Source organism: Mustela nigripes, chromosome 6, assembly GCF_022355385.1.
Source record: "Mustela nigripes isolate SB6536 chromosome 6, MUSNIG.SB6536, whole genome shotgun sequence".
NCBI lineage: Eukaryota > Metazoa > Chordata > Mammalia > Carnivora > Mustelidae > Mustela > Mustela nigripes.
This window is the reverse complement of record NC_081562.1, coordinates 34,525,136-34,597,224: the sequence shown is the minus strand read 5'-3', so window position 1 is coordinate 34,597,224 and position 72,089 is coordinate 34,525,136.

Sequence of the window (72,089 nt, the reverse complement as noted above, 5' to 3'; positions counted from 1 at the left end):
TTATACCAGAATATCCTTTACATCCAGTTCCCTGAACTTAATTTTAGTGTATATTTAGGCGCATGTTCTTTTCACAAATATATTTCATTTTTTTTCATACTATAGATTTTCATTTTTAGATATACATACAATTTGGTGGTAAAATTTGTAGTGAAAAGCTCTAAAATTGAATATACAATATATGTAATACATCTGTGTTCAAATAATTCATTAAATATAATGTTTAATAGTTCTTCCATAATCATATTTATGTAAAATACTAATCAAGATTTATTTCTTGTGTTTAACATATAAACAGACCATCTTTTGACTTAAGTTAAAATGTTGAATAAGGAAACAGATTTCATATCTCTGTATATTTTCCTTAGTAATTATTTGAGACAGTGGCTAATTATATTAGAGAAGAATTCAATACTGACTGATAACTTTCAGGTGTGTGTGCAAATGTGCATGCATGAGTGTGTGTTTGTATAATTATATTTGTATAAATATGTGAGAAAATCCTGATACTTTGATATCACTAAAACTCTGGGGCACACGCTGAAAATTACTTTTCTAAATATCAATTTCTACAAATTTTTCAGATTGTTTTTAAAGCCGTTGACCAGCAAATAACACATGAAAGCTTTTTTCTTTTTTTCAGAAAAGATTTAGAACATCTTTACATCTAGCCTCTCATACATAATCATCTAAATGCTCTTAACCAATGTAAATAAAATGCACATTGAAGTCCAAAGGGAGGATAAATTCTCCCTGGTTTTCTGAGTTTCCTAGGCTTATATGTGACTATAGCATTTCATTTTCCCAGGAAGCTGTCAAATTCTACATACTTTGTACCACACTGATACTTGTATGCCTTGCCTAAAGGAGGTAGAGAATTTGATCAGTGATCTCAATTTTGTCAGTATACAGTCACCATGAAACAGATGCAATGCTAGAGGCAATGATGATATATGGGAAAGGACTCAGCATATTTTCTCCTTTTGTTCTTCCTCTAAGCATGAGGGGGGTTGGACTCATGCAAAAGATAAATGTAGTTTCTTTTTACATTAAGTCATATATAGAGATATGACTTTTAGCTCTTCACAAAAATCCATGGTTGTAATTCTGAAGAGATGAGATTTGGGCTCTCAAAAGGGCTCTTAACTAGGGATCATGACATATAAATTATAAAAAGCTTTGTCACTTTTCAACTTCAAGATCGGACATTCACTGCAGTGTCTCTGTGTCCCAGCCTTACTGTCAGTGTTTACACTAATAAAAAGGCTTCATTTTATATAACCCATTATGCTATTGTAAGGATTAAGTTAAGTGATATAGTGTATATTTAAACTGCCTTGTAAAGTATAATGTATTACAAAATCATTGAGAAAAGATTTGATGATTTATTCAAATTAGCAAATATTAATGAGAGGATTAGAGATTTAAATGCCATTAAAAATCTTAAACTCCTAACTGTTTCTGGTTTGATTAAAAAAAAAAACCATAAATGGATGGTGAGAATTATCAAATATGTGTTTTTTTCACCGATCAACACTATCATATAGTTTCCCTGTTAATATGCTGAATTTCATTAATTACCTTTACAATTAAATCAACATTTTATTCCTAGACTCTCCAAGATAAAATTTAAAAGGCCATGATGGGTTGCCTTATTTAATACTTTTCTGGATTTAATTTGTTAATGTTTTATTTAGGATTTTGACATGTATAGTAACAAATATGATTAGATTGAAGTTTATTTTTCTTGCATTATTACTACCAGCTTTTAGTAATAGTGATCCTAGTCTCACAAATTAGTTGGGAAATGAACCTTATTTTTCTGGTCTTTGAAAGTGTTTATGCTTGATTCTAATTTTCTGTTCCTTAATGCCTGGAGACACAACTTTTGTGGAGGGTGTGTGTATGTGTGTGTATATGTGTGTGTGTGTGTGTGTGTGTGTGTGTGTGTGTATTTCTCTGTATCCATTTGTTTGTCTTTCTAATTTTGGGGACATTTTTATTTGCTACCTTTGTATTGTTTTTTGGTGAGATGGCTGTGAAGGTCCCTTGTTCTTTTTCAGTTGATTTGGTTATTTTCTTATTGTTGAGTTTTAAGAGATCTTCGTATTGAATACAGTACATATTGTATATAAAGGATAGTACTTCTTTATCAGATAGGTGTTTTACAATAATTTCTCCCAGCCTGGGGGTTGTCTTCTCATTCTCATGACTGTGTATTTCCTAGAGAATTTTTTTTCTTTTTTCTTTTAGTAAAAGTCAGATTATCAATTATTTCTTTCATATATCATGTGTTTAGTGTTGTATCTGAAAAGTTATCACCAGACCTAATGCCATCTAGATTTTCTCCTATTATTTTCCCAGAGTTTTTGGTTTTTCATTTTACATTTAAGTCTCTGACTCATTTTGAGTTAATTTTTGTGAAGGATGTAAGGTCTCTGTCATTTTTTTACATGTGGTTGTTCAGTTATTCCAGCACCATTTGTAGAAAATATTATTGTTTTCAACTCTATGGTATTTGCTCCTTTCTCAAAGATCAGTTGAATACATTCATGTAAATCAGTTTTGGGACTATTTCTCTGTTCCATCGAGCAGGTTGTCTATTCTTTTGTCTATTCCACATTTCCTTGATTACTGTATATTTTTGGTACATCTTTAAGTAAGCTACTGTTGGTCTTCTGATTTTATACTTCTTCAATATTGTGTTGGCAATTCGGGGGGAGTGTTTCTCTATATAAAACTGTAGAATTGTTTTCTGATATCCTCACAAAATCATTTGCTTATTTTACTGGAAATACGTAGAAGCTACAGATCAAGTTGGGAAGGATTGACATATTAACAATACTGAGTCTTTCTACCCGTGATCATGGATTATCTGTCCATTCATTTAGTTTTACATTCAATATTACATTCTTCAAAGTTTTGTAGTTTTCCACATATGGACCTTGTGTATGTTTTGTTAGATTTATACCTAAGTATTTCTTTTGAGGGAATGCTAAGTGGTAGTGTGTTTTTCTCTTAAGTCCTTTCGTTCATTGTTCATACATAAGAAAGTGGCTTTTGTATGTTAAGCTGGTATTCTGCAAATGTACTTACTATAATTACTTATTCGTTCCAGGAGATTTTTTTTGTCAATCCTATGTAGATTTCTACATAGGTTTTGGATTTTCTATATAGACAATTATGTCATCTGTAAATAAAGACAGTTTACTTCTTCCATCAGTCTGTATACTTTTTTTTCTTGTGTTATTACATAAGGACTTATTGTGAAGGATTGCTAGTATGATGTTGCAAAGAAGTGGGGATCTCAATTGGGAAGCTTCTAGTTTCTCACCATTAAGTATGATATTGGCTGTAGGTTTTTTGTAAATGTTCTTTGTCAAGTTGACAAAGCTCCCTTCTACTCATAGTTTTCTAGGAGCTTCTTTATTTTTACTATTATTTTTTAATCATAAATATGTGTTGGATTTTGTCAAAAACGTTTTATCTGCATCTATTGATATAATCATTGATTTTTCTTTTTTAACTTATTGATGTAATGAATGGCATTAATTGGTTTTTGAGTATTGAACCAGCCTTGCATATTTGGGAATCCTACTTGATTAAGATGTATAATTTTTTTGTGCATTACTATATTCAATTTGCTAATAATTTGTTGAGGACTTTTCCATTGATATTTATGAGAGATTTTGGTTAATAGTTTTTCTTTCCTTATAATGTCTTTATATCTGGTTTTGTTATTAAGGTGATTTTGGTCTCATAGAATGAGTTTAGGAGTATCACCAAAACCTCTGTCTTCTAGAAGACATTACAGACACTTGGTAGAGTTTCTCCCTTAAATATTTGATGCAGTTCACCAGGGAAGCATTGTAGGCCAGCTGCTTTCTTATAGAAAGTTTAAATTGCTGATTCACTATCTTTAATAGATATAGGTTTATTCAGACTGTTTCTTCTTGGGTGAGATTTAGTAGATTATGTCTTTCAAGGAATTGGTCCATTTCATCTTCTTTATCAAATTTGTGAACATAGAGAATATCCATCTCCCTACTTATATTACCCATCTGTTCTTGCATGTTGTCTACCTTTTCCTTAATGGTCCTTAGCATATTAATTACAGGGTTTTTTTTAAGATTTTATTTATTTATTTGACAGAGAGATCACAAGTAGGCAGAGAGGCAGGCAAAGAGAGAGGGGGAAGCAGGCTCCCTGCTGAGCAAAGAACCGGATGCAGGGCTCGATCCCATGACTCTGAGATCATGACCTGAGCTGAAGGCAGAGGCTTAACCCACTAAGCCACCCAGGTGCCTTTTAATTACAGTTTTAAATTCACAGTCTGATCATTTCTACATTTATGCCATATCTTTGGTTCTGATGCTTTCCCCGTGTTTTGTCAGTGTTTATTTTTCTTTTTCTTTTAGTATGCCTTATAAATTTTTTTTTGTTGAAAGTCAGTTGCAATATACTGAGTAAAAGGAACTCTGGTAAAAAGACCTTTAGTGATGTGGCATTAAGGTGTTGGTAAAGTGTGTATTCTATAATGCTATGACAGGATCTCAGTCTTTTAGTGAGCTTATGCCTGGGGCTGTGAATTTCACAACTACTTATTTTCTCCCTCACCTAGTAGGGACATGATGACTAGAGGGACTGGAATGGGGAATTTCCTTTCCCAAAGCTGAGTTAAGCTCTGATATAATCGTAATAGATTGTGTTCTGGTAAAAATAGTTTTTCTTAAGGGCAGGTCTTGTTAAGAAAAATACTATGTTCTGACTATTCTAAAATCATTTTTCTCTCCCTCTGCCCAAAGCCTGAGGGGATTTTTCTCTGAATTTTACTGTGAGAACCCAGTAAAGGTAAAACTTACAAAAGTGTGGGGACCTCCTCACCTTTTAACTCTAAGACTTATCTACACTGAGCCTTCAGCAATTCATGAATTATAGTTAGGGTTTTCCTATGAATAGTACTAGTTCCCAGGGAGGTTTCTGCTTAGGATTTCTGATCCAGTGAATTGTAATTCTCTGTATTCATCTGTCTGTCTTTCTAATTTTGGGGGCAGTGGTTTGCCCTGTGGCCTCACTTCTCTAATGGATCTAGGAAAAATTACTAATTTTCTGGTTTATTCAGCTTGTTATTTGCTGTTAGAATAGATTAGCTCCTTATACAGCAGATTGCACACAAGAAGTCTTAAGTCAGTTTTGATATGTTGAATTTTAGAAGAGATTTAGCCACATCCTCTCAGTTTTCAATTAACTTTCATAAAATTGACAATGTACTTTTTAAAATCCCAATATTTTTATATTCTAATATGAATGCCTTTTTTCCTGGTTTGTTTGTTTCTGGCAAGTGTTACCAAAGATTTGTCCATTTTATTAGAACAAATATATAATATTAGGAAACAGGACAGAGAGATAATATATGTGTGTGTGAAGGAGGGAAAATTGAAGCATTTTCAGACCATTTTAGCAACTTTGGCTTTTACTTTGACTGAAACAAGGAGACAATGGAGGCTTCAGAAGGAGGCAATGGAGGCTTATCAAACTGCCCTCTTATAGACTGGGGAGGTGGCAATGGTGAATACAGGAATATTGATAGGAGGATAGAGTCGCAACATTATGACAGATACTGGGTGCTGGTACCATATTGGTAGCAATGAAAGTGATAAGTTACGGTTGGATTCTAAATATAATTTGAAAACAGAATTAAGCATTGCAGACAGATTTAAGGATTACCATAAAGTTTTTGGCCCAAGAAATAGAATGTGAGTTAGCTGAGATAGGGTCACTACTAGTTGCTGGGAGAGGGTTTGGTGATCATGATGGCAGTTAAATTAGAAATTTAGTTGCGTTAGTAACACACACACATGCACACACACGTTTCAATCCTCATGAAGACATTCTGCAAAAATGCATTTTTTGGTGTGGGAGAGAATGATTTTTTCCCTTTGTCCACTTGATAATTTAGTATTTTTCTTGGACATGAGTGTTTCATGATCTTCAAATTGTTTTAGCACTTTATGTTTTGATCCTGTGTTACTTTTGCCCTTTTAGTATATTTTATCCAGAGGGGTAACGTTCACATTTGGTCGAAGTTGCAATAGATTTCACTTCATCTTTGAGAAACACATATGCATGACATTTCTTATTTTATATTATTCCTCCCCCTCCTTTCTTTCCTCCCCTTCCTCCTCCTCCTTCTTCTTTAATCTATCAGCCATCCATACATCCTAATATTTTCTTTTAGATTCCCATGTTCCACTCAGATATAGGAGAATTATATTAAACCGGCAGTAAGTTGATTAATTTTACTGTGGAAAGGCAATTGCTTTAAACATAAGATTAACTCCAGCCTCAAACTCCTTTCCTTACTCAATAAATGCAGATTTCTTGATCATATGAGACATGAAAAATTTAGGTAGCATTTATAACTTACATAGTTTGGCATCACTAAGTAAAACATTTTCATGTATACCCTGTGGCATTTCTAAAACCACTTCCACAATTCACTAGCTGATTTCAATTCAACTCTTTTCACTTTAACTTCTTGCGAGCAAACATAGCTGGCACTTGATTTGGCTCTCTCAGTGTGCCTTCCCTCATGTCTATTTCCACCTCCTTCACAGATACAGAAATGCAATTACAAGGCATGGAAGTACTATTCTGCAGCCTCCATTATTTCTCAAAAGGTTATATTTTATAACACATATTCCCAGTTTTCTCTCCAATTCACCTCTAGTGTTTCTTTCCAAAATTCTCTTCTCTAATTTTCTAATTATTTTGAACAAACTACACATTCATTCTCCGGACTGTGGGTGTATTACACAAATAATCTCTCTACAGAAATCCTAAACCAAAATTCAATCCTATTGGGGTTGGGGAATTACTTCAGTTGGATATCAGAATAAAATTACTCCTCAGGTGATTCAGAAGTTTAATCTTATGGTTTCAAGCAGACATAGTCTGAATGTCTGACAGTTTTAAGTAGAAATGGGAATAAAACTATTTTCCTGGATCAGATCAGCCTCCAGTTAACCATGCCAACTTTCATTAATAAATGTTCTCAGAGTTTTGCTCTCCAAGCTATTTTCATTGTTTTTATTTCCTTTTTCAGACAATATACATTAAACAGGTGGGATTTTGAAATATAAAGCCTAGGACAATTTAAAGGTGTCCCAGGTGAATAAGACTACAACATTGTAAGAATGTCCCCAAACTAGGTCCTCAGTATTATATACATACTTAAACAACTTTATAGATTTTCAATAAAACTTTTGATGAATACTAATTTTAATAAAAGTCTTATATTATTAATATCAAAAATAAAAGTATAAAGCCTAAAAGATTATTTAAAATAAATTATGAACAGGTGTTTTATTACACAATTTTATTAAGTGTTTAATCAATGAATTATTAAAACAGTACAGCTTGTAATGCCACCTAGTGGATTTCTAACTGAAAAATGTCCCCTGAGTATAACGGATATATAATATGAAACATATGCAAAAAAAAAAAAAATGCTAATCCAGTCTTCCTGTATGTTAACACTATTCTTTCTCTGTGTCTGTAATATAGTATATATAGTATTTTACTTGAAAAATAAAGGATTAAAATTTTAAAAACATTAAATTAGAATAGAAAGGAAGAAAATGTATGTTTGAGAAGTTTATTTTTAAGTTTTCTATAGGTAGATAATGTTTAAATAGAATCTGAGAGACAATAGATAAATTCTTGGCACAATATGTTATAAATAACAGCCTATAAAGATGACTAAAATAAGTAAATAGCAAAGTGTATGTGTGTGTGTGTATAAAATTTATGGTAATATATATTACATATACACATCAATGCATAAATTAAATTATTATTGGTTAATATCAGTTAAGTCTTTGATTTTTAATCCCATGTAATATGTTTGGATAAATACAAAGCTTTGGTTTGTAAATATGTCAGTGTACCAAAAATCTTCTGATCAAAATTCTTTAAGGAGGAAGCCCAAGAATGTCTGCTTCTGCAACCTCCCCAAGTTAATATGATACACAATAAAAGCTGATAATTGCTACTATAAATCATTATCTAGACTCAGTGACTAGTGTCCAGATTGCCTAAAACTAAAAAAATGAAACCTTATACAAAATATTGTCTTAGAATGGTTTTTATGTTTGGATATAAAAGTAGCATGACAATATTCACTAGTTCCAATTATCTATTGATTGATTTAAATACTGGCCTAGCCTATGATTCTTTGTTCCATCCTCTTTCCTCTCTTAACAATTACCCTGGCTCATATGCTTCATTTCCATGGTTTCAATACCACTTATATGCTGATATCTTCAAAATATATGTAATAAACTCATGTCTGTATCTTGACTCCAAAATCTATATGCAAATTCCTCCTAAAATAGCTCCATAGAGTTGCACAAATTTCACAGCATCCAGAGTTAAAGTCATTTATTCTATCTCTAAACCCCAAAGAAATTCATCAGATTTTAACTTCCCTATTTTAGTAATATAATCATCATCACAAAGAGAAGCAAAACACAAACATTTAAGTCTGATTCTTCCATTTACCAGAGTCTCATAATTTAGTCCTTAGAGCACATACTTTATACTTCATAGTCTTAAATCTACTTAATTCTTTCTCTCCACACTGGGATTACCTTAGCTAAACCTTCCTAATTTCTTTCTTTGATATTAAACTCAGTTCTGTTTCCCTCTAATCCACCTCTCCCCTTCACCCTATAGAGTGATACCAAAGTGATCATTCTAAAATATAATACTTTAAACTGTTCCTAATATTCTTAAGTTCCTTTAAATGGCTTTTGAAATAAAATTTCTAAATTTTAACAGAAGTATCCCTGAGAGGCTCTTCCATAATCCAGTTGAACTAGAATCACCAAATGGTGTGCTTGTAGAAATGTGGATTCTAGGGTTTAATACTAAACCATGGGGTGTGGGAAATAGTTTAAGGGACCATCCACTACAGAACAATTAGATGCTAAAAGGCACATTTTTTGAGGCTTTGCTTGCATTACAAGAATTAGGGAAATTTTTAAAGAATACCTTTTAAAACAAAAAGAAGTTGGTGCGAGATCTAGAAATACAATCACAAATTGCCTACAGTGTTACAAAGTAGTGCAATTGCTTGATTGTAGGGTAGTCCTATTTTTAAAGTTTTGAGGAAGCTCCATATTGTTTTTCACAGTGTCTGTACCAGTTTGTATCCTAACCAACAGTGCAAGAGTGTTCATTTTTCTACATATCCTCATCAACACTTGTTTCTTGTGTTTTTTATTTTAGCCATTCTGGGTTGTGAGGTGATATCTCATTGTAGTTTTGATTTGCCTTTCCTTGATGAGGAGCGATACTGAGCATCTTTTCATGCCCTGTTGGCTATTTGAATGTCTTCTTTGGAGAAAATTCTGTTCATGTCTTCAGCCCATTTTTAAATTGGATTATTTCTCTTTTGGGTATTGAGTTATATTAGTTCTTCGTATAGTATGGATACTAACCCTTTGTCAGATATGTTATTTGCAAATACCTTCTCCCATTCAGTAGGTTGCCTTTTAGTTTTGTTGATCGTTTCCTTTGCTGTGCAGAAACTTCTTATTTTGATGTAGTCCCAAGAGTTTATTTTTGCTTTTGTTTTTCCCTCCCTTGAAGGGACATAGCTAGAAAAATTTTACTACAGACAATGTTAGAGGGATTATTTCCTGTGTTATCTTCAAAGATTTTTATGGTTTCAGGTTTCACATGTGGGTCTTTAATCGATTTTCCAGTATATCTTGAAGTCTGGAATTGTGATGCCTCCAGCTTTGCTTTTCTTTTTCAAGGTTGCATTGGCTATTTGGGGTTATTTGTGGTTCCATTCAAATTTTAGGATTGTTTGTTCTAGTTCTGTGAAAAATGCTGTCAGCATTTTGAAAGGGATTGCATTAAATATGTAGATTGCACTGAGTAGTATAAGCGTTTTAGCAATGTTTTTCTTCCAATCCATAAGCTTGGATTTTTGTGTGTGTGTGTTATTGGTTTCTTTCATTGGTGTTCATAGGTTTCATAGTACAGTTTTTTGCCTCTTTGGTTAAGTTTATTTCTAAGTATCTTATTGTTTTGGATGCAGTCATAAACGGGATCTGTGATCTGTCTCGTGTCTACTATCCATAGTATATTAATATGCCTATGGAAAAGAGAAATTTGAAGCTGTTTAATTATAATTAAATTAAAAATCAAATTTTCAAAAAACTAGGACTTACCTATTCATTCTCTCTCTTTATCTCTCCCTCACTTTTCTTTCTGTCACTTCTATGTTTGTTTTAGTACTTTAAAAATTGATTTACCAGTCTCTCTTTCTGGAACTGGAAATCAAGTCCCTCTTAGAATACAAGAGTAGAAGACAACACTTACATAAATACCACCCACTTGCTGTGTCCCTAGATGGATGAAGCTTATTTATCACTTAGAGCAGAATAAAACAAAACTATATTATCGGTATTAAATAAATCGCCAAGGGAGAGAATGGGTTATAGAGCAGACCTTGAATAGAGCTAAGGAAATTAGAAAAGGGAATTTAGATCCATAAGTTATACCAGAACAAGACAATCCTTAAAATGTTGAGAGCAATTTTGAATCCATCCCAATATAAATACAGCTTCAGGGGAATTGTCTGAAGAGGATGAGAATGATGTGTTCCTGTTTCCTTATCCTCCTCAAGGCAGAAATGCACAGCCAGAAAAAATATTGTCAATCCAAGCTTTAAAAGTCACTGCTAAATATAGCACGGACTCATCTAAAATGCAAAAAATAGAAACAATTGTCGTGTTTTTTGCACAGTGAGCTTAACTTTATCCTACTGACCTGTATTGTCCCTAATTTATAACTTCCTGCATGCGTTTAATCAGTGTCTATCCTTATTTTCTTTTTTTAAAGCATGTATTAGCAATAAATTTTCAATGCAGTATACTTATCTGGGGAAAACAGTTTGGATTTAACTAATTTTGACTTATTTTGAGCAATATCTTATTGTTAACTAATATATCCTCTCCAGGAAATAATTTAACCAGGAAAGAAGGTGGCAAATTGATCATTGAAATTTTTTGAACTTATGTAAAGCTATTAGGTTTACTTGATTCCTAATATAGATAAGTTTATTTTATGCAATGATACATATGCATATTCATTTAAGTGCACCCTTCAATTCATTAAAGGATGAAGAATAATTCAATACTCTTTTTGTATTTGTCATTGAAAAATTATAAGCATAAATTAATAGTTATACCTAACTGAAGATAACAGGAGACATAATAATTTTCAAATTATCAAATCTCAAAATAAGAAGTTGACACAACTAATCCAAATTTGAAATTCCTGAGGGGAGGGGAAAACATTTACCTTTTCCTTTCCCCATTGAATGTAAAATAATAGTAGTTTCACCTGATGTAGAATATGTTCTGGGATTAAAAGCTATTGAGAGTTACCTGCCTTTAGATTATTTTTAGGCATCAGGGAATTTATGACTATTAATATTGTCTGCTTCTTATTCTTGAAGTCATGTAAATGTTTTTGGAATGAATGAGTTATTATACAAAGAGAATGAATAAATGTCCCTGACATTGAGAATTGCTGTTGTTTATTTGTCAAGACACACTTAAGTCAAAATAAATTTTTTTTTTTACATATATATTTTTAATTTGTCAGAGAGAGAGAGAGAGAGCGAGCACAGGCAGACAGAGTGGTAGGCAGAGTCAGAGGGAGAAACGGAGCAAGGAGCCCGATGTGGGACTAGATCCCAGGACGCTGGGATCATGACCTGAGCCGAAGGCAGCTGCCCAACCAACTGAGCCACCCAGGCGTCCCCAAAATAAATTTTATATAGCTTCTGAGAATAAAGGTGAGAGCTATTGGAGAAAGAATGTCTGCATTGTGTGAATGGTGTTCTGGGTCCTTGGATTCCCCAGGAGAAGGTTTAAGTGGGGATCTGCACTCAGAATAAAGACAGCCATAAACAAAGCAGTTTATTAAAGCAAAAGGACACACTCCAGGTGGGAGAGCTAGTAGGGTCCCAGAGGTGGAACCAGTGTCTCCTTGTTTTGGAACTGGATATTATTGGATCTCTCTGAGCTGGGAGGAGATGTGATGCCAGTGAGGTGATCTCTAATGGAGGAGGCTACAAACCATTTGGGAAATTCTTCCCATAGTTTGGGAGGGAGAGTTTTCGACCCTATAAAGTTTACACGGGAACCACAATGGCAGCCTTTGCCAGTGAGGGAGGGGGCTGTTCCCGCAATGCAAATACATTATCGTGAGTCAAGGGGTTACCCTGGGACAGAGGTGGAAGATGAGAGTGCTTGTTCTGAACCTGTGGCTCTTGATCTGTCAGGCACAAGGTCTTGGAAGCTACAGGTCAGGATGTTGAGCTCCCAGGCTTATAATGTGTAGTTATTTGTTGTTGTTGTTGTTTTATCACCTTCCTCGCACCCAGCTTCTGTCTCTATCATTTCCCCTTCAAGGACTTGGGACTCTGTCTTGAGCCATGCCTTCCACTGCTCTTGTCCAGCTTCTACCTAATGGAAAGATACTGGAATATTTTTTGAAAGTTTATGAGAAACAAGAATGTTCTGAAGCATTCCCATGGATCACCCTTCCATCTCCTGCTTTTCATTTTTTGCCTATGAACTCCCAATTTCTCCACTCTTCTTCACAAGAAATATGGTCAAGGATAGCTTCCAAAACTTACATATGAAGACTACGACCAGGGAAGGACTCTCCTGCTCCTTGTCATAGGTTGGAAAATCTACTACAGATTTCTAATTGACTTAATTTGATTCAGGCACACAGCTCAGACTCACACAAGTGTAGTCAGGATTGACATGACTGGCTCAACTGGGTCAGGTTATGCTGCAGGTGAAGGAGATAGGGTAATGTTAGATCAGAAAAAGCCAGTTGAAGCCCAGTAGCATGTATCAGGCCTAGTCTTAGAAAGGAAGCAACTCCTTTGAACTAGGAACTATTTCAAGTTTTTTATCCTTTTGGTTGGCAATTTCACATTTTCTCTATTTCCAAACATTTCTTGATGTTAGGAATAAAAAATAATGTACTAGCTATTGTTCTGAAGAAAGCAAACATATTTCTCTGCAACACATAAGAAAATATAATTTAAAAATAATATATGTATGAATTAACCTTATTGTGAGAATCACTTCACCATATATTCGTATATTAAATCATCACTTTGTACACCTTAAGCTTACATAATGCTGAATGTCAAATATAGCTCAATAAAACTGGGAGAAAAAAGAACACTTATAATTCAATAGTAAGACACACAACATAATATAAAACTCTGGAAAGGATTTTTCCAGAACTTTTCGAACATAAACTTCACCAAAGGATACATATGAATGGCCAATAAACACATAAAAGATGCTCAGTAACATTATCATAAGAGAACTGCAAATTAAAACTACAAGAACACATCCACACATATACATAAATTAAACAGACAATGCCAAGTTTGGGGTAAGGTGAGGAACAATTGGACTCTTACATTGCCAGTGGAAGTGGAAAGATTACAACCACTTTGGAAAAGAGTATGGCACTTTTAAATAAAGATAAATATACAATCACCATATGACCCACAATTTCCAGTTGTAGGTAGTTACCTAAAGAAAATAATATACCATATATTCACAAAAATATTTGTATACAAATGTTCTTAGCAACTAATTACTGATACATACAATAACATGGATAGAGCTCACAAGCTTTATGCTGAGCAGAAAAAGGCAGAAGGGTACATAAACTGTATTTGTTTATTGTACTCTTTTCTATTTATATGAAGTTGTGAAATTGCTAAAACTATAAAAAACAGCAAAAAATAAGCTATAATATTTTATAAATCTGACGTAGATGAGTTAATAAAATCACAAGAAGATCTTCTACTAAGGGTTTCATTCATAGTTTATATTCAAACAATACATTTAAGTTACAGTAAAATGTCACTTTCTATACACCACAAAGTACTATCAAAGGGAGCCAAGAGAAAAATGTTTTCTTACTTTTTTCAGGTTTTTTTTTGCTAACATTCTAAATCAAAAGACATTCAGATAACAAATGAAATATATGAGGGGAAAAAATAGCTCAGAAAAAGTAAGAGAATAATTGTGAGGTTTTCTTCTTTTTTAACAATTTATAATTAGGAGGAAGAACATGGAATCCTGCCAAAAAAACAAAGTCCTGATTTTTTTTTTTACCACTTACTTGATACTTATCATAAAATCCTTAGTGAATAATGCATACAGAAGGTCTAAATGTTTCAACTGTGTAAAATTAAATGTGAAGAAATGAATGTGTAAGAATTTCCTATTTGAATGTATTCCTTATACTCCAGCTAAAGAATCTGCTTTTGTTTGTAGTGATTATCAGATATTATGAGACATGAAGCTTGCCATTTAAGAAAAAAGTATTCTTTTAATAGATATATAACATAAGGTCTGCAAATAATTATTGTAAAAAATATGTCTGCTGGTGATAGATTTGTTGCACAATATCATTCATTTTTTTCCATGGGTATACTCAACGTTACACAATTAGTTGTTTCTAAAGATAGAAATAAAGAGATGTTTTCCCAGATTTTCCTCTAAACAGTTCTAATTTTGATAGAAAATGCCAACCTATTACCTAGGAACACAAATGTCCATGACACCAACCCAACATCTAAGTATTGTGAATGATTAGTTACCAGTTATCTGAATAGTTATCTTGGTGCTTCAGAGAGGTAGGGTTGGCAGATATAAACTGATTTTTTTCCCCCAAAATACTGGCTCAGCCTTTGTCACTAATGTAAGTACAGATATAAAATTATCTACTGATATAAAGTATGGAATGTAAAATTAGACCTTTTTATTTCCTTTTGAAATTTTTTTTTAAAGATTTTATTTATTTATTTGACAGAGAGAGATCACAAGTAGGCAGAGAGGCAGGCAGAGAGAGAGAGAGGAGGAAGCAGGCTCCCTGCTGAGCAGAGAGCCTGATGCGGGACTCGATCCTGGGACGAGAGATCATGACCTGAGCCAAAGGCAGCAGCTTAACCCACTGAGCCACCCAGGTGCCCCCTTTTTGAAATTTTTTAAAAGATTTTATTTATTTATGTGACAGACAGAGATTACAAGTAGGCAGAGAGGCAGGCAGAGAGAGAGGAAGGGAAGCAGGCTCCCCGCTGAGCAGAGAGCCTGATGCAGGACTCGATCCCAGGACCCTGAGATCATGACCTGAGCCAAAAGCAGAGGCTTTAACCCACTGAGTCACCTAGGCGCCCCTCCTTTTGAAATTTTCATAGTAATTTGGAATTTTTAGCACAGTATTTTTTAACCTTATTTTAGCTCATGCTCTGAGAGCTGAGCTAACTTTTATTTCTAGAATTGATGTTACAAAGATATATTTCTTAATTTCTTAAATATGAATTCATTTTATAATATTTGGTGTGATGTGTCACAGCCCAATGACTTACCTGCCATCTCCAGAAAGTTTTTATGTGTTCACTTTAAAGAGCAATCTTTCCGGGTCATGACTCATAGGAAAAAGAACTTTGGAGTCTCAGTAAGTTAGAGTCTACCCTCAGCCATAAGGTCTACCAGTATAATGGTAGTTCTCTGCCCTAACCCTGATAACTTTTTTCCTGTTAAACGAGAATAGTATTTATCCTTCAGATTTTCTGTGAGAATCAACTGAGTACTGACCTGAAAATACATAGGACAATAACAGGCATATAAGTGGCTCAACAACCGCTCAGTATTTCTGAATTGTTGAAATGACATCCTAGGGCCATTCAGTTAATACTCTATATGCATGTCAACATTTATTTTGACAAGCAAAAATACAAATAGTAAAATTAAATTATTTTAAATTAAATAGTTTCTTTTTCGGACACCCATTATACTTGTATGAACTATTATGGTAAATATTGTACTTTCAACACTGGATCTGTTGACATGCAGTAGAAACCATCCAGAAATTCATCCAGATGAAACATGCAGAAAAGAGTAAAAAAAATAAGTAAGAGCAGGGCACCAGGAAGTGATGAAACAATCTCACATGACCTAAAATAGATGTAATATGTATAACATATGTCACTATAGTTTGTGAAGTAAAGGATGACATAACAAATATTTGATGAAATACTAGTCAAAATTTCCAAAAATACAATGAAAATATTAATCGGTAGATTCAAAAATCTCAGTGAACCCCTGACTTAATAACACAGTCACAAGCCAGAAGGAAGAGTAACTGCAAGACAATTTGCTTGTTTTGATTGTTTAATGAAGTTTATTTGAGGCAGTTTCTCAGGTTGGGTTAACAATGGTCAGCATGTCAAAAATACTGTAAATAATCAGGTTTCTATTTTTTAACTTTGAAGAAAGTGCAGATAAACAATATTGACCAATTATTTACTTTTGAGCTGTGTAAGCTTTAGCACATAATACATACTAACAAGTTAAAATTTCTGTAATATTTTATTTGCCATTGTGTTTTTAGGAGGTTAAAAATAAGTTTTGTCTCTCCAGAAATCAATACTTAGAAAGCAACAAAGGATCTTCATCCTAATTTAAATGCTCCAGGTAATTTTTTCCAAGGCAGAAAATAGAGGTTTTTGTCACTCTACTGAAGGAGAGATGCTATGATAGAAATGGGGGTAACCAGCAAGACCATGTCTATCATTCTTCTCAAACAAGAAAACTTATACTTAGCTAGAGAAAATTACCCCTTTCTAGTTGTGGGGCTGAAAAGGGGCCAGAGTACAACTTCTCTGAGCTTTCACCAAAGAAGACCATTATGACTATAAAATCTAAGAAATAATAAACAAAGTTTGATTTAAGTGCACTCTAAAACTAGAAGAGAGGATATCATGGCATTAGCTAAATTAAGGGAAGAAAGGATTGATTTTCCATTTGTTTATTATTTTAAAATAACAGTTATAACTATCTCAACCAAAATTCTCTAAAGTTGCATTTCTAAAAAGGAAAAAAGGAAAGACAGAGAGAATACTTATTAGGCTAAATAAGCTTTTATAAGCCTAAAGATGATATCATTAACTGACTTGTTTAAATATATAGTTAAATCACTTTCTTCAGGAGTGTGAGTGAATTAAAACATTCCCTTCATAAAGCAAACTGTATGTGAAGAATTATTTTCCAGTTCAGAGCTTTCATTCTTAAGTTCAAGTTACATAGCAAATTCTCAATTATTATGACTTAAACTCTGTTGTGGCCAATAATATTTTTAATAGGTGCCAAAAATCCTAGAATATTGCACATTATGAGGATTATATATACTATTTCATTCCATGCTGTATTGGGAGTGATCTGGGGAGGCTGAAGTATCAGGATCCAAGCTTCCCAAGATTTTTGCTTTATTCTTACAGTGGGGAGTTTGTGAAAATGGGATGGGGGCAAGTAGGGCTCAAGTGTCCCCTGAAAGAGTGCCTTAGAGTCACTCAATTCTTAGTCAAGCTCCTTGGTAAACTGTTTATGTCACAGCTCTTCACCTTTCCATGTGGAGATCTTCACTAGAAAAACACTTCAAGCTCTTTACCCACCAGCTGTCCATTTCTTTCTGTGGAAGAAGTGAGTTGGAGATTAGAGATTTAAGAAAAAGGAGCCTGGACAAGCTCAGCTTAGTTCTTTCCTCTTTTAGAGTCAGGGGTCTCTTCATGCCATAAATTTTATAAGGGTAAGTTCAATATAGGAAGTTTGTGGTTTTCCAGCTATGTCTGTACCTGGGTGAGTAAGTGTAATTCTTCGATGCACTGTTAGCAAGCCATGTCTTCCAACCTAGCTTTTGTCGTAAATAAAGATGATAGATTAATCTCCATCTGTCTGACTCCTTCATCTAAGCCACACTTTCTCCTGTTGCACTCTTTGTATATATTTATGAAGGCTCCTGTTTCATTCTATTGCATTTTAAATTTATTCATCTCTTTCACGGGGCTGTCATGCCCATTTAGGCAGAGCATGTCGGTTTCATTGCCCTATTTTAACTGCTTAAAAGGTTTAAATATAGGAAATAGGCAATGAATGTTTGTGGAGTAGATGGATCAAAAGTGTAGCAAGAATCCTATATGATAAAGTTTATCTTGGATATGTTTTACATAACAAATCCTAAAATAAATGTTCAGTAATCTCGTTCAGCAGGCTTGGTGCTGTTTACTGGAGTACGAAACATAAAGGGGATAGATTAGTTCTAACAGGAGCTGCAAAAGGGAGCCAACCTCCATCCTTAACCTGCTGAATGAACTTTGTAGAATCAGAGGACTTTTCCAAGTAATTAAACAACCTCCAAAACACATAACAGTTTTCCGTTTCCTCTGTTTGATAGTTCATCCTTAACCTGTGGTTCTTTGTGTGATTCTTTCCACATAGATCAAGTGAAAGAAATAGAAGTTTTATAGAGGGTAAAAGAGAACACACTGGCACAATTACAGGAGAAAGCCTTTGAAACTACAGGTATTTCTCATTCTTTTAGCAGAACAGACTTTGTTTCAAACCAGCCGTTTGATTCTCTAGGGTCATATTTCTTAGACTATCCCAACATTATAAACATTGTGGCATGAATTAAAAAAAAATATATATATATAATGTATATATGTATATGTATATATACATATGTGTATGTATATATACATATACATATATATGCATGTATATATTCTAATATTATATATATTCTAATACTAATTTAGAACCATAAGATTCAAATAAAATGGTCCATGTATGAATTTAGGATTATCAATATAGTCAAAGAAAAATATATTACTGGAAGTAGGGAATGTTAAAACACTTACTAATATTTATTTACTGAAATATTGGCTTATGAAATAAAAAATAGCCAGGACTTTGTAAGTATTAAATAAAATGTAAATGCTTCCAGGTCATGTTATATGCCTCAAAAATCGGGCAAGAATTTTTCCATTTCCTTTCTTTTCCAAGAGGAAAATAATAGTAATAACTGTGATATTGAACCTCCTCTGGGATTTGGTAAAACATTATAAAAACTCCAACCTGTGCATTTTTGGTTTTCAGGACCTGAACTGAACATGACCTTATCCCATATTTCCAACTTCCTTTCCAAAATTGAGAAATTAGTGATTTATAACGTCATGTCATTTTTGGCTGAAGTAACATATCATAAATGATGTTGCACGTTGCTACAACATGCAGAGTGTTGAACAAATATTTCTCTTCTCTTTCCCTTTTCTGTGTTGTTTATTCACTTGTATTCCTAGAAGATGCCAACTCAACACAAAACTATCTGGCAAGAAATCTTTAAATGAGTGGAAAGTCCCAACTATATTTTTTGGTTTGGGAATTGTACTAGCTATAGAATCCCTCAAGCCTACAGGAAGAAGCTATTAAAATGGATTCCCTGCATGTTCATTTTAAATGGGTCAGAAGGTTACATAACAACATAAAATAGCACACTAGAGTTTTAAAAATGATTTATACTTTGTTACATTTATTAATACTAATAACTCTGAACATTTTATATAGAAAAAAAAGCACTTTGCTCTTGAAAAATATCATGTCCATCTGTGGACATATGGTGTTTGTAAAGTGTCTTTATTCACAGCTTTATATCCTTATTTCCAGATTTCCTATGAAGTGTGGTTTTTGTCTCAAATTTAGGCTTTTCTTCCATCTTCTGGAGAAAAGTGGCTCTTGATATTAGTAAAGAAAAAAGGTATATTCTGTATGAAGTCATGATATGTTATCAAGAAAATATATGCAATTAGCTTGAAGAAATGATTTTATAAAGAATAGGCATGTTTTATAATTTCTAGTAATTTCTATAAAGGCCTTTACTCATTTAATTTAGTTAAGAAAATTTTCATACCATTTAATTCATGCCTAGCATTACTATGAATACTTTTCATTACTATGCACTTCTTTCAACAAACTTAGTTACTCCCCTATCATACACTATGAGGTAGCATCTGTTACCATCCCTGTTTTATGGGTAAGAAAATTAAACCACACTGTTTTTAAGGAATGGCTGAAGTGACTTAGCTAGTGTGATGAAACTGGCTCTAGAGACTGAGCTACAGAGCCTGTGATCTTGCTCCTAATGCAGTTACTGAAACCCTAGAAAATCAAGGAGAAAAGCAAGCACTTCAAAATACTACATAATATTCTTATCTACTCTTCTCTATAATCCTATGCCAAGGGAGTGAATTTATGCTTGCATATATCTCAACAGTTATGCCCACATTAGCTACACAAAATTGTATCTCACTTAACCTACAATTTTATCATAAATTTAAGTCTGCTTTTATATAGTGAATTTGACTATCAATTTGGAAGATGAATAAAATATTACTCTATGTTTGTATACTTATCCTTTACGGAGGTTGAGATTGAATACCATTTTCTCTACAGATAATAATTGTGATTAATATTTGGAGAATGGGGCGTAACTTTTTCATAATATAAACAGCATCATGTAGGTGTAATTATTCCTATTTTAATGAGGAGGGAACCAAACACAGGATGATCAGATAGGTAATTGGATGTCACACAACTTATGGACTAATACAGGATATGGATAGGCTGTTTGACTAGAATCTCTGGTCTTGTATATATTATATTCTTTCCCATTGAGTAAACCATCGTGCCTTGGGAGTTGTCCAGGGTCAAAGGCTAAGTGAATTGCCAAGACCGTAGATGCGTTTAGACAATTTGACATTGGAAAGGCTTGTATCATTTACTTACTCAGCTAGACTGGAGTAAGTAAACTTTCTCTTCCTCTGGATCCATCTATCTTTTTATCTCTACACATATGTAGAAATATATAGAAATGTATTTGCTTAAATTATTTTAAAATAAAAAATAACAATTTAAATATACCTATACTTTAATAGTCATTTGCATTTAAATGTTATACATATGTTTGACTTATTTCATTCATCATAAGCTCTTCCAGTCCCATCCATGTTGATACAAAAGTTGGGCATTCAATAAGTCAAGCAGAGAGAGTCAATTATCATATGGTTTCACTTATTTGTGGAACATAACAAATTACGGAAGACATGGGGAGAAGGGAGTTGAGGGAAATTGGAGGGGGAGATGAACCATGAGAAACTATGGACTCATCTAAGGGTTTTGAAGGGACGGGGAGGTGGGAGGTTGGGGGAGCCTGGTGGTGGGTATTATGGAGGGCACTTATTGCATGGAGCATTGGATGTAGTGCATATACAATGAATTCTGTTACACTGAAAAGAAATTAAAAAGTAAAATAAAATAAATATTAAAATGAAGTTATACATATGTATATATACATGTATATAGTTTTATTTTCCTTTTTTGTATATTTTTAAATAATTTTGGCATTTTTAGTTACTTTGTAATGCCTAGGATGTATTAATATAATAAAACATCATTTCTCTACCTCATTTATTTGTTTTGCCATTTTTGAAGAAGTCCTTTAGCTGTGTTGACACAGTAGCTGAATAATTTTTGTGTCCTATCTTCCTAATACTAATCCAGCAAAAGAGAAATGATACCCATTAGTTTCAACCAAGTGCCAAAATAGAGACTGAAAACTGACCGGCCCAACTTCAGGCAGGATCCAGCTCTAGAAATAGTCCCTGTAGCAGGTTAATGAGATGTGTGCCAGTTCTACCTCACACACTCCACCCTTGAGTCCGGAATTGGAGCTGTACATGAGAAAAGGATGGATTGAGAATTGGTAAGATATGGCTCCCCAAATGAATATGAAGAGGAATTAATATAAACACGGAGAATGCTGACTGACCTAAATCAATAACTATAGCCAAGTTAAGTGAATAAAGCAGATAATTACTGATCTCTTGAAGTTTATATTCTTGTATATGAAGACAGGTTATAAATATATATATAAAGCAAAGAGTTGATATAAATGAATTTATAATGTTATACTCATAATATCTGGTAGCGTTGATATCAGATAGTGCTTACTTTTATAAATTTTCTAACTTTTCTGTGAGCTAGAACATTTCTTTTAGTCATTTAAATATACTGATTTACTAATTACTCATACTGATCTTTAGGACATTTAGAGTCTGATAGGAGAGATGAGATATGTAAATACATTTCTTTTTAAATTTTTTTTGCTTATACTTTTTAAAGTTGGAATAATAAATTAAAATTATAATTAAGGCATAAAATTTTTAGGGCCCCAGGAGTTCAAGCAGATTTTCTATGAGATAAGATATACTAATGGTATAGATTTTATTAACAATATGATACACCTACCTAGCATAGACTAAACAACCCAAGTGAAGAATTTTGGTCAATATGGCATAAACATAACAGAATGATGACAACTTAATCCTGTGCTTATATAAGCAATGTGTATCTGGAGAAGGTGTTTGACAATGTGCAGTGAAATAGTTATAACATTTCAATAATTGTTCATGTATATCTTATTTTAAACAATCTTGATAGTAATTTCCTAATCTTTTGAGTTTGTATTTATATTTGAGCAAAAATTATTGCCTTTAATATAGTTGTTTCTTTGTAGTGTGTCTTCATTTATTTTAACATATACAAAACACAACTGTGTAGAAATGATGAGTAGTTTTTACTATAGTACTTTATGATGAAACTCTTTATATAATAAAAGTAAAACAATTATGATTTCAGAGGTTACAAATAATGGCGCATTTTAAAAAGAAAATTACTTTTATTGGTTATAAAAATTCCTCCTTGATATAAATGACCCCCAAATTTTCTCACTTGAGTGAGATATTTTGGTTACCTTTTTATTGATCTAAGAAATTATGGCCATATTGCAGAATTTTCCTTATTCTTAAACTTTTGGACTTTTGTATCTTTCTCCTTTCAGAGCCTTACATTTTCTTTTATGCACTTAAAAGCTCAAAGATCATTGTTTGTAATATTAGCAGAAAAGCAGAGAGTACCTGGACTTACTTTTCCATTAATAAGCCAAGACAGATGCTTGGAAAAAACTTGTGATACAGAACAGCTATAAATAACTGGAAAATGTAGAAAATATTCGTTGATGCAACACTATGCTTAGAGGAGAATTATAAAAGTCCCCAGAGCTCAAAAAATAAAAATTTAAAAAAATGAATAAATCTGAACCAAAAGTTGCAAGCTAACTTTCAAGCTATAGTCACAGTAGGGGCATTTACTAGCTATCTTTAAGAATACTGGTGTTTAATGCTGGACCCTAGAATGTATAGCACCTCAATGAAAATGTTGACAAAAAAATCCCCTAGACTAACAAAGGTAGCTGAAAAGGAAAATTGTTTATTTTGCATTTATAACATGCAAAGAAGTTCATACAGAGAAAATATTAAATAGTTCTCAGTTTGGTAGCAGCCAGGGACAACTAACAAAAAGTAATTGCAGGGGTGTCTGGGTTGCTCAGTGGGTTAAGCCTCTGCCTTCGGCTCAGATCATAGTCTCAGGGTCCTGGGATCAAGCCCTACATCTGACTCTCTGCTCAGTGGGGAGCCTGCTTCCCTCTCTTTCTCTGCCTGCCTTTCTGCTTCCTTGTGATCTCTCTCTGTGTGTCAAATAAATAAATAATATCTATTTTAAAAAAAGTAAATGCAAAGTACTCCCATAGATAAAGTTAAAGAAGGTCTCACTAGACTACAAACCCTACTAAAAATGACTAAAAATCCAAAATTAAAAAATAACCAAAGAAACAGAAAATCATGAGTGATATTCCCCAGAACTGAACATCATGGAACTTCACATGATGCAAATGTTGAGTGATACAGTCTAGCTGAATAAGAAAATAATACAAGACTTTCACATATGAAATGGACAAAATATACCTACAACTTTGAAAATTCTCTTACCCTGTGACTCGGGACTCTCTATCCAGTGTTTTATTCAGTGGGAGGGAATGCAATGTCATATAAGAGCAGAGATTCAGGTCACACTGCTGATTCACATTTTACATTTGTCCATGTGGCATCCAACTATCAACCTGATCTTCCACTGCCTAGTTTTATCCTCATTAAAATAGGAATAATTATACCTGCTCATAAAGCTACTATGAATCTGTTAGGGATTAAATTGAATCTGTAGATCACTTTGGTATATTAGCAATTGACATTTAATATTTAAACAATCCATGAATATGAACATCAGATGTGTTCCCATTTATTTATATCTTCTTTAATTTATTTTATTATTTATTTTATTTCATTTTATTTCATTTTTTTCAGTGCTCCAAGATTCATTGTTTATGCACCACACCCAGTGCTCCATGCAATATGTGCCCTCCTTAATACCCACCACCATGATCACCCACCCTGCCAATCCCCCAAAAACCCTTAGTTTGTTTCTCAGAGTCCATTGTTTCTCATGGTTCATCTCCTCCTCTGATTTTACCCCCTTCACTTTTCCCTTCTTTCTCCTAATGTCCTCCATGTTATTCCTGATGTTCCACAAGCAAGTGAAACTATAAGATAATTTGCTTTTTCTGCTTGACTTATTTCAATCAACATAATCTCCTCCAGTCCCATGTTTGTTGATGCAAAACAGGTATTCATCCTTTCTGATGGCTGACTAATATTCCATCATGTGTATGGACCACATCGTCTTTATCCATTTCTCTGTTGAAGGGTATCTCAGCTCTTTCCACAGTTTGGCTATTGTGGACATTTCTGCTATGTACATTGGACTACATATGGCCTTTTTTTTCACTGCATCTGTATCTTCGAGGCAAATACCCATTATTGCAATTGCCGGGTCATAGGGTAGATCTATTTTTAATTTCTTAAGAAATCTCCAGTTTTCCAAAGTGGCTACACCAACTTGCATCCCCACCAACAATGTACGAGGGCTCCCCTTTCCCCATATCCTCTCTAACATTTGTTGTTTACTGCCTTGTTAATTTTGGCCATTCTAACTGGTGTAAGTAACTGGTGGTATCTCAATGTGGTTTTGATTTGAATCTCCCTGATGGTTAAGGATGATGAACATTGTTTCATGTGTTTGCTAGCCATTTGTTTATCTTCATTGGAGAAGTGTCTGTTCATGTCTTCTGCTCATTTTTTGACTTAATTATCTGTTTTTTTGGGTGTTGAGTTTGAGAAGTTTTTGTATAGATCTTGGATATCAGCCTTTTGTCTGTAGTGTCATTTGTGATTATCTTCTCCCATTCCGTGGGTTGCCTGTTTGTTTTGTCGACTGTTTCCTTTGCTGTGCAGAAGCTTTTGATCTTGATGAAGTCCCAAAAGCTCATTCTTTGTTTCCTTTGCCTTTGGAGACGTGTCTTGAAAGAAGTTGCTGTGGCCGATGTCAAAGAGGTTACTGACTATGTTCTCCTCTAGGATTTTGATGGATTACTGCCTCATGTTGAGGTATTTCATCCATTTTGAGTTTATCTTTGTGTATGGTGTAAGAGAATGGTCAAGTTTCATTCTTCTGTACATAGTTGTCCAATTTTCCCAGCACCATTTATTGAAGAGACTCTCTTTTTTCCACTGTATATTTTTTTCCTGCTTTGTCAAACATTATTTGACCATAGAGTTGAGGGCCCATATCTGGCTCTCCACTCTGTTCCATTGGTCTATGTGTCTGTTTTTGTGCCAGTACCATTCTGTCTTGGTGATCAGAACTTTGTAATAAAGCTTGAAATCAGGCAATATGATGCTCCCAGCTTTTTTTTTTTTTTCGTTTTCAATATTTCTTGCCAATTTGGGGTCTTTTCTGGTTCCATACAAATGTTAGGATTGTTTGTTTCAGCTCTTCGAAAAATACTGAGGATATTTCGGTCAGGATAGAATTGAAAGTATAGATTCCTCAGGGCAGTGCAAACAATGTTTATTCTTCCCATCCATGAGCATGGAATGGTCTTTCATCTTTTTGTGTCTTCTTCAATTTCTTTCTTGAGTGCTCTGTCCTCAGAAGTACAGATGTTTTACCTCTTTGGTTAGGTTTATTCCAAGGTATCTTATGGTTTTTAGTGCTATTGTAAATGGAATCAATTCTCTAATTTCCCTTTCTACAGTTTCATTGTTAGTATATAAGAAAGCAACTGATTTATGTGCATTGATTTTTGTATCCTGCCACATTACTAAATTGCTGTATGAGTTGTAGTAATTTGAGGGAGGAGTCTTTTGAGTTCTCCACATAAAGTATCATGTCACCTGCGAAGAGAGTTTGACTTCTTCTTTGTCAATTTGAGTACATTTTTTTCTTTTTGTTGTCTGATTGCTTTTGCTGGGAGTTCTAGTACTATGTTGAACAATAGTAGCAAGAATGGACATCCTTGTTGTGTTCCTGATCTTAACGGGGAGGCTTTCACCTTTTCCCCATTGAGAATGATATTCACTGTGGGTTTTTCATAGATGGATTTTATGAAGTTGAGGAATGTTTCCTCTATCTCTATAACCATAAGTGACTCTTAATCTCACAATACTCTGAATAGTTTTAATCAGGAAAGGATGCTGTATTTTGTTAAATGTTTTCTCTGTATCAATTGAGAGGACCATGTCATTCTTCTCTCTTCTCTTATTAATTTTTCTATCACATTGATTGATTTGCAAATGTGAACCACCCTTGCATCTCAGGGATAAATCCCACGTGGTCATAGTGGATAAATCTTTTAAATGTACTGTTGGATCCTGTTAGCTAGAATCTTGTTGAGAGTCTTGGCATCCCTGTTCATCAGGGATATTGGTCTGAAATTCTCCTTTTTGATGGGGTCTTTGCCTGGTTTGGGGAATCAAGGTAATGCTGGCTTCATAGAAAGAGTCAGAAGTTTTCCTTCTGTTTCTATTTTTTGAAACAGCTTCAGGAGAATAGGTGTTATTTATTCTTTGGATGTTTGGTAGAATTCCCCAGGGAATCTATCATGTCCTGGGCTCTTATTTTTTGGGTCGTTTGTAACAATGTTTCATAGTTTTCATTTAATAAATCTTTCATCTCCTTGGTTAAGCTAATTCCTAAGTATTTTATTCTTTTTGATAGTATTATAAATGGAATTGTTTTTGTTATTTCTTTCAGATTGTTGATTTTTTATACAGAGAAATGCAACTCATTTTTGTTGTATCCTGCTACCTTGGTGAATTTATTTAGTAGTTCTAACAGGTGTTTTTTGTTTTTGTTTTTGTTTTCAACTCTTTAGGGTTTTCTATATATAATATCATTTTATCTGCAAACAGTGGTAATTTTATATCTTACTTTACAATTTTAATGTCTTTTATTGTTTAATTGTTCTGGCTAGAACTTCCAGTAGTATGCTGAATACAAGTGTCAAAAGTGAGCATTTTGCCCTATTCCTAATCCTAGAGGAAATATTTTTAGTTATTCACCGTAGAGTGTGATATTCACTGTTCATTTTTAATATATGACTTTTATTATGTTGAAGTGACTTCCTTCTATTCCTGGTTTATTGAGTGTTTTTATCATGCAAGTATGTTGAATTTTGTCAAATGCTTTTCCTACATTGATTGAGCCATGTAGGTTTTTTAGTTTCCTTCATTCTGTTGATGTGGCATGTTGAATTAATCAATTTTCATGCTGAACTATCCTTGAATTCCACAAATAAATACTATTGGTTATGGTGCAAAATTCTTTTAATATGCTGCTGAATTTTGTTTACTAGTATTTTGTTGAGGATCTTTGTATCAGTGTTCATAAGAGATATTGATCTGTAATTTTCATTTATTGTAGTATCTTTGGCCTTTAAATGAGTTAGGAATTATCCCTTTCTCTTCAGGGTTTTGTTGTTGTTGTTTATTTGTTTTTTGGTTTTTGGTTTTTGGGATTTTTTTTGAAATATTTGAGAAGGATTGGTATTAGTTCTTAAATGTTTGATAGAATTCACCAGTGAAGCCATGTGGTCTAGAACTTTTGTTTGCTGGTAAGGTTTTTATTACAGCCTCAGTCTCTTTTTACTAGTTAATTGTCTGTTCAAATTTTCTGTTTCTTTATTATTCAGTTTTGGTAGATTTTGTGTTTCTAGGAATTTTTCCATGTAACCTAAGTTAAATAATTTGTTGATATACAATTATTCATAGTACTCTTATTTTTAAATTTTTTAAAAAATATTTATTTACTTATTTATTTATTTGACAGAAAGAGCAAGAGCACAAGCAGAGGGAAAAGTAGGCAGAGCAAGAGGGAGATGCAGGCTTTCCACAGAACAGGAAGCCCAATGTGGGGCTTGATTCCAGGAACACAGGATCATGACCTGAATGGAAGACAGACACTTAACAGGCTGAGCCACCCAGATGCCCATAGTACTCTTTTATATTCATTTTTATTTCTGTAGACTTGGTATTAATGTCCTTACTTTCATTTCATATTCTAATAACTAGAGTCTTTATTTTTTTTTCTTCATCAATATATAGAATCTATAGAAAGTATTAAGATCAAACATACAGAATAAGGAAGGACATAAGAATGTCTCCTTGATTTCTAGCTTATATTACTGATGGTCCTGTTAAGATGGGAAAGCATGGGAGAAGGTACAATGATAGGATCAAACAAGGAAAAGCAAACTGAAGTCATGTTTCTATATCTCCAAAGTCTATGCTTTGCTCAATTCCTAATAACCTTCTCTCCTATTTGCTATAGAAAAAGCCCATTCTTTGTGGTCTCCTTCCTTAGTATGCTATAACTTTCAAGGAGACAGGGGTTTGCTTTATATAATACATCCACACCTCTAGAATACATTAAATAAATGTAAAATATGAATAGAATGAGAATGTTAATTATTTTGTATCAAAATGAGTTTCCTACCTCAAACATATAGTTGTTCTTTAGCATTTCTTGTAAACAAAATTTGCATCCATCACTCACAAGAATGACAGATTCACAGAGAAAATTCACTAGAGTAAGGACAGGAAGCTATACAGAGAAAGCAATGTCTTTAGGGCCCATCAAGAAATCTATTTGGTGAGTTATATGAAATTGCCAGCATCTGATCCTTTTTTACCTACAAGAAAATGCAGTCTCATATAGTTTAACCAAATAGCAGGTCCAGCAAAAGGTCAAGTAATTTTTTATTTTTTTTGAGAACTCTAATGGTGTTAATCTTATAAGTAGGTCTTCTTTTCTATTCACTGGTATCCATATTACTTGGAAAATCTCTGACTTTAGTTTTTTTTTTTTAAGTATTTTTTTTAAAGATTTTATTTGTTTATTTGACAGAGATCACAAGTAGGCAGAGAGGCAGGAGAAAGAGAAAGAGAGAGAAGAAGAAGCAGGCTCCCTGCTGAGCAGAGACCCTGATGCGAGACTCAATCCGAGGACCCTGGGATCATGACCTGAGCCGAAGACAGAGGCTTTAACCCACTGAGCCACCCAGGTGCCCCTAACTTTAGTTTTTTGCATGTATTTCATCTTTTGCTCCCTTACAGACTAGTGAAAACTCAATATATATACATTTATTTAATTTTTTAAAAAGAGAATCTGGTAATGAATCTTTTTACCATTGCTTTCCTTGGGACAGAGATTGCTTACCAGGTATAAAATTTTTACTCCCTATCAAAATGTATTAAAATCCATTAAGGTTGATCATAGATATTAGGTGTTTCAACTCCGTATTTGATAGATATCAAACACAAACCACCACATTTCCCTCTTAGTCTAATTACACAGACAATAAGCTTTATATTTTTGTAACATTTTTTCTATAGATAATACCACATTTTCAGTTTTTTCACCAATATAATGTAATTACTATGCTGATATTAATTAATCAACTATTTATTAGTGCAATAGAAACAATCAAAATTTTCTAAAATATTAGATGATTTATCAATAAAATAAATGAAGTTTTATTAAGCATAAAAGTACATATTTTGTATTGAAATTTAAAGATATTAAATAAGTCAGGCCATTGAATTCCATTTTCATCATTATGTTACAATGTGATGCATACATTTTATTTTCTATTGACTGTATTAACTTCAAGTAATATTTTGTCACTATGTTTTTTTGGCAGGGGGAGTATGAATAGAGATTAGGTGACTGTGAGATATATACTAACTTGGCCTTTTATATTGCTCTCCTGTGTGATGCTGGACCCTGCTCATTATACAATAACACAATAAAAGTTAAAAGATGAAATTGCAAGATGAATAAGCTGCATTCAATTGAGCATGGTTCAGGGGATATACAACTGCTAAGAATCTCGGGAACTAAGCTGACATCCCTGAGAATCCCAGAAACTACTTGTCTTCTGTAAAGTAGAAATATGGATTCTTGCCACATCTAATTCATTCAGCTGTCATAGTGATGAAAAATGAGATAATGATGGTGAAAGAACACAATGAATAAATTGTTATAAAAATATACTTAGATATCTGTTTTTTTAATTTTTTTAGATATCTATTTTGTATAGATAAGGAAACTTAGATTTAGAAAGACTAAATGACTAATTAATTATAAACCTTCTTTTAAAAATCTGTGTGATCTTTCTTTGACATTTTATAGAGAATGATACAAACTTTAAGACAATAGTTAGAGTAATAGCTCCTGCATTTTATAATTTTTAGCCTAAGTCATTCCTGTTGCAATTTAGTTCAATTCTCTGGTCTTGCTGTGGAGCAAGGAGAGAACAGGTGTTCATCTACCCATAGAACAGATCATTGATATCACTGCATAATATGCTATTATTAGATTCTTTCCTTAGCTGTATTTTATCAAAGTCACACAAACATAATTTTTGAGGTCTTACCTGTTATCTTAATTTTATTTTGAATCATCTCTCTTTTTTCCCCTACTATGCTGCCTCTGTTGTTTTTTCTTCCTTTCTTTATAGTTGTTTTTTTTTTTAATTTGAGGCATTGAATTTGGAAACACTATTAATGACTAGGTCAATATCAGTTGTTTTTTCCATATTCTCTGGGTAATAGATTCATTTTGAATATTTAAGACTCGTGCTTGATAGTAACCTTAATTGGTATTCATTTATTGTTTCAAATAAATTATGGTAATCTGCTACACTCCATTCCTCTAAAGTGGGAAAATGTATGTCAAGCTTCATATTGATGTAATTATATATCATTTTTCTTATATTCCCTCATTATTATTATTATTATTATGCACTCAATTTAGCTTTCTTTTGAGGTTGGGATGATTGATCAATAGTATTTTAAAAGGCCTCACACTTATTTTTCACTAATGGTACATAAGAAATATATATAATATAGGCTGAAATAGAATCACATTTATTTTAATGATAACAAAACTTTTGATGAGAGAATCAATATCATCCTTATTGGTTTTAGCAAAGTCTAAGCATCTTAGATCAGTTCGAGAAAGGTAAATTGTCAGTGGAGTCATTATGTTTTCCTTGTACAGTTGTACAGTTATCATTATTATCTTGGAGTCCTTCTTGGACTTTTCTTTGGCTACAAGGCCTTTTATTCTATAAAGAAGCCAAATATTACTTATAGGTAATGAAAAACAATGGTAAACATACCATTTAACAAATTTGTAATATATTACCCAATGATAATCAAATAAACGCCCTCAGCCAATTCACACAGTCCTGTCCTTCACTCCATAGCTTATTATTGCATTGTATTTTAGACAATAAATTAAATACTAAAAATTTTTTGTAGTACTTTAAAGAACTTTCACTCCAATAATAAAATTTTCATATAGTTATCTGGAAATGTTTTTATTAGTTTTAATTCTAAAGGATTAGCAGAATAGAAAGATGTCTGCATAAAGGAATTTTTATTTGAGCATAAAATGAAATTATTATAACTGATACGACTATAAAATTTCTACATGAATAAGGACAAATTTCTAGGAAATAAAAAATAAAATGAAAAAGGAAGAAACAATATATAAAACAATAGAAATAGGTAACATATGTGCTATGGAAATACTTTTGTTGTTTTAAGTATCTCTTCTGTGGTTTTGGACCTAATATTTACTTTTAGACTTTCCAGTTTTAAGCAGCACAATTAAGAAAAAATATCCCCTTCTCTTCTCAGAAAGGTTTATATTATTGAGACACATCTGCAGCCCTAAACCATAATACATAAACAAAACAAAACAAAAAACTAGCCAAATGCAATGAAGGTTAAGTAGAGATGTGAAGGTCCCTAAGAAGTGATGACGTTGAACTAAGCTCTGAGAGTAGCAATGATAAATAAAACCTCATACACAACTTTTGTGTCCCAGAAAATGGCTTACCCAAAGAACCATCCTTCTCTGTATAGTTTCTTAGACTTGCTGTCCACTCATTCATGACTCCTAGAAGACTCACAGAAGACATACTTGTTTACCTCTGAGAAGGTAAACACAGATCTTTAAGCTGCTGCTTTAACTTAACAAGGCCAGATACATACCCTCCAGCTTCCCATTCTTTGTATCATCCATGATTAGTAAATGTGGTCTAAAGTAGACAGACACAGAAATGAATAGTCCCTGTTTTGCTGATTTGACTGAGACATGTCCTGATTACAAACTCAGTTCCAATAGTAGATCATTCCAACTATGACTCATCTACTGCTCCTTATAAAAGTATAAGAGGGTATCCTCCTGCCAAGACACTCTCATTTTCAAATCTGAGGTGTTCTTTCTATTGCAATAACTTGAATAAAATTACTTTCCTTGTTTTATTCTGGTTGTTGAAAAAGGGAACATTCAAAGATGTGCACCCTATAAAAATAAGGCAGAGGCTATTTCTCTCCATGACATTCAAAAACATTAACTCTGCAGCCATTACATCTGGATTACAAATCCCATATCTAACATTTAAAAGCTTTTTGAACTTCAGAAAATGTACTAAAATGCTTATCTTTGAGCATAAAATGAAATTATTATAACTGATTAAAATAGGCATCAGTGCATTACCTATTTCATAGTAATAGGAAAGTTAGAGTTACTGTATATCTGCATAGATACATATATCACTTAGAATTTTGCCTCTCACATGTAAGGATTATTGGAATGTTAGATGTTCTTTTTATTACTCTTTCTGCTTTTGAATATTAGCTCCTTTTATTATTATTATTGATTTTATATTTTTCTCTCAATTAAGTTGCACAGTTTAGAGAAATAAAGCAATACTCAGTTTGGGAAACTGGGATAAAATTGAGTGGGCTGGAATGGAGAACAAACATCTTGAGATGTTGTGTGAAAAAAATGTATGGGTCTAGATTAGGAACCATTCAGAAAATCATTTATGCAATATGGAGTAATTAATCAGGATAGAATAGAGAAAGAGTTCTAAATTATAAGTGTGGATTTTAGTTACAAGTACTAGGAATTAGCTTGCATTTATATACAATATATACACATTATTATAAAAACAATTTATGCTTCCTTCAAAGAAGTACTTGGCTCACCTCTATATGAACTTCATGGAAACAGCTAGTTCAAGAAGAATTAATCTCATAAAAATATGAGTAATATCCAGATAAAGACAAATATACTACTCATTTATTTATTTGTTTATTTATTCAATCAACATTTCATGAGAACTCACTAGTGCCAAGAATTTTTCTGCTACATCAGTAAACAATAATAACAACAAAATAATGGTGACTGCTCTCAAGGAATTTTCATTTTATTGGGAGAAACAGATAATAAAGCTACATTTCAAAAAATAAGCAATAAACTTTATAAGTAGGTAAAATTCGTGTTGTGGTAGATAGTGATTAAGATTGGAAAGGGAAAAAGAAAACAAGATGAAGAGAATGAGGAATGCTGAGTAGTACAAATGAGATATACTACCAGTATAATATTAAATAAGATGGTCAGGGTAGGGGGTGCCTGGGTGGCTCACTTGGTAGAGCATGCAACTCTTGACCTCAGGCTCATTAATATGAGCCCCTCATTGGGTATAGAGAATAAGTAAACAAACAAACACATAAATAAATAAATAGATAGATAGATAAATAGATAAAATATTTCTTTAAAAAAAAAGAAGTGGTCAGGGTAATCTTTGAAAAGATGAAGTTTAGACAAAGACTTGCAGAGTGTGAGACAACGGAACTGGATATGTGAAAGAAGAACATACAAAGCAAAGAGAACATTTGGAGCAAAACAAAAATGTGCCTGGTGTATTGGAAGAAGAAGAAGACTGAAGTGACTGGAGCAGAATGAAAAATAGAGTAGTATAAAAATCTGAGAAAGAGTGGGCAGGTTATATAGGGTTTGGTAGACTGGTGAAGTTTTGTTTTTTTGTTTGTTTGTTTACTCTGATTGAAATTAGAGAGTATTACAGGGCTTAGAGCAGAAAAGGGACATAATCTAACTTGGTTTTAACAGGATTACTATTTCTGCTCTTTTGAAAATAAATGAAATAGTTTTGTTGATTGTTTCCTTTGCTTTACAGAAGTTTTTCATTTTGATGGAGTCCCAGTAGTTTATTTTTGCTTTTGTTTCCCTTGCCTCAGGAGAGATATCGAAAGAAGTTGCTATGGCTGATGTCATAGAGGTTACTGCTTGTGTGTTCCTTTAAGAATTTTAATGGTTTCAAGTCTCACAGTTAGGTCCTTAATCCATTTTAAATTTATGTTTATGTATGGTGTAAGAAAGTGGTCCAGTTTCATTCTTTTGTATGTGGCTGTCCAGTTAGATCCTTAATCCATTTTGAATTTATTTTTGTGTGTGGTGTAAGAAAATGGTCCAGTTTCATTCTTTTGCATGTGGCTGTCCAGTTTTCCCAACCAACACCATTTGTTGAACAGACTGTCTTTTACCCAGTAGATATTCTTCCCTATTTTTTGTGCCAATACTGTACTGTTTTGATCACTGCATCTTTGTAATATAATTTGAAGTCTGGAATTGTGATGCCTGTAGCTTTGCTTTTCTTTTACAAGGTTGCTTTGACTATTTGAATTCTTTTGTGGTCCCATACAAATTTTAAGATTGTTTCTTCTAGTTCTGTGAAAAATAATGTTGTTGTTGTTATTGTTGTCGTTTTTTATAGGGATGGTATTAAAAGTGCAGATTGTTTTGGAATGTGCCGAGAATAGCCAGCACTCCCTGTACCAAAGGATAAAGATTACTCCAAACTTCCCAGTGAAAGAGCGGAGACGGCAAGGGGGTCAACCCTCACAAATGAAGACACTTTGCTCTTATTTGCTCCTACCTTTATTGGTTCTTCAGGATAATCATAGATATTTATCACTGTTTCTCAAGCACTCGATGTGTGACAAGGGGTTTTACTAGAACTAGGAGGATCTGTTTACAAGAAAGATATGATGTGCTAATCTGCATGTTCTACAAGTTCTGCTAAACATGGCCTAAGGGACAATGCATACATCTCTTAGATCAGAGGGTGGCTGTTTGGGTTAAGAAACTTTTGGAGAAAGCAACTCCCTGCAGCATTCCTATAGCAGAGTTGTTGCATAGGCCTCGGCATTCCAATGGTCTACACCCTTCTCAGAAACCTTCCCTGCCCCCAAGATCCCGTGTTACATTTTAGCAAGCCAGGTATTATGGATGATTTTATGTTCTACGTTAACCTCAACAGCAATGGGTTAAATAGGTGATTGGGAGTTAAGGGAGTGTCCTTGTGATGAGCACCTGGTGTTGTATGGAAGTGTTGAATCATAAATCCTACACCTGGAGCTAATATTACACTGTATGTTAACTAACTGGAATTTAAATAAAAGCTTTTAAAAAGGGACGCTTGGGTGGCTCAGTTGGTTGGACGACTGCCTTGGGCTCAGGTCGTGATCCTGGAGTCCTGGGATCGAGTCCCGCATTGGACTCCCAGCTCCATGGGGAGTCTGCTTCTCCCTCTGACCTTCTCCTCGTTCATACTCTCTCTCACTGTCTCTCTCTCAAGTAAATAAATAAAATCTTTAAAAAAAAAAAAGCTTTTAAAAAAAGAAAATAAATGAAATAAACTACATGAATGATAGAAATAGGAAGACCTTTTAACAGCCTATTAGAGTGTAGAATGATAGTGGCTCAGTCTGGGATAATGACAGTGCATTGGTGAGATATGTTCAGATTAGATTTTGGAAGAATAAACAAAAAGTCAGTTGTGACATGTTGAGATTTAGATGTATAGAAGTTATTCAAGAGAAGTTTGTGTAGGCATTTTTATAATTTAATCTAGACTTTGGAGAAAGGTCTTTATAAATTTATCCAAGTTAAATCTTAAAATTTAATTTTAATTGTTTAGGAAATTTAAATTGTTTTGGAAATATAATCAAATGCAATAACCAAGGGATGTAGAACAGAAAGCAAAAACGTACCAAATGTGCATAGTGAAAAGTAAAAACAAACTAACAAACATGGTATAAGAATAAAAATGTTTAAGTTAAATTGCTAATGCCATTATATAGGAAAGATATTAAGAGAGCAAATCCTAGGAATACTCATCACAAGAATATTTTTTTCTTTTTTTTTCCTTTTTATTATACCTGTATGAGAAGATGCATGTTAATCTCTTGTGGTAATCATTTCAGAATATATGTAAATGAAACCATCATCTTGTATGCCTTAAACTAATATAATTATGTATGTCAATTATTTCTCAATAAAACTGAAAAAGAATCTTTAAAAATAGATGTATACCATGTTCATGGATTAGAAGATTCAATATCATTACCTCTCCTCAAAGTGATATACAGATTAAATGTAATACCAATTGAATTCACAGCAGACATTTTTAAAGAAATTGAAAAGCTGATTCTAAACTATATCCATGCAAAGAACCTAGAAAAGTCAAACAATTTTGGAAAAAACAAATTTAAAATACTTTCATTACAGATATCACAGTTTATTCTAAAAGCAGAGTAATTGATAGATATATGATATTGACATAGACAAATAAATTGATGTAGCAGAACAACTTCAGACATCATCCAAAATGGAGATCTTCTGAAGAAATATTGCACAAACAAACAAGACCTGGTTGGCTACACTTTAAGAGTAAAACATATTGAATAATACATCATCAAAAATTAAAACATATATGATCATCACATATGGAAGCAAAAAAGGAAGTGGCTAGCCTGGCCATATAGTGGGAGAAAATCTTTCAATACATCTATCAGACTAAAGACTTAATCCAGAATATAGAGTTCCTACAACTCAAAGGAAAAAAGAAAAATAAATAAAATGGGTAAAGGACTTGAGCAGATATTTCAGAAATGACCAACAAACACATGTAAAGTACTCAAAATCAACAATAAGCAGGGATATGCCAGTTTAAACTGCTGTTAGTTATTTTTTATAATTTTGTAAAATGAAAAAGACTAATAACATCGACTGTTGGTGAGGATGTGGAAAAACTAATGCTTTTATATACTACTGTGCCAGTATAAAAAGATACAACCATGTGGCAAACTGTACACAAGTTTCTGATAAAATTCTATCACTTAACAATTCTATCCCTATGTATTAAATATCCATAGGAAGACCTGCATAAAAAATGTTCAGAGCAGTTTTATTCATTATAACTACAAACTGGATGCAACCCAATTGTCTAACATGAGACAAATAGTTAAAGAGAAAATTCTTTGAAATTAAATATATATGATTTCTAAGAATTTAGTGATTTAGATGAAAGAGTTAAGAAATTACTGAAGAACTTAAAAGCAAAATTCAAATTAAGAGAATACATGAGAAAAAATATAAAAGATGAAAAGGATTGGTCCAAAAGATCCAAGACCCAAATGAAATGAATATTGAAAGTTATAAATAAGGTATTACCAATGGAAAGGATATAGGAAATTTACAACTGAATTGAGACAAGTATCTTCTTTTTAATAGCTCTACAGAGTATAAGCAGCATAAATAAAAAATCAAATGACTGGGCGCCTGGGTGGCTCAGTGGGTTAAGCCGCTGCCTTCGGCTCAGGTCATGATCTCAGGGTCCTGGGATCGAGTCCCGCATCGGGCTCTCTGCTCAGCAGGGAGCCTGCTTCCCCCTCTCTCTCTCTCTCTCTGCCTGCCTCTCCATCTACTTGTGATTTCTCTCTGTCAAATAAATAAATAAAATCTTTAAAAAAAAAAATCAAATGACTCACATATGTTATATAGTAACTTTGAGATTTGCATTTTTCCTTAAAGAAAAGAATTAGCTGGAGGCATTTATTGCTACTATTAAATTATTAAGTACTATTTAAAATCTAATATTATTTTGGAATATTTTCTTTTAAATATAGGTGGCCACTAGGAAATATTATTCTTGATCAACTAATAATTTTATAAGAAAACAAATAACTATACACATATAATGATTTGCCTTTTCTTTTCTGGATAAAATAATACCTAGTAATAAAGAACAAAATGGCTTTCAAAGGGAAGACTGATTCTTTTCCACAGCACAAACGGCCTGAGGTATAAAAACTTGATCTATACTTCCTCATGGAAAACAAGCAGCAAGAAAAAAGTAGAAAGCCAGTTCTAAGAGGCACATATACACATACATACACACACACACACACACAATTTATTTGGTTATTAGGGATAATTTTGATTTTGGGAAGAAATTACTAATCATTTTATTCTAACTTAAAAGGGAATTGTTTATTACTAATGTTATACTATTAAATATTATTAAATACATAAAATGTGCATATGTAAATGAAATGCTTCTCAAATCTTCAAAGAAATAATGTGAGACCTTCTTTTGCATGTTTAAGACTAAATGTAGTAGTAAAAGCATGTGATTTATAATTTCAGATTATAACCAGGTCGACATGATTTAAAACCCTAAGTTTACTAGGGGTAAATTTTGGAATCTTGGAATCTGAGGAGTTCAATGTCATCCATCAAATAAGAATCAGAATATGTACCTTGTAAATTTAATGCAAATTTGAATATATGTAAAATATCTCATATAAAACCTTAAGTATTATAGATACTCAATTCAGAATCATTTTGTAAAATCCTTACCTGGCTTCCCAGTTCCCCTACAATAAAATCCCTTGTCCTACATATGTATCACATCTTTTCATAATCAGAGACTTCTTCATCTCTCCACCTAATATCATGTGTGTCCAGGAATATTCAAGCACTTACAATTTCTTGAATGTGCTATCCACTTCTACACTTTGCATATGCCTCTTTCTGTATTTGTCACTCTACTCTTCTATATCAGTATGTTTCAGCTTTCACCTTCTCAAACATCTTACTTATTTTTTATTTCTTCATTGACATATTCATTCATCACACAGGGCTCGTACCTATTTGTAAGGCACTGCATCTGACTCTCAGAATATGGTGTTAAGCAGAATAAAGATTTGTCCTCACAGACCTCACAGTGGAGTGGGTGGAGACACATCTACACTCACGTACATACATACTCAAATCTATAACACAGGCAGGCAAAGAATGTAAAATCTGGTGGTAATGAGAGCTATGATCAAAATAGAGCCCACAGGCTATAATGCAGTGTGGGTTTAACAATGTCAGTTAAGATAAGGCCATGAATGGGAGGAAATGAAATCACTGCCAGGGAACATCTGATGTACCACCCAGTAGTACGTACTGAAAAATTCAGATTTTATTTTAGGAAGACTTTGGAGGATTTGGAGCAACAAATAGTATAATCTGATAGGCATTTTAGAAATATCCTGATATTTGCTGAACAGAAAATTTTGCAGGATAGTAAGAAAGGAAAAAAAAAGACCACATTGTCAAGGTGAGAGAAAATAATGACTTTTTAAAAAATTTTATTTATTTATTTGACAGACAGAGATTACAAGTAGGCAGAGAGGCAGTCAGAGAGAGAGAGAGGAGGAAGCAGGCTCCCTGCTGAGCAGAGAGCCCAATGTGGGGCTCAATCCCAGGACCCTGGGATCATGACCTGGGCCAAAGGCACAGGCTTTAACCCACTGAGCCACCCAGGCGCCCCAAAATAATGACTTTTATTAATGTCATAGAGGTGGAACTTGGATTAAGGGCTTGTTAATGAAATATGAAAAATTCACTTTGACTTCCTGATTAGACTTCGATGTGAGAGATGGAGGTGCCAGGCTGATCTGTAAGCATGTTGGTGATGCACTGCCAGATGCCAAGATGAGGCGTTAGTGAGGAAGATTTGGGAGGAAATCAATACTCTTTTGTAACACACGTTTCATTTGAGATTCCTGGTAAGCAGTTTTTCAAGTGAACATATCGTTTAGTGATATTTTGAAGGAAATAGTCTACAGATGATATTAGCAGTTAAAGTCTAGAGCAAAGGATTATATAAAGTAGAGAAAGGGGCGGGATACTGAACTTTGGGTAGCTTGAATCTTCTAGCAAATATAAAGGGGGAAGGTCGTAAAAAGGAAACATGGACAGAGTGACCAATAAATAACAGTAAAACTAGCATAATAAGTTGTCCTGTTCATGTAGTAAAGAATTTTGTGTTATTTAGGGTAGAAGAAGCTAAACACACACTGGGTTAAATAGAAAAATCATGTTAATGTATGTCCAAGGGTTAACAGTTCAGGCTGTTAGGGCATTTGGTTTTGTCATTCTCAGTGTGTCTCCCATTGCTAGATCCATGTGTCTACTCTTCTTTGAATCAGTCATCTCCCAGCTGGAGGAAAAGAGAAAAGAGATAAAGGGAGTTTACTCCTTTCTTAAAGGCCATGGCACAGAAGAGCCACATACCACGTCTGCACACATCCTGATTGCGAGTACCTCATTTCACATCCCTGCCTAGTTTCTGCAGAAGTTGGAAATGTCGTTTTTAAGGCAATGGCAATGTGACCAGCTAAAACTTGATTACTACAGAAAAGGGAAAGTACAGATAGTATAATGATTTGTGTTTCTTCTACATAACTCTATTAAAGAGGGCAGTGATCATTTATGTAGAATGTTGCTATGAGGTCAAGTAATCAGACAAAGAGATTCATTGTTGGATTTGTCAAAATAGAACTCACTAGGGACATTGATTTAGTGAGTTTCAGTAGAGTAGTAGGATTATGGAAAGAAAAAAAAAGCTTAAAAGTCAGCATGGCTAATGCAAAGATGAGCGAAAACCAGCATACTAAAACAAAACAGAACAAAACAAAACAAGAAACAAAGGAAAGGTGTATCTCAAAATTTTTACAAACTCTATATCTATACTTTAAACTTTTTAGAATCAGAATTAATTAGAGTAATGCCGACATAAATTTGTTCCCTCAATTACAAATTTTAACAACAAAAGGCAGCATAAAGAGAGAAAAACTTAATAGCATCCATTTATTTACAAAAACATATCATGGGTGACCAAATAACTTGAACGTATTCCAGCAAAATTGAAACGATTGTAAGCCAAACTGAAACAAGAGAAAAGACACTCAGAGAATTCTTAACCTTGATGTATTCATATCTCCAGTATTCAGTTGTACATGAAGATGCTCAAAGAATTGCCTGCTTTTATTATATCACTTTAGTTAATATTTAAATGGAAATTCAGTGAACAAGAGAACCCTGCAAGGTAAAATGACAGAAAGAACTTTCCTGAATAACTAATGGGTCTGATCATTACAGAACACCTAGCTAACCTTGATTCCTGACATATATAGTCAGATGAGAAATCAGACACCAAACAGAGCATGGAGGAATTCAGGAATTATTTATTTTTAAAAATTTTTAGAGTTTGTTTTTTTGTTTTGTTTTGTTTTTTTAAGATTGTATTTATTTATTTGTAAGAGAAAGAGAGAGAATTTCAAGCAGACTCCTTAATATATCTATAAATCATAACCTGAGCGAAAATCAAGAGTTGGCCTCTTAACTGACTGAGCGACCCAGGAGCCCACAGGAATTATTTAAAGACAAATATTTAAAATGGATTTGATTTTGCACCTCTGAGTGTTTTTTCTATAATTTTGAAAAGGCATTTTTTAATACATACCACTACATACATTTTAAAGTATTATTTTTTAATGTGAGAAAATCCTGTTGATTTTTTCCAGTTTTATTGAGAAATAATTGACATACATCATTGTATAGGTTTAAGGCATATAGTGTGGTGGTTTGATTTACATATAAAGGGAAATGATTGCAATAGGTTTAGCTAATAGCCACCTTCTTGCGTAGGTATAACAAAAAGAAAGAAAATTTCTCCTTGTGATTACAACTCTTGGGATTTATTCTCTTAACAACTTTCCTACATATCATGCAGCAGTATTAACTATCATCATCATGTTATACTTCATCTTTGCTAGTACTTATCTTATAATTGGAAGTGTTTATCATTTTTATCTTAAATTCTCATACATTAGGACCATTTCATAGATAAGTCACCAGGTACTAAAAGTTTGAGAACTGATATTTTCATAAAACAAAAATTTTAAAAAGGGGATATGTTTTATCTTAAAATCACTTCTTGTTTTATTACATCCCACTGCCTTTAAAAGACAAGTGATTCCCATTCTGTCAAAATATAATTCACAATTACTGTAAAGCATGAAGTGTATAGAACATCAACATAATTACTCATTGGTAAAAGACCAATCAAATTGAAACTAAAAAGAAAATTTCCTTTATAATATGTATTTCATTAATCAATGTTTTTCAATGAACATGGTGAAATGAGTCATCTGATCTTCTTAAAAACTATTGCTTTTGAGAATACACTAATTGGTGTCAAAATAGAAAATATCCAGCTGGCTATTTGACATTTTTGACCAAAAATGATTTCATTGAAAGTTTTTTGCTAATAAATTTTTATTGTATAATAAAATCACTGATGTTAAATTAAGAATGAGATGCTTATAAATACCAAAATAGCAATAACTAAACATGTAGGAAACATTTCATTTGCTCTAAAAATACAGTATGTCCTGGTTTCTGCAATATATCTATAGTCACAAAATGTATCTTCTTCTTAATGGCAGCAGTTAATTCTTTCTAATAACAATAATAGCTTGTTCAATTCTGCCTACATCCAAAGAGTATTTTTATGTATATACGATGGAAAATATTAAATAAGCTAACCTCTGCTCTCACCTGACCACTTGAAGTTACTTGTGAAAGCTACGCATAAATATAGGTGTTCCTGACAACTCTCAGCTTTCATGTGTCTGGATGAAAAGTCACAGGGCACTGGGTGTTTTAAAGTTCAAGCAAGTTCAATCAAAACATACTGGAGCAATCCCGAGTGTAAATGTGAAAAACAGCAGAGCATATATATTATGGCATAGGTAATTTTAACAAAGGGATTCCCTTCTCCCTCCAATTTTGAAGGAACATATGTAAGCTCTAAATACTAATTTAGACTATAAGAAATAACTCATTGTTACACACACACACACATACACACACACTTTTGGGAGAGAAATAACAAAGGTAAGACCTTTATTTTCAAGCCTGTTAGGAAATCCCCCTAACTAACCATACCTCCTTACAATGTGTATGTACTAAATGCACTCTTTTTAAACTCTATTGCATTATTCTCTAAAGTTATATATTTTTAAATTCCAAAACTGCTCAACTAACACTTCTGAACCATTAATAATTTACAAAAATCATCTTTTCACATAATTTCTCAATCAATGCTCTACAGATAGGCAAATACTATTACTATATCCTTTTTATGGTTAAGAGAGAATGTTCAAGTGGATTATGGTGACCAGTTGTTAAGTGGCTGTTCCTAAAATCTGGAATTAGCAACATGATTTTTTTTCTAATTGCATAGTAATGTTGAAAAATAAATCTTCCTGGAGATTTAAAAAAATAATTCTAATAATCATAGTTTATCATCTGTCTTATAGTGCCATAATTTTCTGTAAATAGAGATTAGTTCTTTGAAAGAGAAACTATGATAAGCCACATATTTTCTAAATATCAACATTAGAATGAAAATTGATTTTGGAAATCAGTGATGAAGGGAAGAAAAATAAAAACAGCTAAGGTATATTGTGGCGGTGATTTGGTAGAGGTCAGTGTGCCTCGAAATATTGGCTTATAGCCTAGAGGCAAATATATTGTTTTTCTTAAGGCAGAATTTCCCAAATATCTCAAATTAAAATAATTTTCTAAGAGACTTATAAAAATGATGTACTACAATTCAGATCTAGTGAATGAGAATATTCTAAAACCAAGACAAGGAATCCATATTTTTAATATATAAACTAAGTGATTCCTACAACTGTAGAAGCTTGGGAGAAACCAGCCTTTATATATTTCACAAACATCTAAAGCTAAAAAGAAATAAAGTTAATTATATGAACTCTTTTTGTTCTAAATAAAGATACAATACTTAGTGTGGTTTGGTAAGTTTTGAGAAATGCAAATACTTGTCTAACCCATAATGTTACCAAGATTTAGAATCTTACTTTCATATTTTGCCAGAAATTTTTTTTTTAATTTTTTATTTTTTATAAACATATATTTTTATCCCCAGGGGTACAGGTCTGTGAATCACCAGGTTTACACACTTCACAGCACTCACCAAATCACATACCCTCCCCAATGTCCATAATCCCCCCCCCTTCTCCCAAACCCCCCCCCCCCGGCAACCCTCAGTTTGTTTTGTGAGATTAAGAGTCACTTATGGTTTGTCTCCCTCCCAATCCCATCTTGTTTCATTTGCCAGAAATTTTATCCAGAGTTTTCCTAATATCCTTTACAATCAACTCACCTGTGTGGAAGCAATGGCTATTCTGAATTTTTTCCACCATATGTAAGGTTTGCTTATTCTTTAAGGTTTGCTTATTCTATAAAGTCATAAAAATGGAATGAAACAATATGCTCTTTAAGGTTTCTTACACTCATAAGATTTTGGAGTTTAACTCACGGTGTTGCATGTGCTGATAGTTTGTCATTTCTATGTAGTGTTCCATTTTATTATTTATACATCTTCCTGTTGGTACACATAAAAAATGTTTTCCAGTTAGGGGCCATTATGAATAAAACCACTATGAACATTCTTGTACAATATTTTGTAGACACATGTTTTCCTTTTCCTTGGGCATATACTTAGGGTTAGAATGGCTAGGTCAGAGTTTTAATTTTTTAAGAAACTTCCAGATATTTTCCCAAGTGGTTATAACATTTTACACTGCTGCCTATAATATGACCTCTTGTTACTCTACAGTCTTCCATCATTAAGTGTTTTCAGACTTTTTATTATGGTTTTGATTTTTATTTCCTTGAAGAATAATGATGGTGAATATATTTTCATGTACTCAGTGATTTTTCAGAACTCTTTTCTAGTGAATTAAAAGTGTGCCCACTTCATTTTGGTTGTTTTCTTTTTGATAAATTCTTGCCTACTGCATGTTGAGGCACACATACTGATTTTTTTTTAAAAAGGTAATTATAAATATAGATATGTATAAAGGAAAAATACAGATTACCTGTATTGTCTCCTTCAAGCATTCAGTAAGTTTCCAAACACTGAGAGATACTAAGTATAATGGCAACTTCTCTAAAAGAAGAAAGGTAAGGTCATAACTTCACTAAACAAGGCTTTCTGACTGTGGCTTAGGATCCAAGTTGACTAAGAATATAACATTCCCCTTGTCCACCTTGGAAAGCTGAAGACTCAAACTAAAGGTAGAGGAAAGGAAGAAAGGAAAGCAAGACACTGTTAACCACACATAGATCCTGGAGTTATGAAGAATAATAGTTAAAGGGGGTCCCTCCATCAATTAGTTTTTCAAATATTTTTCTGTAACCCTACTTCTGGGTCTACAGATACATTTTTGAGAGTGTTTGACATAGTTCCACAGGTTGCTGAATCTCACATATTACTTTTTCAGTGTTTTATTTCTCTGGGCTTCAGTTTTGATCATTTATATTCCTGTATTTTAAAGGTTACAATGACCTTTCCTTATGTCACTTCTAAATTATATTAATTTTATCCTAAGTTATAGACTGCATTTTCTTCTTTCTTCATCTTTGGTGAAAATTTTGTTTATGTTGGATTGTGATTTTTCTATGAATGTTAGAGGCTTTTTGAGGCTTGTGTCTATTGTAACCAATTTATCCCTTCTATAAAGGCATGATATTTTGGGGTATTTATTGAATTACATGTGGTCAACAAGGTTTCTCCACAGGGGATGGTTGCACTTGGCATTATTAAATAAATTTTGACATTTCATATTTTTCTATGACTTATTATAATTTAAATAATAAATTTTACTGAATGTTAATTTAAAAAATATGAATGGGTTCCATGGTTTAGGAGAAGACCCTCTTCAACTCAGTGCTTATGCTGAAGTATGTCTGCCTTTGTTCAGTTTCTTCCAAATAATCTATTCATAGCTCTGGTGTGAGCTTCCTAACTAAGACCAAAATCCAGTGCATGGTAGGCTATGACTACCATCACAATCTACTTACCTCCCACTTTCTACTTATCTCTACTCCTTTTCTCAGTAGCAAGAATATAAAATATCTATATGAAATAAATAAATAAATAAATAAATAAATAATTTAATACACATTATTTAATTTAAAATTAACAAATGTTTTTCAATCAAATGTCATTAACATCCTTTATCAATTTTTTTCAATTTTGTTATTTGTTTTATCAAAGTATAATTAATATGTGTTCTTCTAGTTTCAGGTGTACAGTATAATGATTCACCCTACTCCATACATATTTCAGTGCTCATAATGATAAGTCTACTCTTGCTCCCCTTTGTCTATTTCACCCTCCCCATCTACTTCTCCTTTGGCAACCACCAGTTTGTTCTCATATTTGAATCTATTTTTTGTCTCTTTTTGTTTGCTCATTTACTTTGTTTCTTAAATTCCACTTATGAGTGAAATCATGTGGTATTTGTCTTTCTCTGTCTGCCTTATTTCACTGAGCAATATACCTTCTAAGTCCATCCATGTTTTTGCAAATGACAAGATCTCATTCTTTTATGGCTGAGTAATATTCCATTTTAGATACCACATCTTCTTTAGCCATTCATCTATTGATGGACACTTGGGTTTATTCAGGGCCTTCTAAAATAAAAGAAATATGGGCAACACCCCTGGATTTTTTAAAAAATTATTATAAAATTAAATCTAAGTTTAGTTTAGCAGAAGTTTATAATTGTCACTGTACTTTAGAGGGATATCTTTTAAAATACTCTGAGTTCTTAAATACATTTTTGCTGTACAGAGACTCTGCCAACTATTACTGTCACAATGTTCATAAAAACATAATTATAAACAACTGTGAGCAAAAGTACATTTTAAATGTACTAAACACTTGTGTTTTTAATTCAAATCAACACCTGGTTTTATTCTTGTTTTACCACTGAAGAAGCAAAGTTTGATTAAGTAAAGAAAGATCAATTACTAAAAATGATAAATAATTATATATCCTCCTCATTTAAAGTGCCCAATTATAATACTACTTTCAATTTATATCTCAATATCACTACTCTTAAATTTATGATTATAACAAAAAGTTCACTCTTTCAAAAATTGTATTAATAGTGTTTCTCTACTTGCTATTATGCTAAATGTTTAGTAAATTAATTAGTAAATAGTGAGTGGTGAGATATTTTCTTACAATGTTTGTTATTTTAACTATTATTTGCATTAAAACTGTTAAATCTCCTGCAGAGGTTTGCTTTACCAAAACATTTAAAAATTGTTACATCTGACATTTCTTTTAGCTAAATATATACATGGATGGATAGATAGAGAAACCATTGTATATATGTGGTCATATTATACATGGGTTAGTATATATACATATATTGCTATCTCTGAGAGAATTTAGAAGCACCACAGTAGCAACAAGCACATCAACTACTAAGGCTTTAGTTTCTAAATATCATTAGCTAATAAAGAGAAACAAAGTTTCTTGAAGATACTTAATTCTAGGACTGAAAGAAAAATACAAAACAGTTCTGGGTATTTTTTATTCTCAAAGAATAAGAAAAGCTGAAAAAGAAACAAAGGGGATGAGAGCATGTCAGAGGGATACAGGAGCAAGCTGAAAGAGCTCCCAAAGATCGAAGCTGGAAAAATTTGAGCAAAACAATAAATAATTATAATATTGGGTTATAAATCAAAGAATAAAATAAGTATCTAAATTCATATTGATAAAAGTTTATGATTAAATAAGTCAGAGGAGAACAGATATATTTTTTGTACAGAACAATTCCAAATAATAAAAACAGAAAAAACAAAAATACAAATAGGAGATCATTGTTAAACAATCACGTTAAAATTGTTGTATGCAATTGTTGTATGTTAAAATTGGTGAATGCTAAAATTAAAATTGGTGAAACTTTAAAAAGAATCAATAATTTTATAGCCTCAATGTGTCATTATTAAAATATTTGTTTATTTATTTGAGAGAGAGAGATTACATGTGCATGTATGCAAGCGTGGGGGAAAGAAGGGCAGGAGTGAGAGAATCCTCCAGTAGGTTCCCTGCTGAGCATACGCCCCACTCAGGGTTCATTCCAGGACCTTGAGATCATGACCTAAGCAGAAATCAAGAGTCAGTCACTTAATAGACTGAGCCACACAGGTGCCACCAATATGTTATTATTAATCACTGCAGTGGCTTTAACCATTGTGGTGGAGTTTAATTCCTTTCCCTTTAAGTGTGGACTACACTTAGTGATTTTTTAAAGGAATAGAGTATGGGAGGTAGAAGATACTAATTTGCAATAGAAAACCTTGGAAAAAGACAACTTAATGGAATGATTTAGGGAAATGTTACCAGACACAATCCATATTGATATTATGTATCCTTTAAAAAGATTTAATTAAGAGGACATTTCACCTCTATTCTATTCTTCCCCTAATCCAAAGACCAATCACAAGAAAATATTAGACAAACCTTAATTGAAGGAATTCCATAAACTACCTTACCAGAATTTTTGTGTAAAAGTCATTAAAAAATAAAAAAGAAAGAAAGAAAGACAGAAACTGTCACAGATTGAGTAAACTTGATGACTAAATGCAATTCAGTATCCTGGATTTTGATCCTGGGATGGAAAAATGACATTAGTAGAAATATTGTTAAAATTCGTATAAGATCTAGAATTTGTTAGTATGTTATACCAATATGAATTTCTTATTTTCTGATTTTTATATAGTTATTTAAAAAACTAACATTATGGGAAAATAGGGTAAAGATATGAGAACTCTGCCCTCTAAAATTCTAATGTTACTTCAAAATAAAAAAGGTGAAGTCCAAATGATCAATTAACAAAAAATGACAATCAGATTCATTAGTAATCAGGAAAATTTAATGAAATTCTCCAACACACATACCACAGATTGACATGAGACTGAAGACGCTGGAAGTAATAAATATTGGCTAAAGTATAGAATGAGTTTTCCGAAATATTTCTGGTAGAAGTATAAATAAGTATGACTTCTTTGGAAAATCACTTGACTTTATGTAGTAAATCTCAGAATATACATATCTATGACTTAATAACTCCACTCTGAAGTGGATGGAGTTAGTAAATTAAATAGTAAATAGTGGGTGGTGAGATATTTTCTTATAATGTTTGTTATTTTAACTATTATTTGCATTAAAACTAACTGTTAAATCTCCTGCAGAGGTTTGCTTTACCAAAACATTTAAAAATTGTTTCATCTGACATTGTTTTTAGCTAAATATATACATGGATGGATAGATAGAGAAACCATTGTATACATGTGGCAATATTATACAGGGGTTAGTATATATACATATATTGCTATCTCTGAGAGAACTTAGAAGCAAGACTCATGTACATGTACACCAAAATAAATGTCAAGCAAGACTCATGCACATGTACACCAAAATAAATGTCAAGAATATATATAGCATTGTTTTAACATTAACCCAAATCCCAAAATAGTTAAAATGCTAAGTAGTAATAGAATGGATAAATTATTATAAAATCACACACCAAATTAACAAATATACAGCAATTAAATTTACTGAATTCCAACCACATGTATATATGTATATCATAAAAACAATATTGAGTGCAAGATACAAACACAAGTTAAAATATGCAGTCTGATTATGTTCATAAAAAGATAAAAATACAGTTATTAAGCCTTTTAAGTTCGTATACATAAGTAGTGCCCACTGGACTGTTATAACAAAAATACTTTAGACTTGATGACTAAAACAATAAACTTTTATTTCTCATGGTTTCAGAGGCTGGGAAGACCACAGTTAAGGTGCTAGTCAGACTGTGTGTGGTGGGTGCCTGCTTCCAGCTTCATACAGTCTTCTTACTGTGTGATGCTGTTGAGAAAGGGGCAAGAGAGCTCTTTGGGGTCTTTTAGGAAAGGGCACAAATCCCATTCTAAATGGTTCTGTCTTCATGACTAATCATCTATCCCAAGCTCTACCCCATAGTACTGTCACATTGGGGGCTAGGATTTCAACATGTGTTGAATGCAGTGAGGTGGAGGGAGACACACAAACATTCAATCTATAGCAGTTGTAAAAACATGAAAACAAAGAAGAATTATCAAAGTCAGCCTCTGTGTTACTTGTAAGACCCTGTTGGGATACACAGTAGGTGGTGAACATACAAAGTATGAAGCTACTTACCATAAAGGCTTGCATAGTAGTTACTCTTGAAGATGGAAGGTGAAATCAAACAAAAACACATGAGGGACTTTTGCCAGGTGGCAAGTTTCTTTCCAACCTACATGGTGGTGACATGGACATAGTTATTTGATATGCTGCATGATAAAATTTCATGTGTTATTGTGATAAATGTTATTTTTCATAATTTTAAGAGAAAAAAGCATAGATACATTCAAGAAACCCAGAATCCAAGCTAAGTCTTCAAAATCTGTATTACTCCAAAAATAGCATTTATAAAATTTAAGAATAGAAGAAAATTTGGTTAAGCAGAAGTTAACACAGTGCTTACCAAAGGTGTCATTTGACTCTAAATTTGAAAATTAGGTATGGAATAAAAATTCCATGAATGTGAAACACATTTCCCCTTATATTTTGTAATGTAAAATCTTAAATTTATGTGAAACTAGGCATAGCAGCTTGGCTCACTGTCCAGTCTAAATATTCAAAATTACTGCCAACCTGAGAGACTTGATATAATATGTTCAGACTAAGCTGAAACACTAAAAAAAGTGAACACCAATTACAGGGACACTATAAAAATCACAGGGGAGGTAGAAGGAGAAGTAACACAATATTACAAGTTTCACTTTTGCATCATTTCCAATAGTTTATTATTCAAGCAAATCATAATCCTAGAAAGATTATACTCTCTCTGTGGCTGACATCAACAGTCCAAGTAAAATATTTTAGTCCTTCATGGACTAGGTTATACAGCTAAAATAAGGGTTAGTCACTAAATAGATCTCTTTAAATCCCTAGGCAGATTTAACTCCTTCACTTGCCCATTGTGGAGCTTGTATTATTATTTTTAAATTTTTTAATAATATCTTTTTTTTTCAGTGACCCAAAATTCATTGTTTATACACCACACCCAGTGCTCCATGCAAGATGTGCCCTCCTTAATGCCCACCATAGGGCTCCCCTACCCCCCCAGCCCCCTCCCCTCCAAAACCTTCAGTCTATTTCTCAGAGCCCACAGTCTCTCGTGGCTTGTCCCACCCCCTCTTCATCTCCCAGTGTCCTCTGTGTTACTCCTTATGCCCCACAAGTAAGTGAAACCATATGATAATTGACTCTCTCTGCTTGACTTATTTCACTCAGCATAATCTCTTCCAGTCCCATCCATGTTGATACAAAAGTTGGGTATTCATCCTTTCTAATGGTTGCATAACACTCCATAGTGTATATGGACCACATCTTCCTTATCCATTCATCCGTTGAAGGGCACCTTGGTTCTTTCACAGTTTGGCAACCGTGGCCATTGCTGCTATGAACATTGGGGTAGAGATGACCCTTCTTTTCACTACATCTGTATCTTTCGGGTAGATACCCAGGAGTGCAATTGCAGGGTAATAGGGAAGTTCTATTTTTAATTTCTTGAGGAATCTCCACACTGTTCTCCAAAGAGGCTGCACCAACTTCCATTCCCACCAACAGTGTAAGAGGGTTCCCCTTTCTCCACATCACCTCCAACACATGTTGTTTCCTGTTTTGTTAATTTTGGCCGTTCTAACTGGTATAATGTGGTATCTCAATGTGGTTTTGATTTGAATCTCCCTGACAGCTAATGATGATGAACATTTTTTCATGTGTCTGTTAGCCATTTGTATATCTTCTTTGGAGAAGTCTCTGTTCATGTCTTCTGCTCATTTTTTGACTTTATTATCTGGGTTTTTTGTTGTTGTTTTTGAAAGATTTTATTTATTTAACAGGCAGAGATCACAAATAGGCAGAGAGGCAGGCAGAGAAAGAGGGAGGAGGAAGCAGGTTCCCCACTGAGCAGAGAACCCGATGTGGGGCTCCATCCCAGGACCCTGGGATCATGACCAGAGCCGAAGGCAGTGGCTTTAACCTACTGAGCCACCCAGGTGCCCCTGATTATCTGTTTTGCGTGCATTGATTTTGAAGAGTTCTTTACAGATCTTGGATATCAGCTTTGTGTCCATAATGTCAAAATATCTTCTCCCATTCCATGGGTTGCCTTTTGGTTTTATTGGCTGTTTGCTTTGTTGTGCAGAAGCTTTTGTTCTTGATGAAATCCCAAAAGTTCGTTTTTGCTTTTGTTTCCTTTGCCTCTGGAGACCTGTCTTGAAAGAAGTTGCTGTGGTTGATGTCAAAGAGGTTACTGCCTATGTTTTCTTCTAGGATTTTGATGGAATCCAGCCTCATGTTGAGGTCTTGCATCCATTTCTAGTTTATCTTTGTGTATGGTGTAAGAGAATGGTTCCGTTTCAGTCTTCTATACATAGCTGTCCAATTTTCCCAGCATCGCTAATTGAAAAGACTTTTTTCCATTGTATATTTTTTTCTGCTTTGTCAAAGATTTTTTTTTAAATTTTTATTTATTTATTTGACAGAGATCACAAGTAGGCAGAGAGAAAGAGAAGGAAGCAGGCTCCCTGCTGAGCAGAGAGCCCGATGCGGGGCTTGATCCCAGGACTCTGAGATCATGACCTGAGCTGAAGGCAGGGGCTTTAATCCACCAAGCCACCCAGATGCCCCTGTCAAAGATTATTTGACCATAGAGTTGAGGGTACATATATGGGCTCGCTACTCTGTTCCACTGGTCTATGTGTCTATTTTTATGCCAGTACCATGCTGTCTTGGTGATCACAGCTTTGTAGGAAAGCTTGAAATCAAGCAACGTGGTGCCCCCAATTTTGTTTTTCTTTTTCAACAATTCCTTAGCAATGCAGATATTTTCTGGTTCCATACAAATTTCAGGATTGTTTGTTTCAGTTCTTTGAAAAATACCAGTGGAATTTGGTCAGGATGTCATTGAAAGTATAGGTTGCTCTAGGCAGTATAGACATTTTAACAATGTTTATTCTTCTGATCCATGAGCATGGAATGGTCTTCCGTCTTTTTTGTCTTCTTCAATTTCTTTCATGAGTGTTCTGTAATTCCTTGAGTACAGATCCTTTACCTCTTTGGTTAGGTTTATCCCCAGGTATCTTATGGTTCTTGGTGCTATAGTAAATGGAATAAATTCTCTACTTTCCCTTTCTATATTTTCATTGTTAGTGTATAAGCAAGCAACTGCTATCTATACATTGATTTTGTATTCTGTCACATTACTAAATTGCTATATGACTTCCAGTAGTTTGGGTGTGGAGTCTTTTGGGTGTTCCATATAAAGTATCATGTTATCTGTGAAGAGAGAGAGTTTGACTTCTTTTTTGCTGATTTGAATACCTTTTCTTTCTTTCTTTCTTTCTTTTTTTGTTTTTTTTTTTTTTGGTTTTTTTTCGTCTAATTGCTGTTGCTGGGAGTTCTAGTACTAGGTTGAACAAGAGTGGGAGAGTGCACATCCTTGTTGTATTACTGATCTCAATGGAAAGGCTTTTCCCCATTGAGGATGATATTCACTGTGGGTTTTTGGATTTTAGGAAGTTGAGGAATGTTCCCTCAATCCCTATACTTTGAGACATTTTAATCAGAAATGGATGCTGTAGGGGCGACTGGGTGGCTCAGTGGGTTAAGCCTCTGCCTTCGGCTCAGGTCATGATCTCAGCATCCTGGGATCGAGCCCCACATGGGGCTCTGTCCTCAGCAGGGAGTCTGCTCCCCACCCTGCCTCTCTGCCTAATTGTGATCTCTCTCTCTCTCTCTCTGTCAAATAAATAAATAAATAAAAATCTTAAAAAAAAAAAAGAAATGGATGCTGTATCTTGTCAAATGTTTTCTCTGCATCAATTGAGAGGACCATGTGGTTCTTCTCTCTTCTCTTATTGATTTGTTCTATCACATTGATTGATTTGTGAATGTTGAACCATACTTGCATCCCATTGATAAACCCCATCTGGTCATGGTGGAAATCTTTTTTTAATATACTGTTGTATCCTATTTGCTAGGATCTTGTTGAGAATCTTGGTATTTTTATTCATCAGGGATATTGGTCTGAAGCTCTCCTTTTTGGTAGGGTCTTTGCCTGATTTGGGGATCAGGGTAATGCTGGCTTCATAAAAACAGTCTGGAAGTTTTCCTTCTGTTTCTATTTTTTTGAAACAGCTTCAGAGAGTAGGTATTATTTCTTCTTTGAATGTTTGGTAGAATTGTCCAGGGAATCTATTAGGTCCTGGGCTCTTGTTTTTTGGAAGGTTTTTAATCATTGCTTCAATCTCATTTGTAGATACCTGTTTATTCATGTTGTCAATTTCTTCCTGATTCAGTTTTGGAAGTTTATAGATTTCCAAAAATGCATCCATTTCCTTTAGGTTGCTTAACTTATTGGCATATAACTGTTGATAATAATTTCTGATGATTGTTTCTATTTCCTTGGTTTAGTTGTGATCCCTCCCTTTTAGTTTTATTAATTTGGGTCCTCTCTCTCTTTTTTTTTTTTATTAGTTTAGCCAGTGGCTTATTGATCTTATTTATTCTTTCAAAAAACCAGCTTCTAGTTTCATTGATGTGTTCTACTGTATCTCTAGTTTCTATCTCATTGATCTTTGCTCTAATCTTGATATTTCCCTTCTCATGTGTGGTGTTGGCTTAATTTTTTGTTGATTCTCCAGTTCTTTAAGGTGTAAAGAGAGCTGGTGTATTCTGGATTTTTCAAATTTTTTGAGTGAGGCATGGATCACTATGTATTTTCCCCTTAAGACCACCTTTGTCATATCTCATAGGTTTTGGACCAATATGTCTTCATTCTCATTGGTGTTCATGAATTGTTTAAGTTCTTTGATTTGCTATTTGATCCAAGCATTCTTAAGCAGGGTGATCTTTAGCTTCCAAGTATTTGTATTCCTTCCAAACTTTTTCTTTTGGTTGAGTTCCAGTTTCAAAGCATTGTGGTCTGAGAATATTCAGGGAATAATCTCAATCTTTTGGTACCCATTGAGCCCTGATTTGTGACCAGTATGTGGTCTATTCTGGAGAATATTCCATGTGTGCTCAAGAAGAAGGAATATTCTGTTGTTTTAGGGTGGAATGTTCTGTATCTGTCTCTATCTATGAGGTCCATCTGGTCCGATGTCATTCAGCACTCTTGTTTCTTTATTGATTTTCTGCTTGGATGATCTATTACTGAAAGAGGTGTATTAAGATCCCGTACTATTAATGTATTCATATCAGTGTGACTCTTTATCTTGATTAACAGTTCTCTTATGTAGTTCGCTGCTCCCTTATAGGGGGCATAAATATTTACAATTGTTAGATCTTCTTGGTGAATAGACCCTTTAAGGATGATGTAGTGTCCTGCTTTATCTCTCACTACAGTTTTTAGTTGAAAATCTAATTTTTATGATATGAGAATCACTATCCCAGCTTTCTTTTGAGGCCCATTGCTATGAAAGATGCTTCTCCTTTCCTTCACTTTCAGTCTGGATGTATCCTTAGGTTCCAAATGGGTGTCTTGTAGACAACATATGGATGGGTCCTGTCATTTTATCCAATCTGCAATCCTGTGCCATTTAATGGGAGCATTTAGGCCATTCATGTTGAGAGTGATTATTGAAAGATACTTTTTTATTGACATCATGTTGCCTTGTGAAGTCCTTGTTTCTATAGATTGTCTTTGTGAATTTCTGTTCTATGTCCCTCTTGGGTTTTTGTTTTTTGTTTTGTTTTGTTTTGTTTTGTTTTTAATAGAAACCCCCTTAATATTTTTTGTAGTGTCAGCTTAAAGGTCACAAATCTTGCCAGTCTTGGAAGCTTTTTATTTCTCCATCCATTTTTAAATGTCAGCCTTGCTGGATAAAGTATTCTTGGCTGCATGTTCTTCTCATTTAGTGCTCTGAGTATGTCTTTCCAGCACTTTCTGGCTTCCCAGGTTTCTGTGGACATGTCTGGCATTATTCTGATGGACCTTCCTCTGTACTTAAGGAATCTCTTCATCCTAGCTGCCCTCGGAAGCTCTTGTCTAAAACTATGATTTATCAGTCTCACAATTAAGTGTCTTGAGGTCCTTCTAGATTCATTGATGTTGGGGGTGTCCTTTTGACCTCTAGGACACGAATGCTGGTTCCATTCCCCAGACTGGGAAAATTTTCATCCAGAATTTGTTCAACTATATCTTCTAGTCTTCTCTTTCTCCACCCCCCTAATAATCCTAATCCTAAAGGATTAGGGATCCTAATAATTCTGACATTGGAATGTTTCATGGCATCCTTTATTTCCCTAATTCTGTTTTCATGGCTTCTATGTTGTTTCTTCCATGCCTCCTCCTGATCCTTTTTCTCTATTAATTTGTCCTCTAGATCACTAATTCTGTCTTCTGCCTCAGTTACCCTAGCTGTCGGAGTATTTAGATTAGATTGAATCTCATTGATAACATTTTTAACTTCTTCCCTGGGGAGCTTTCACTTTTATCCTTAGAGATTCTGTGTTGTCACTAATGATTTTCTCCATCCTAGCCATTGCCTGGATAATTGCTACCCTGTATTCCTTTTCCGACATACTGTTTATGTCCGTATCCAATAGTTCTGATGGAGAGGGCACAGTCTCTGAATTTTTCCTCTGTTGAGTGTTCCTCCTCCTAGTCATTTTGGTGAGAGGTGGTTGAGGGGATGTATAGCTGAATATGTCAACCGCGATCCAGGCAAGGTGCACCCTGGAACACTTCTGAGCAATTGGAAGTCACCACTGCCTCAGTTCTGATGTCCACCTCAACTCTGGAATACGGAGAAAACCAATTAGGTCTATTTTCACAGGACCTGCTTCCTGAGGCATTCTGAGCAGCAGCCTGCAGCGTGGACTTTCTGAGAACAGAGACTTCAAGCAAACACTGAAGCATCCATTGCCTGCAGGTGTTGACAATACATAGACACATACACCTGCATCTATGTAGGGTCCTTTTTAAATAATATCAGGTGCCATTCCCACTTGCCCGATTGTTCACTGACTATAGGATTTAAATAAATCCAGACCATGAGAACTTATCCTGAATCTTTCATTTGCTGTTATAGTAAGATTTTCTCACCATCTTTTTTGATACTATAGCTTCCATTTAATAGATTTTCTCTTTTAACTAAACTTTTCTGTCATTATCAATCTTTCTTCATAGTTTATAGTTTTCCAATTATGGCAGAAAGGGATGTAAGGACTTCCCAGTACACATGCTTGTATCTTGACAGCTCTTTCTATACCATTTATGGTATCCAAAACAAAGAAGGCATGGATCATAGGCATTCCTTTCTCCACTCCTGGATTTTGATCTTACTTTGATGGATTCATTCCAGCCTATCTCTTCACTGGACGTTTGTTCAATTTGAAGACTGATCTATGGGGACATATAGCCAACTCCAGTTGTACTTGGAAATCTTCAAATACCTGCCATTCAATACTAGAACATTGCCTGTTTCTCCTGTATTCTATAGAACAACATTCAAGTACATGAGGAATTTATCTTTTCATAGATTCAGTCCATAGTTTCAGAATCCTAAGTGTGTATGCAGATTACCTGAGGCCATTTTGTCAGTCTCTCTCTCTGTCTTGGATGGTAGTAGTTCCAGACCAAATGTTACATCAGTTTGATTTCACACAATGGCCAAAAGAAAAATTTGCATGTAGTAGATGTCCTAATAGTTTGTCTCTGTTCTAGACATAAATAAGTCTGGTCAAGGAACAGCCAGTCAGATTAGTGGAAATGCAGCCCATAAATATGTGACTGATACTGAAAAGTATCAGAGAGAGTAGCTTTTCTGAAAAATGTGAGAGTTTTTTTTTCTTATAGTCACATATGTAAACATTTACTACTTAAAAAACATTTAAAGTTTTAAAAATATTTCTAAAGATCTTTTCTGTGTAAAATTTAAATTGTTTTATATTATATATAAATTCTGAGTAATATTACTCTGTATAGGCTATTAATTGGTATTTTTTAATCAAAAACCAAATGAAATTTGTAACATGAATAGGAGGATAAGATGTAGGGCACAAGATATGAGCATCCACATGAGAAAACATATTTTGATTGTTCATTTTCAATTACCATAAAATTGGATTTTGAATTGGAAAGTAGAATTTTGCATGAGAAAATAAATACTCAGTTTTCATGTTTCTAGATTTTCTATTTTGTCTTTTCCTCCCTCAGAATAAAGTATTGTAAAATATTATGAGAGAGATAAATCAACAATCATGCAATACGTTGTTGTCTGTGGCTTCTGAAGGAAATTAATAACATCTGTAATTGGAAATGTTGTTGAAACAAGATCTCCAATGAATGGCACCACAAGTGCTATTATTGACTCAGAAAATTACTGTCTAAATAAAAATGAAAATCCTTGTTGCAGTCCATTATTATTTCCTTGCCTCAAGTTAATTTCCTCTACACCACCTTTCCCACTGATGACAACCACTAGAGTTTTGACTGTTCAAATGCCACAATAGCACAAAACATACCCATACCAGAAAAACTCTTAAGAGAGCTTTGTTCCCATTCCAAGTTGAAAATACTTTTTCAGAATGATAAATAGATAGAACAGTTAACCTCAGTGGCATTCTGGCACTCACAAATATAATATTTTAGTATAAATATCTGTTTTAATATTTCCCTATTTAGCACTTAGATTTTATTTTCATGTCCAATAAATATTATGAAAAGAACAACCTATCTGCAAAATGGTAATTATGTGAAAAACTAGCAATACTATTACGGAAGGAGTCATGTTGAAATCATGCCGAGTGTGCTGACAAATCCAATTTCTTAGCTATAAGGTCAAGAGTCAGTCTCTGGGGTCTTGCAAATTCATGAAGGAACATGGCATTTTGTCAGGTTTCTTGGCCTCTTCCTTGGATAATTTTTGGTATGCTAACTGCAGAAATCCATAGTTTTCAGATAAAGAACCTACAGCTTTCAGAAAGTAAGCAACATTATTAGTGGTAAACAATTGATGGAAAAGCAAGATTCCAGATCTGGCCTATTTGATCCAAAGTCTGAAATTTTTCCAATCATTTGTCTTTGATCTTCTCCCCTATTCTCATCAAAATCCTACAGAGACATAATCTTAATTCCTTAGAGTTATGAAGACTACGTATGTAGCAACTTGGAAGATGCAATGTGGCAGTGAGAAGGTGCAGTATGAGAAACAGGTGGAAAGTATTCAAATAGCAGGGCTAGAGGCAGGGGGCATCCGGAAAAGAGAAATATCATAAATATGGCAAGAGAGGAAGAGATGTAAGTGATTTACATAAAAAATATATAGGATATAGCTCTTTTAATGTAAAATATGAAGAGGAGGAGTGCTTCATTTTTTATGAATTTTGAAACCCTGATAAAAGTATGAGTTTGGGCAATTACATTTATCTTTTGGAAACTGAGAATTTGGAAATCAAGACTGAGGATAAGAGCCAGTCTCTCTTGAGAACTTGAAAGGAAAAAATATATAAAGAGTTCAGATACCCAGAAAGGAGCAGATACGTAAAAACTGAGAGGAGTTTAGGCCCGTGAGAAATAGAAACTTGAATTCCTGGTGGCTTTTAAATTCACAGCTGCACTCCATAAGAGGTCTGGATGTGTTTTGGCCTTTTTGTGGGTTTCTGTGAGACCACAGTGTGTACCCATATAAAAACCACTCACTTGAGATGGTTCAAGTGAGTCTTTGGTGCCTTGTGGGAAAAAGGAAGGAGGGAGGGAAGGAGGAAGAAGGAAAGAAAGAAAACAGAAACAAACTAACTAAGAAAGAACAGAAATTGTTGAAGAAGGTCTATATTAATGGTGATAGAAACAAAAAAGAGGTAAAGATATAAAGAACAAGAAACCGGTAGGCATAGATGGATAACTGCTTTCCAGAAATATACTCAGATGATCCCAACTGAATAATGAAATAGGAGCTCATGTATAAATATGGCTGAAACCTTAAGGAAATTTGTCTGTAGATCAAGTTCAGTTTGAACTCAATTAAAGCAAAGGCTGGTCCCAAATCTAAAAATACATTTTTTTAACCAGGACAGTTTTGCTATCCTGTTTAAGCAAAACACAATAATGTCTGTTATCATCTGTTTAATGTCTTTAATTGCATATATATTTTTTAAATTTTATTAACTAAATTAAGTTTAAACATTTTTATTATTATTCTTATTATTTTTTAATAAACATATATTTTTATCCCCAGGGGTACAGGTCTGTGAATCACCAGGTTTACACACTTCACAGCACTCACCAAAGCACATACCCTCCCCAATGTCCATAATCCCACCCCCTTCTCCCAAACCCCCTCCCCCCAGCAACCCTCAGTTTGTTTTGTGAGATTAAGAGTCACTTATGGTTTGTCTCCCTCCCAATCCCATCTTGTTTCATTTATTCTTCTCCTACCCACTTAAGCCCCCATGTTGCATCACCACTTCCTCATATCAGGGAGATCATATGATAGTTGTCTTTCTCTGCTTGACTTATTTCGCTAAGCATGATACGCTCTAGTTCCATCCATGTTGTCGCAAATGGCAAGATTTCATTTCTTTTGATGGCTGCATAGTATTCCATTGTGTTGCACAGCAAAGGAAACAGTTAACAAAATCAAAAGACAACTGACAGAATGGGAGAAGATATTTGCAAACGACATATCAGATAAAGTTTAAACATTTTAAGTTTAAAAATTTAAGTTTAAAAATTTTAAGTTTAAAAAATAAGGCTACTATTAAAAAAGAAGTGAAAATTTTATTAATTATTATATTAAGCTATACTAAATATTATGACAACTATAGTGGTAATAAATAGGATTTTTATTAAAATACAAAATTGGGTTTATATTTAGGAGAAAGGATAAATCATGGTCAGGAGAAAAATTAGAAATATTTTAGATGAAAATGGCTTTAGGCCTAATCAATTTTGTTTGGAAGTACTTTTAAACTATCAAGGAATAAATAATCTCATTGCTATGCGCTAGTTTACAGAAAATAATCTATCAATTCACCTGTCTATTTATCATATCTATCTAGTGCTATATATGTGTATGTGTATGTGTGTGCTACATATATTATGTACATATTTATGAATTAACCTTCATCAAATAAAAAATTATTTGAAATGTAATAAATATATTGACATAGGTAAATTTTGGGGGTTAAAGCCTTCATCATGTTAATCTAGCTATAGACAAAAGCCTACAGTATTTCATATTATTGTTCATTTTGACATAGGAGATAAGTAATCTGCAGATTAAGAATAGAATTTTTTAGTTTTATGCAGTTAACATTTTTAATACTATCTTAACCGGAGTCATATTATTCCAATAATATATACTCCTACCTCAGATATTGCACAGCCAAAGCATTCTCTAGTTCTTCGTTTTGAAACTCTGACTTCACTAATATCTACTTCTTTCTCAGAACACTTAGGAACAGCTACAGAAAAATTAAGCAAGAGGTCTAAGTCGTTAGGAGGAAGGCAGACAGAGACAAGAGAAGGAAAATAAATTATCATGGTCTATTTCATGCCAAACACTGTGATGGTTAGTTATCTTTCGTCCTCATAACCCAACACAGTAGATATTCTCCTCTGACAAATGAGAAGATAGAATCAGAGATGGTTATTCTGAGTTTATCACACAAACAATCCTTCCATACATGACAGCCTGCTGACATCTTATTAGAACAGTAGATTCAAACTCAGTGTGAACATCTCAGTTCTCTTAATGAAGGACATTAGAGGATAGTGGTTAAGAACAGAGACTCTAGGGGCACCTGCAGGGAGTCAGCTGGAGTTTCTCTCCCTCTGCCCCTCCTCTTCCCCCTCTCAAATAAATAAATAAATCCTCAAAAAAAAAAAAAAAAGAAAAAAAAAAAGAACACAGTCTCTAAATCTAGATGGCCTGGGTTCAAAATAAAATATGAGGTTTATTAAGTTTTGTAACATACTGCAAATTTTGTGAACTGTTTGTGCTTTAGTTGCTTCATCTTTAAAAAGGGTTGGTGAGAAATCTTTCCTCCTGATCTATTACAATGACTCAGTCAGTTAACATATATGAAACACCTAAGAGAATGCTTGGTACATAGTAAGGGATTTTACAAGTTTGCTGATAATACCATTTCATAAAATTAAACTTGGTGGGCAAATGAGAAGAATTTTCTGTCCCATAGATCAAAGCGTATTTTCTATTCAGTTTTGTATCTTCTATAAATATGACATGGTGGATTCCTACAGAATCCCTTTTTTCTCAGTCTTTCACATAGGCTTATAACTACCCCAAGTAAAGTGAAATTTTCTGTAGTTTTGAGTATTAATATCCTCCTCTTACTTAAAGCAATTGCCCTGTGTAATAGTTAATTTTATGTGTCAGTTGTCTGGGGCCACAGAGCCAGATTTTTGTTTCCTTGAGCTGATTTTTGAATAGGATTTGCATTTAAGTTGGTGGACTTTGAAAAAAAGCAGATTGTTCTCTATAATGAGGGTGAGATTTGTCTGATCAGTTGAAAACCTGAATAGAATAAAAAGCTTCTCCTCCCCTGAGCAAGAGGAAATTCTCCAGCAGACTGTCCAGACTTCACCTGCAACACTGACTTTTTCTGAATTCTACACAGGCAGAGGTTCGTTAGACTTGAACTGGAACATTGGCTTTTTCTGTGTTTTCTGCCTACCAGCCAACCGTATGGATTTTGTACTTCTAAGCCTCCGTATTTGCATGAACCAATTTCTTAAAACAAATCTTTACACACACACGCACACACACACACACACACACACACACTATTGGCAGTGTTTCTCTAAAGAAACCTAATTCACTCTGATCAAGAGTCAAACGCTTAACTGACTGAGCCACCCATGCACCTCAAGGATTTTTCTTTTTAAGTCAGAAATTTTCAGGAGCCTAGGTGGCTCAGTCATTTGGGCATCTGCCTTCTGCTGGGGTCATGATCCTGGAATCTGGGGACTGAAACCCCTGGCAGGCTCACTGCTCAGCGAGGAGTCTTCTCTGCCCTTCTCCTTGCTGGTGCGTGCTCTCTCTCTCTCTCTCTCTCTCTTGCTCTGTCTCTCTCTCTCTCTCAAATAAATAAATAAAATCTTTACTTTAATTAGAGTTAATAGTCCAAGTACTGTTGTAAAGTATTTTCCTTGCTTGGAAATAGCACTGGCCTAAAATGAGTCTGAAGAAGGGTAATGTAACATAATCTCACATGGGGACAAATCATTGCCCATTCATTTAATCTCCATGAACTCTCTGAGATGATAACCTTTTTTACACAAAATCTCCAGATCATCTACACATTAAATCATAAAATTTCATAGTTGTGTGTTACTTATTGGAGTTAACTGTATGGAATATCTAAATTAAAAATGCTAGAAAATATCCTCATGCTATTAGAAAAGGAAAGCAAAACAAATTAAGCATTTTTTTGGTTAAGAACAAACTGAGCCATACAGAGATGGGACAAAATGATGCAGGTTACTGTAGTGTAGTTTTAAGAGTGGGATCTGGAAACAGGTAGTACAACACTACCGCTCACTTAACTTTTTTTTTTTTTTAAGATTTTATTTATTTATTTATTTGAGAGAGAGGGAATGAGACAGCACACTCAGGGGAAGTGGGAGAGGAAGAAGCAGGCTCCGCACTGAGCAGGAGGTGGGATGCGGAACTTGATCCCAGGACCCACAGATATGACCTGAGCTGAAGGGCAGAAGCTTAACCGACTGAGCCACCCAGGAGCCCCTACTGACTTAACTTTTATCTTTTATTATTTTTAAACGTTTACTTGGAATTAATTGTGGAATCATATGCAGATGTAAGAAATAAGACAATTTCCATGTATTATGTATCCCTTTCCCCCCAATGGTAATGTCTTGCAAAACCATAGTACAATATCACATCCAGGATATTGACATTGATACTGTCAAGATACAAAACATTTTCATCACCACAAAAAAAACTCATGATACCCTTTCATGGCCACATTCATTCCATTCTACACACCTAGTTTTCTTCTGCCTTTCCTCGTACCTGCAACCACTAATGTGTACTCCATTTCTACAATTTTGTCATTTCGAGATTGTTATGTTTAGAAAAAATACAGTATATCCCCTTCTGGATTGGCTTTCTTCACTCAGCATACTTATCTGAAAATTCATTGAGGATATTGTGTGTATAATAGATCAGTTTGTTTTTATTGTTGAATATCATTCCATGGTATAGATGGACCACAGTTTTTTTACTCAGTGACCAATTGAAAAACATCTGGGTTATTTCTAGTTTAGGGTTTACAAATTTACAAATAAAGCTGGTGTAAATGTACAGAATTTTTTGTGAATATAAGTTTTCATATCTTTGGAAAAATGTACAGGAGTGCACATTTTGTGCATATTAATTTTGCATCCTGCAACTTTACTGAATGCATTTACTGCATATTTATGCAAATAGTTTTTTGGTGGAGTCTTTAGGGTTTTATATTATCATGTCATCTGAAAATACTAATAATTCTTTGCTTCTAATTTGGATCCCTTTTATTTCTTTCCCTTGTCTAATTGCTGTGGCTAGGATTTTCACTCTTATGTTGAATAAAAGTGACAAGAGTGAACATTTTTGTCTTGCTTCTCATCTTAAAGGAAAAAATTCAGTCTTTTAATCATTGAGTATGATATTAATGATGGATTTTTTTATATATGGCCTTTATTATGTTGGGGTATGTTCCCTCTAAACCCACCTTGTTGAGAGTTCTTATGAATTGTTAAATTTTGTCAACTGCTTTTCCTGCATCAATTGAGATGATCATATGGCTCTACCTCCATTTTTTTAATGTGATGTATCACACTAATTGATTTGTGGATATTGAGTCATCCTTGCATGCTGGAATAAATTCTACTTGATGGTGGTGAATGATCCATTTAAAATATTGTTGAATATGGTTTGCTAATATGTTGTTGAGTACTTTTGCAGCTGTCTTCATCAAGGATATTGACCTGTAGTTTTTTGTTTGTATTGTTTGTTTTTTTGTTTTGTTTTGTTTTGTTTTGTAATGTGCCTGGTGCCTGTCTGGTTTTGGTGTCAGGATTGTTAACTTCATAGAATACATTTTTTAAAAAGATTTTATGTATTTATTTGTCAGAGACAGCACAAGGAGGGGGAGTAGCAGGCAGAGCAGGCAGATGGAGAAGCAGGCTTCCTGCTGAGCAAGGAGCCCATTGCAGGACTTGATCCCAGAACCTTGGGATCATGACCTGAGCTCAAGGCAGCTGCCTAACCAACCGAGCCACCCAGGAGTCCCAGCTTCATAGAATACATTTAGAAGTTTTTCTTCCTCCTATTTTTTGGAATAGTTGAGAATAGGTATTAACTCTCTTTAAATATTTGGTAGAATTCACCTGTGAAACAATCTCGTTCTGTATTTCTCTTTGTTGGGAGATTTTTGATTCATTGTGGTTTATATTTGCATTTCACTAATAGCAAATAATGGTGAACAACTATTAATGTGCTTTTTTGCTATCTGTATATCTTTTTCAGAAAATGTTTATGCACATTTTGTAATTTGATTGTTTTCCTATTGAGTTGAAAGTTCTTTTTATGTTCTAAATATTAGGCTTTGGTCAGAAAAATTGATATGCAAATATTTTATCCAAGTGTGTAGCTTATCTTTTAATCTTTTTAACAAACTATTTACCAAAACAAAAGTTTTTTTTTTTTAATTTTATGAACTCTGATTTAGTAATTTTTCCTTTTTTGGATTGTACTTTTGGTATCAAATCTATAAACTCTGTCTATTCTTAGATCTAAAAGATTTCCTTTTATGTTTCTTTCTAAAAATTTTACAGTTTTATGACTTACTCAAAGTTCATGATTCATTTTGAGCTAGGGTATGTTATTCTAACCTTGGAAGAATGAAATTCTGGGCTCACCACCAAACCTTTTCTGGTATATGTAGTCGTGGGGCCACTTTTTTTTTTTTTTTTTTAAGATCTGTTTGAATAGAGTATAGCCATTATTATCTATCTTTCCTGGCTGTTTGGTTAGAGATGGCACCTTTGTCTCTTCTTGTTGGCATTTCTGGATTGCTAGCTTCTTTAGCTCTATGTCTGGGATATATGAGGCAAAAAGAAAATCTGGGGAACTTAGCACTATATTACTCATTAGATTCCAAAGTCCCTGGTCAATTTGCTTCATTTTTTCACTTCTAGAGTCTTCTTGTGTTTATTTTATATATAATGGCCACAGAATTTATTTGTACTAACTGGTAGGAATAGGAAAAGTTGTGTCTACTACCTCTTCCCAGAGTGAAAGTCATTACTTAAACTGAATTTGAATCTGTTTCTATATCTGTAAAAGAATATGAGTTCATTGTGAAAATTAAAACAGTTTATTTAAAGGATCTATAAAATTGTGTCATATAATAAGCACTTAACATATGGCATATATAATTAACATACAATGGTTTTTCTTTTATGTCTAACTAATGAATCCCATGTTACTAAACAAAATTCCATATTCTAGGTCTGCATATTATTTAATTCACTAACACACAAGCACACACAAACAAAAGTTGAACTGTAATGGATTTAAAATTAATAATTAAAAGTCCTGGAAATCACAAAAATCGCTCTTTTTCTAATACACATTTTTTTTATCTTTTAGTGTAAGTTCTTCAAGAGAAGGAAGCAATTTCATAAGAAGTCATAAATACATATTAGTATTAGATGAATGGTTGAATATATGTTCTAGAATTTAGTTTAGGCTATTAGTACAAATGTCCTGTATTTAGGGAAAAAATGATATAAAAAAAACCCGAAGCTTCTTCTTTATCTTTTTTTTCTTTTTTTGTTTATTTCCTTCTCTTCTGTTTTTCCTCTTTTTCTTTCCTAAACAATTTAGTCCTACAGGCTTTTAGCAGTGCTGAACATTGTATGCATCTGGGTTTAGGAGAATCACAGTAATCCAGAGTGTTAATGCACAGCCAGCTTTAAGTGAGGAATAAATCCAAACTGGAGGTCATCTAACACAAGAGTCAGCCCAAGCAAGATGAAGACTTGTCTTATGGAAGGGCAGATGGCATGGGGTTTCAGAGCTGAAGTGATCGGAGTGAGGCTGCCCAGCCAAGGGTAAATGATGAGGATCAGAGCTAAGGAGGGTATTCAGGTACCTCCTGAGGTAGCTGCCTAGCACAGGATGTCAGAATCCAACTGACATCAATGCAATAAGGCAATGATGAGAATTTGATTATGAGTAGGAGGGCCATTCAAAAAAGTAAATGCATTGTATATAATGGGAGACTTCTCTCTGTCTGATTACAGAGTTAGAAATTTAAGAGAGAGGGGCACCTGGGTGGCTCAGTGGGTTAAAGCCTCTGCCTTCGGTTCAGGTCATGATCCCAGAGTCCTGGAATCGAGTCCCTTATCAGACTCTCTGCTCGGCAGGGAGCCTGCTTCCCCCTTTCCCTCTGCCTGCCTCTGCCTACTTGTGATCTCTCTCTTTCTCTGTCAAATAAATAAATAAAATATTTTTAAAAAAGGAAATTTAAGAGAGAGTAGGCTAGTAAGCTCTGTGGTTTTGAATTAATATTGGTGCTCTCAGTGTGATGTAAATAGGCAGAGAAATAAGTATAAAAGTATGTGTTTATTCATCAGCTTTATCTACTGACATTACTGACATCACAAGGTTAATAAGCACAAATTAGTAATAAGTAATAAGCCCAGAACATTGTCAAGAACTTTATCAAGAGCATTATCCAAATCTTTATTAAGCCCAGAACAAGTAATAATTAGTAAGCCCAGAACATGGTTTTATCAACTCTACTATTAAAAAAAAGAAAGCTCAAGATTCCTTTGGGAAATTTTTTTTTTTAAGATTTCATTTATTTATTTGACAGAAATTACAAGTAGGCAGAGAAGCAGGCAGAGAGAGAGGAGGAAGCAGGCTCCTGCTGAGCAGAGAGACTGATGCCGGGCTTGATCCCACAACCCTGGGATCATGACCTGAGGGGAAGGCAGAGGCTTAACCCACTGAGCCACCCAGGCAGAGAAATTGTTGATTCCAAGTGTGAGTCAGGGAAAATACAAAAAAGCCTAGAACATTTAGTTTTGACATAAAACAACAAAGTGTTTAGAGAATAACTTATTCATGCCAAAAGGACCTAGAAATAGAGCAAAAGTTCTCCCACTGACCAAAACAGAGACGCTTAAAGTATCAAAAATAAAATTATAGCAACAGATTATATATTTTTCAACAAAATAAGAGTCTACGAATTTGTACTGACATAAATGAACCAATTCAGAACATGATGATGAATGAGATACTTATTTAGATTCAAAGTACCTCCCATCAATTTTATGAATTGACACAAAATGACAATGTTTTCCATTTCTGGTGATGTTAGCATTGATCATTGATTAGGATTGGATTTTCCAGGCTTCCAAGCTATATATTCTTTTTCTCTTTGTAGTTAATAAATGTTTTAGAAGGGGTTACTTGCAAGAAACTATAAAAAATTTAGGATCAATGTGTATATGATTTGGACTGCTAATCAATAGATTACATTTCCTTGTGTTTTTATTATTCTTCTGTGGATTTATAGAATGCATACTTAGTAAGAATTACCCTTTGTTTTTATGTACATAGGTTTAGACTCAGATGTTTTTAATATCAAATAGGTGATACTGAGATACAAATACTAATAAATAACTTCCTTAATTCTCATTTGATTTAGAGTTAGAGTAAAATTATAAAGATAATTTTTACTTATGAACCAAATTTTTCCTAGGATTTATGTCCTCTCTATGGAGTATATAAGTCAATTAATTCACAAAAGCGGTAGCAAGCTTCATAAAATATGTAACCACTCCATACCATATTGTGCTGAATACTTTACATTTTATCTTAGGCATTTTTTGTATCAATTCTTTTGCATTTTATGAATAATAAATGGAGTCTATTCTCACAAATGTTTTGTTTTAGAGCTGGGATTTATAACTATGCCTTCAAGATAAACCTCTTTGCTCCATAACACTATACGGCAGCAATTCATATGTTGTCTGGCAACTATTTGTCAGAAACTAAAGCATGATAAAAGAGTAGTTTTTGAATACTGTCCCTCATATCACCTCTACACTCAAAAAGAAACATTCTGTTCTTCTCCCTAATCCTGGGTAAATCTCTTCCCCCTAACATAGACTTTTAAATGATTTCATGACACAACACATATTCAACTTGAAAGTTTAACCATAATTCCCACCCACTTAGAACTTCATCTTTTTATTTTTTATTTCTTCCTAAATTACCTATTTTCATGTCTTGGTTATCCTCATGAGATTAAAGGATCATTTAAGAAACCAAATCAGTGCTTTGCTTCAAGCAGCAGACTTGAGTAAATACTGATTTAAAGTTTTAATAAGGTCAATTTACTTCTTCAAAAATATATCCCAATATTTAAGTATATTGCAAGAGATAGGGTAAAGTTAAAAAGTCTAAGGGAAACGGCAGCTGAAATTTTGCTGAGATAGCTTCTTAAAGTTTATTTAATTAGCAGTAGGCATTTTCTGTAGAAACAAGGCAAAATTCTAATAAGCAAGAATGTCTTTTTCATTTCTTAGTAGAGGTTATGTGAGAAAATATGGTCTTATGGTGAGAAAAAACATATTTGAGGTTCTGCTTTAGTGGGTCTGAGAAATGCTTTCCATTTTCCTTTTTGAAGAGGGAGAGTAGGAAGAATAAGAAATCTTCCTTTCTTGTTATCTCTTCCATAGGATAGACAAAGGACATACTAAGAAGAAATGTTCTTATGCTATCCAATAGATGGAGGGTTTTGGCATCAAGGACTAGAAAGAATTAGAGGGAAAAAAGGAGATTTTGATATAAAGTTACTGAAAAGATACAATGCTTTCTTTGAAGCCAGTTATACACAGTTAAAGAGAGAAGATCCAAGAAAGGACAATTGCTTATAATCAAATTGCTAATAATCAAAAGTATACAACTATGATGTATATTAATTATTTTTGCATTTATTTTTGATTTTATTTATTATTAAATAAACTCTTAATAATATTCTTATATGAAGAAAATTTGAGCAAATAATAAATCTAAATAAACAATATGTTTTTGAAAATGATGCAGTAACTGTTGTCTGACTAGGTCTTTCATTGTAAACAGTTTTAAACTGGACAATATACATATTGAAATTATTTTCAAGTCAGCATAAAAGTAACACTACAACTCTAAGAAAAGGGAAGTCTACAAAGTGAACTTCAGCATGAATGTCCAACTTGCTCCCTAAGGTCAGTTTTCTGACCACAGTTTGGAAAGGTAGTTTATAGAACCCAGTGATACTGTTGAGTTGATGAAGCAATGATCAGATCTGTGAGTTAGAATATCTGAAAGAGGAGGGATTGCAAACAGAGCGGTTCTCACTCTAACAGATTGTGCAATACCATGTGAGGGGTTCTCACATCCAAGAGATTGTGCAATACCATGATTGAGAAGTGGGCTATATATGCAGGGAGTATGATGAATTGAGGCTTTCCAGAATGTGGAAACAACCAGGTTAAAGCCAGAAGAGAGACACCACATTGGGTTGGCATTATTATATTGGTAAAAACAAAAATGGAAAGATTTGAGTTCTGGCCCACCTAGAATTGTCAGAACTTACTAACATTTATAAAAAATCCAGAAATAGCAAAATTAAAACCACCAAATTGAGTACTATTTAACAAGGGCTTTTTTTCATGCATGTAAGAACAGTTCATGAACTGGGAGCTTTCAATTCAAAACTGATATGAAATTCAGGTGCATGAATACAGGATGGCTTATAAAGTGAGAATGAGGAAGCTGTTTAGACTTCACAATGTTTGGTTGTAACAATGAAGATTTCTTGACAACTGGATATTAGGTTAAGTGATTATTTTATAGCATTTTTAGGAAGCTAACATAAGTTCTTTTACATTTATCAAAGTATTTATAAGAAAACCTAAATTAAGTTTTGCATACATTTATAAAATAAATTTTGCTTATGCGGCTTAAATGGTTTTTGCTCTGGGAATTTTCATGTCCAGTATCAATTGTATTTAATTTTAACTTGGTATCCATCTGAGATGGCAGAAAGACCACCGTGTATTAAGAGTAGGGACCATGTCCTAGAGCAGTGATTCCCAATGGGACAGTTGGGAAATCAGGTGGGTTTTCAATGAGTGAACAATATCTGGACTAAACAATGTTTGGTGATGTCTGGAGGCATTTTTGATTGTCACAAATAATGAAGTGCTACTAGCATCTTGAGGGCAGAGGCCAAGGATGTTGATAACCATCCTCCTTTGCATTAAAGAGCCCCCACAACAAAAAATTATCTGATATAAAATGTCAACAAGGCTGAGGTTGAGAAACACCATCCTAGAATGGGATCTACTCTCAACTTATCCCCCCCCAAAAAAGCCTTAAACTAAGCCTCAACAAGATCCATGGGAGAAAAAGACATCTTATGTACAGGGTAACAGAGATAATAAATTGTGTTGACTTTTCACCAGAAATAGTGGAGGCCAAAAAAATCAATTTGACAGATCTTTTGAAGGGTGAAAAGTTAAAAAAAGAAAAAGAAGAAGAAATAGTAAAAGAAGGAAGTAAGGAAAGAAAAAGAAAGAGAAAGGAAAAAGAGAAAGAATGAAAACTGTTGACAGGAATTTTAAGTTCAGTGAAAGGCAAGGCTTTAGTGACATTATTAGAAAAATGAAAATGATTACAGTTTGTCACTAAACACAGCGGTAAAATGTTTTTCAGTCTGAAAAGAAATGTTACAAGATTGAAAGTCAAATG